The 71,028-nt window shown below is 34.1% G+C and overlaps 8 protein-coding genes and 1 pseudogene across 10 annotated transcripts; 6 read left to right on the top strand and 3 right to left on the bottom strand.

Annotated features, from left to right (window-relative positions):
• Nucleotides 1–5,109: 5,109 nt before the first annotated feature.
• Nucleotides 5,110–5,949, bottom strand: LOC133297196 (AT-hook motif nuclear-localized protein 20-like). Its single transcript, XM_061496291.1, has one exon. It carries the CDS (start codon nt 5,947–5,949, stop codon nt 5,110–5,112), a length of 840 nt encoding a protein of 279 aa, XP_061352275.1.
• A 6,713-nt stretch (nt 5,950–12,662) lies between these two features.
• Nucleotides 12,663–16,339, top strand: LOC133297201 (uncharacterized). The gene is made up of 5 exons (XM_061496298.1): nt 12,663–13,024; nt 13,957–14,246; nt 14,342–14,431; nt 15,354–15,706; nt 15,801–16,339. Exons 1-5 carry the CDS (start codon nt 12,814–12,816, stop codon nt 16,063–16,065), a joined length of 1,209 nt encoding a protein of 402 aa, XP_061352282.1. The 5' UTR covers nt 12,663–12,813; the 3' UTR covers nt 16,066–16,339.
• Nucleotides 16,340–20,316: 3,977 nt separating this feature from the next.
• LOC133297202 (peptidyl-prolyl cis-trans isomerase CYP19-3) lies at nt 20,317–21,904 on the top strand. 2 transcript variants are annotated; one of them, XM_061496300.1, is made up of 2 exons: nt 20,317–20,442; nt 21,127–21,903. In XM_061496300.1, the coding sequence occupies exon 2, from the start codon at nt 21,155–21,157 to the stop codon at nt 21,677–21,679; it is 525 nt and encodes a 174-aa protein (XP_061352284.1). In that variant the 5' UTR covers nt 20,317–20,442; nt 21,127–21,154; the 3' UTR covers nt 21,680–21,903. The 2 variants fall into 2 exon arrangements, with proteins under 2 accessions (XP_061352284.1, XP_061352283.1); XM_061496299.1 differs by lacking the exon at nt 20,317–20,442 and adding an exon at nt 20,470–20,654 and having other exon boundaries at nt 21,127–21,904.
• Nucleotides 21,905–22,572: 668 nt separating this feature from the next.
• LOC133297192 (rubisco accumulation factor 1.1, chloroplastic-like) lies at nt 22,573–24,249 on the bottom strand. The gene has a single exon (XM_061496287.1). The coding sequence runs from the start codon at nt 24,163–24,165 to the stop codon at nt 22,855–22,857; it is 1,311 nt and encodes a 436-aa protein (XP_061352271.1). The 5' UTR covers nt 24,166–24,249; the 3' UTR covers nt 22,573–22,854.
• A 1,300-nt stretch (nt 24,250–25,549) lies between these two features.
• Nucleotides 25,550–30,045, top strand: LOC133297193 (uncharacterized). The gene is made up of 9 exons (XM_061496288.1): nt 25,550–25,685; nt 26,082–26,244; nt 26,348–26,441; nt 27,319–27,438; nt 27,563–27,611; nt 27,853–27,952; nt 28,026–28,087; nt 28,260–28,318; nt 29,612–30,045. The coding sequence occupies exons 2-9, from the start codon at nt 26,093–26,095 to the stop codon at nt 29,714–29,716; spliced, it is 741 nt and encodes a 246-aa protein (XP_061352272.1). The 5' UTR covers nt 25,550–25,685; nt 26,082–26,092; the 3' UTR covers nt 29,717–30,045.
• Nucleotides 30,046–31,553: 1,508 nt separating this feature from the next.
• On the top strand, nt 31,554–37,053 carry LOC133297195 (1-aminocyclopropane-1-carboxylate oxidase homolog 1-like). Its single transcript, XM_061496290.1, has 3 exons — nt 31,554–32,194; nt 35,559–35,880; nt 36,629–37,053. Exons 1-3 carry the CDS (start codon nt 31,563–31,565, stop codon nt 36,875–36,877), a joined length of 1,203 nt encoding a protein of 400 aa, XP_061352274.1. The 5' UTR covers nt 31,554–31,562; the 3' UTR covers nt 36,878–37,053.
• Nucleotides 37,054–38,221: 1,168 nt separating this feature from the next.
• On the bottom strand, nt 38,222–41,320 carry LOC133297199 (uncharacterized). Its single transcript, XM_061496295.1, has 8 exons — nt 41,003–41,320; nt 40,735–40,878; nt 40,308–40,375; nt 40,162–40,212; nt 40,004–40,063; nt 39,453–39,926; nt 39,179–39,319; nt 38,222–38,512 (listed from the first exon to the last, which is right to left on the bottom strand). The coding sequence occupies exons 1-8, from the start codon at nt 41,148–41,150 to the stop codon at nt 38,477–38,479; spliced, it is 1,122 nt and encodes a 373-aa protein (XP_061352279.1). The 5' UTR covers nt 41,151–41,320; the 3' UTR covers nt 38,222–38,476.
• Nucleotides 41,321–44,300: 2,980 nt separating this feature from the next.
• LOC133297187 (phosphoserine aminotransferase 2, chloroplastic-like) lies at nt 44,301–45,280 on the top strand (annotated as a pseudogene).
• Nucleotides 45,281–52,010: 6,730 nt separating this feature from the next.
• Nucleotides 52,011–61,289, top strand: LOC133297200 (serine/threonine-protein phosphatase PP1-like). 2 transcript variants are annotated; one of them, XM_061496297.1, is made up of 5 exons: nt 52,011–52,555; nt 55,159–55,482; nt 55,567–55,718; nt 56,051–56,272; nt 60,793–61,289. In XM_061496297.1, exons 1-5 carry the CDS (start codon nt 52,381–52,383, stop codon nt 60,814–60,816), a joined length of 897 nt encoding a protein of 298 aa, XP_061352281.1. In that variant the 5' UTR covers nt 52,011–52,380; the 3' UTR covers nt 60,817–61,289. The 2 variants fall into 2 exon arrangements, with proteins under 2 accessions (XP_061352281.1, XP_061352280.1); XM_061496296.1 differs by having other exon boundaries at nt 55,159–55,718; nt 60,793–61,286.
• The last annotated feature ends 9,739 nt before the right edge of the window (nt 61,290–71,028 follow it).

Below are 71,028 nucleotides of genomic sequence, written 5' to 3'. Positions count from 1 at the left end.
TAAAAAATTATAATTATAAAGACTATAATAACCTGAAATAAATTAAAATTACAAAAACACCATGATTTCTGCCCAAAACGACGTCGTATTGGACTTACTGTAGAATATGCGAACCCATACATATATATATGGGTTTTATAGCTCTTCTGTCATTGAAAAAAAAACTTCTGCAGCAACACTAGTCTACGGTTCCGAATCCTGATTTTTTTTTTTAAGAAAAAGCAAGTGGGACTAACTTGCTTGTGTCTGTTGCATCCAATAAAGCTGTGCAGTTGTGCAGAAAATTTGCACTTATATATGTGTGTGCGCGCGCGCGCGAGCGCCCTTTAATATTTTTACAGTGAATGTAGATAAGTTATTTATATTTACTTTCAAAACGATATTGTTTTGAAAGATTAAAAAAATATAATGAGAAAAAGTATTATAACTCTGAAATAAATTATAATTACAAAAATAAATTGATTTTCGCTCCAAACAACGTTGTTTTAAACTCAATGTAAATAACTTATTTACATTGACAGTGGAAAAAATGAACTCATATATATATATATATATATATATATATATATATATATATATATATACACGTAAAATCATTTCTGCAGCCGCTTTACGTACAACAACGACAAGTGTATGGTTATGATTTCTCACATTTAATGTTTTCATCCTTTGCATGGTTACGATTTTCCGCATTTAATACTTCAAGCATATATATGACAAATATTTAATTACTGCACGTACCGCAACTGCAGAAATATAAATCTCATATATATAACTATTTAAGTTGATATATAGCCGTAATCCACTAGAAGTAGTTGATATATAGCCGTAATCCACTAATCCAGTTTGAGCCGTGTACGCTACTTCATGTTGTAAACAAAAAAATGTTTTAAGCATCAAGCACTTTGACAATGAACCACGAATTAACATGCATTCAATTTTCAATTGCTGACGAATGACTCCCACTAATTATTGATGTTTATTAAGCACCGTCAACTTTTATATTAAATCAAACTCATTAATCTTGTACTCCTTCAAATGGTTCAAGTTTTCTTAATATTTTTCTATTTATTCCTATTTAAAGTATCAGTAATTAATTAGTTCTGCTATAAAACTTTCAAATATCACTATAGGACTTGAGATCCTTTTGGCAAATTCCACCTGAAAAGACCAACTGTTTGGGGAAAAGAAAAAGGGATAAAGCATTGGTTGGTAAGTCTTTTTTTTTTTCCTTTTTTTTGGGGTACAATTGGTTGGTAAGTCTTTATTGAAGTGTAATGTTACTTAAAGCGATTTGAATATGGAAAACTCAGACCTAAGTGGGCTCCAGCGCATATCTACTTTACCATTAGAATGTTATATGGGAGTAAGCATCTAAATAATAAATTGTTTCCTGAACATTGACACGTGACTCCTTGTGAACTGGGTCCTCCATGTTCCCTACTCTAGGATCCTTTTAGTGATGAAAACATCTTTCTAAATTAAGCACACTGATCCTTAATTCCTTACCAAAAAAGGTTTTGTATTTGGAATATATTATTCTATTTATTTCTTTTATTATTTATTTTTGCTTATCATTATTTAATATTGTTAAAATCAAAATCTTAATAGGAAAGAGAAATAGTAAAGATAATTGAGATTTTAATCTAACAGTATTTGATAGATAAAAATAGACCAAAAAAAAAATAGAATAACATATCCCTTTGTATTTAGCACTCTTTTCCCGGACAAATTTTGTTTAAAAAAAAAACCAGAAATTAAATTAATAAAGAAATTAAGCATGTTCAATAGTTTTTATAACATGTCTAGGAAAGGTTACCGAGCTCAAGTTTTTGTTTTGACTTTTTTTATCAACCCCCATAGGTACATCCGAAAAATAAGCGATCAACTGTAGTGTCCCGTGCATGAAGGGGAAGTACCACATTGATATTAGTGACATTGCTCCAAAAATTATGGTTTTGCATATGACACCTAGCTACTATCATTTGTATAGCTAGATTTAAGAAGTTTGCCGTTGTAATTTGTTCTAAATTAAGTAATTAGTTACGCACAGAGATTATATATCCTCATTGACAATTTCTTGTGTGTATTATTTAATCATTAGTGACTTAATGGACACTGCTATATTAATTATTGAGATGACATCTGATCAGGCTAACTAAAATCGCTATCACCGAAATAAAAAATTGGACTTTCTGGACTCGCAATACAGGATTTGAATCACACATAATTATATTGAAAATGATTTAATGTTTCTCCAAAGGGATAAAGTTATTTTTCTTATGAATCTAAAACGACATCTTTTTATAATTCAGATAAAAAAAATTATAAAGATAAAGATTAATATAGACTCGGTATAAATTAGAATGACAAAAAAATCTTTCTCTTAATTTCAAAATGACATTATTTTGAAGTTATCGAAGATAAGTTATCTCCACTAATAACAGAAACATTACACACATTGAAAAATCAATAAATAAATATAAATATAGGAGTTTTTTTATTGAGATAAGATATTATGCCTATTTTATACATACATATTCTATCTATTTATTTTCAACACCAATTAGATCGTAATCTCAAGAAGAGAAGAGAAAGATGATTTAACCGTGTTTGAGATGAATATATATAATAAACTAAAAAAAAAAAGTAGGCACATTGTCATATAATTTTTTATTTCCCACACTTTATGAGTGAACGACTAATTCTTTCGAATACATATCGTAATTTTTTCACAAGTGGCAGCAAGCATTTTCAAAGGTAGATCTTTTGTGTCTTTTCAAAGAGCACATTTTACTAACTACTACATACTAACCCCCCGTGAATATATTATGGATAGGAAGATGCTATCAAATTTTCAAGCCTTCGTACGCTCCTTAATTTCAGCCATAGGATGAACCTTTTTTTGTCTGTTGATGAACCCAACTCTTTTTTTCTTTTTTTTTGGTTAATAAGAATTTAAGTGAGATTAGATACAGGTATTCCATTAATAAACCCAACTTTTTAGGTTGTGCTACAAAACAAACGAGCATTTCAATGCTCACAATTTCAACAATCATATGGATAGTTTTATTGAGATTAACATAACATTTCATCATTTCTTTTTTTTGTAAACATTTCATCATTTCAATTTCACGTTTTGAAATTTCTATGCACAGAACTCTCGAAAGCTCTTCTATAGCAATTTTTTTAGTACATTATAGCAATTTAATACCAACAAATTACTTGAGCGTTGAAACGCCGGAGTGTTTCCTAGCATTCTCTTAAGTAGTGTTTGGTAGAAGATTTATTTTGAGATTGATGGAAAAGTGTAAGTGGATATTGAAAAATACCACGTTTGGTTCAGTTTTTTTAAAAAATACTAGGCAAATAGGATAGATGGAGAAATGACTTTTGTGTTGATTTTTGGATGAAATTTACTGTTACAGAATACCACTTGAGATGTGGTATTTTGATATAACTGGGGAAGTGAAAAAACAGGTGCGAAGTTTCTCCCGAACATAGATTTTGCAAATTTAAATAAATTTCCCTGGTAATATTTCGGTCAACCAAACAACTTTTTTTATATTTTCCTATCAAACTCATTTTCCAACCATTTCTCTAGTAATTACATTTTCCTAATATTCAAAAAATTTCTCCTCAACCAAACGCCCTTAGTAGATTACATAGTGCAATTTGGCTAGTTCTAAATGTGAGTAATACTGAGTATCAAATATATATAATGAAAATAGACATTTTCTATTATTGCAATTCTATATAAGGTCGAGATCATTTTACACTAGCATAAATTACACTCTCAATTTTGATCGTTGATCCTATTTATATATAATAGTTTTGATTTATTAGATATTTGAGTGTTAAATGCAAACAAATCAATGATCAAGATTTGATGTAAGACTTCTTATTATTATACTGGTGTAAGAACATCTTCCCTTTTTATATAAATTAAACAAGAATTGTTTATCTAAATAAAATTTAATTAACAAAATGATCAGCTTCGATATTCTAACAATCGATCAACACGAGATTTAGCAAAAATGTTTTGGACTCAAACAGTTATGAAAAAATTAATGTACATGAAATGTCTGAAGTTAAAGCGGTTTTTTTTTTTTTTTTTGGTGTTCTCGAGAGTTAAAAGCATTTTGCAAATAATATAATATTTTGACTACTGAATTAATTAAGATAATGAATTAAACTGCTCACATCAGCTAAGTAAAAAATAGGAGGGGGGTGGGGGTGGGGGTGGAAACCCAGCTTCTATGTATTAAAACAAATTTTTTTTTAAAAGAGAGAGATATTCAAATGGAATTACGAATTAATTAAACATGATTGACTATGCTCGCAGGTACATCTTAACAAAAAAATAAAATCAAAAAAGGTTGAGATATATAGTCCCACATTAGTTATATGTGCAACTAATGTGGAGTTTAAGGCCTTAGGCACTCCCACCCTTTGAGCTAGTTTTTTGGGGTGGTGTATCCCAAGGTTCTTTACATGGTATCAGAGTCTCGCCGCCCCTCACTTTCTCTTGTGGTGTGGCGTTTTTTAGCACAGGTAGGTTGGGTCTGTTGCATTGTTCACTCTTCAAGCCCAATGAACTCTCGTATGAGGGGGCGTGTCTAACTTTTGGAGTGGTGTATCTCAAAATTCTTTACAAAATAGCTATCCAAATAGCATTAATTAAGCACATAGAAACACTAAAATACTTGCCTGAGTTCTCTTTCCTAATTCTTCAGTTTAATTTCGTTCAATGTCATCCATTACAATAATCAATTGCATGATCATAGAACTAATGCATTGTATAATAACATTCTTAATATTAATTTTAGTCAGTTTTTCTAGTCCTTTTCTTTTATAAGAACATTATTAGGAAACAGAAGCATAGAATGAGAGAGCTAGAAGGATGCAACACTATGTTCATTGTCCCAGAGGCTGCTTATTAAAGTGAGAATAGATTAGAAGTGGTTGAAGTTAATTAAATATACAGGTGCATTTAAATTTATTCTCTAATAAACTTAGGGAGGGGGAAAAAAAAACTTTGAAGAAGATGAGAGGAGAGAAATTAAGGTTCATCCTTCTATATATATAGTATATGGTTGTACTAATGAATTAGTAGGGAGGCCTGCCCCAAGAAGAATAAGCTTCATGCTTCAGCTGTTGCCCATTTTGAAGAGCCAAATTCGGAGCCATATTATTAATATACATCGGAATCGATGATGAGGCTTCTCCGATGGAAACTCCTCCGCCACTGCCACCCATCCCCGGCGGCGAGCAAACACCATCTTGTCCCTGACCTTCTTGATCATCATCCGCCACCGGTAATCTCTCATAGGTTGCATTAGAAAACGTAGCCGCCATTATCATAACCGGTCCAGCCGCCATCAGCGGACCCACCACCCCGCCGCCGACAACCTGTCCTTGACCTCGGGCTAGGTAAATGGTTAAACCGCTGGCGCCCTGTGGGGACGGTCCAGGCAGGAATGAACCGGTTAACGACAGGATATCGAACCGGCCAGGAAGTGCCATCACAGCGCCGGGCACCGTCGGCTGCCGTAGAGTGACGTTGACGACGGTGCCGCTGCCGCTTAAAACGCAAACACCTCTTTGGCGCCTTCTGGAGAACTGAACCACGCAATCGGCGATGTCAGCTCCGTTTGCTATCTCCATGACATGGCTTCGGAGTGCATTAGGGCTGTCCCTGGTCACAAATATCGGTGGTTTAGGCTTGTTCTTCGAGCCCGATGGACGGCCCCTTGGGCGGCGCGTGGTGGAGAGTTCAATAGCTCCCTCTTTGGGATCATCACTGTTTTCTTTCTCCTCTTCTTCATTCACCAAAGTGTTGTTCATGGAGAAACCCAGATCCGGTTTCTTCATGGATGAAGAGTTCGCGTTCCCAGAGTCATCGACCCCGCCGAGACCCTCAGAGCCGGTCCACCACCGGTTCGCCATAACTGTTTTGAAGTTGAGGTAGAAGAAAAAGTGAAAGGACTCAAAATCTCAAAAACCTAGTTCTTATATGTATATAATAATAATAAATAAAAAAGATAGTGAACAGATATATATATATATACTTTTTGAAACACTGCAAATTTAAGTATTCATATGTAAAACTTAGATCTAGAAAGAAATTAAAGTCTCTTGATTTAGAAGGAAGATCAGAGACACACAACACAGTTAATTAGTAAGGTACTGGTGCGAAGAGGTAAAGGGTTATTTTAAGGTTTGAGTAAACAGAGAAAAAAAATTAAAAAACAAGGTGGAAGAAGGTGGTGATGGATGATGTTGGTTGGGAAAAGCCAATTAGGGTTTCCTTTTAATTTATATTAAACTTTTTGGTGGGATTCTGTGCGGGAGAGAAGGTGGGGTGCACGACCTTGCTCGTGTCCCGACAATAGTGACATACGAGAGAGACAGAAGAAGAAAACTACTTACAAGTTAAATTACTCAATTGTCAATACATACAATTCAAACACAGTTCGGTTTGATGTTTGACCATTTTTGCATATATTGTGATCTATGTTTGGTAAATGTTTTGAAAGGTTTTGTTATAACTGTACTTTTAAAGTTAAAAATAAGAAGTATTAAATAAAGAATAATTTCTTGAATTTTTAATATAATAAATATTGTATTTTTCATTTAATATTTATTATTACTTCACTAATGTTTTAGGTATTTGTTAATAAAACCATATTTCAAATTATATTATAGACAAGACGTTTACACCATCATGTACACGCTTCAATAATCCAATGTCCCAATATTCTTTTCTTTCTTTTTTCTTTTTTGAGAAAATGACCCAATATACTATGAGGTGGGATATTCATACTACCTAATTTTTTTACTATCACTTCACTACCACTTTAATCACCATTGGATTCAAAAGTTGTTTTTCTTTTTTCTCTCTTCATTCAACTTTTCCTCTAATCCAATGGTGATTAAAATGGCAGTGAAATGGTAGTAAAAAAATTAGGTAGTATGAATATCCTACCTCCTATACTATTTGGGGCTATATTTGCTTCTTGTTCTACGCAACAACATAGACTTGATCAATTAACGGATGAGAGCAAGTGTAATGATGGGTGTTTAATTCTAATCTACCAGGTGGGAGGGAACCTTGATTTGATGTTTTAGTTTCAACAAAATTGCAATATGGAGATCTAAAACTGAGTAAAATAGCAGTAATTTAGCCTCCTGGTCTCTTCTAACATAGTTATATTTTAACAGAGAAAATAATGGTGATGGGGCAAACCTGTATTGGCTGAGCTAACTAGTTCAAGAGAGAAGGAAAAAAAAGCCGGTGGGGAGAAATATACGTAGAAACGAAAATAATGGTGCTGGGGCAAACCCACCATCTTTTGATTGTTGCCTAGCTAATTATTTGGGTCCCACACATGAGTATATATGATTCCTTGCATTGCGACTCGCTTTGTCATATGTCATATGTGGATGATTATTAATTAATTAACTCCACCATCTTTTTATTTTAAGGTGGATTGATTCTATTCGATCCTCTGCGCGTTCTTCACTCTTAAGTTTTCCACCAATTTCTGACCTCAAAATCAGAATGAATATACATTAATTAGTACTAGTTAAATATGTTGCCGATTTTGGTTACCCTAGATGCAGGAGGCAATACCAGAGTACTATATATGGTTACTCATTGACTCTGTTGGCAAAACATTTTCCAATGTACTAATCAGAATTTGATGGTTATAATCGGTAAATATATTCCATGCCACGCGATCATTGTGTGACGCCTTTGGTAAATTAAATTAAATATCTATTTCACTCAAAACAACCTGAGATCACATGAATGTTGACAAAATAACCAGTTTTCGTTGTAAAGTGCAGTGGATTTAAAACAAGGATGTATCTCTCAAGGGGTCATCCTAATGTTATGCAGATATCTCTGCAATTGAAAGGTGTGTTTTAGCTATGGTGACTCTAAATCTCAATAGTGTACAACTCGTAAAGTATATGAAATCTTATGCCCCTTCAATGGGAGAAGGGATGTTTATATAGATGAATAAATATTTCCTAAGCTTCAAAGAGAGGAAAAAGCAAAGCACACCGTTAGCCTTGCCTCACTGCTACTGTGAGGCATTTTGCTCCATCGTACGATAAGAGGGGATATCATGTGACGAGACTCTATGACTTTTCATGAAATGTCAAAGTTCTAGACTTGGATCGTTAATATTGAACCCAACTTATTGGGCCCTAAAAGTCTGGCCAAAACAAGTTGACAAGGGGTGTGGTTTGAACCTCTAGCCTTGTTTTATTTGCTTCTTTCACTTTCATTTTCTTTTAAACCGTTTGAAACTTTCTACACCGTCTTCCATATGTTAATCATATTAAAGAATGATATTTGCATTTCAATTATCCGTTAATCTTTTATTTCAAAAGAGATCGAGAGCTAATTAAGTTGGTAGGAGAGCTGTCCACATATTTTAAGTAATGTTATAACCAAAATGTTATGCACAACAACACCAATAATCTCCAAGGATTTCTCACGTGAGTATAAAATCTATCGCGAACTAGAAAATCTACCTTTCATTATCAATGGTCAATTAAAAAGAAAAATTCTCACATTCAATGCTACAAATCCGAAATTAATGTCAGTTAAAGGGTCTCGTCCATGAATCAATTATATATCTAGTTTAAATATTATCTAACTTAACCATTATTCAACTGTTTAAACCACCAAATCTCTCCAATTTACTGTTCAGTTTGTTTTTCAGAACATTGTTGCAAAGCCCCCTTAACAATTTCTCATAGAATTTGGTATCTGTACGTGGGTTTCCATATCCTTTTTTCTCTTGAAAGTTTTTCGCCAAACCTTACTCTATTTTTTTTTCCTTTTCTTTTTCATTTTCTTTTTTGGAGATACTCCAATTAATTCATCACTTCGCGACTAGTCTGATTCGAGGCGGATCTCGAGAGTAAGATTTTAAACTCTTCCCAAAGACAATATTGAAAAAGATTAAACATATGCTCTCACTTCCCATCTGTTCAGTTCTCTGACGTCAACTAAACTGTCATCATTACTATGTCGCTTCTTTTAGCTACAGAGCATCCCAAAAGAACAAACGCCTATTTCCAAAGAAAACTATATTTGACTTCCTGTTAATTATTTAATGCCAACAAAATGTTGGCGTAAATTTATTCTTTTCGTCATCATACACAACAAATTGCAACTTCAAGTTATCCGAAATTCCGAACAATTCATAGATTGATGTATTTTAGTTTCTTTTTAAAAAATTACATCGGGTTGTTTGATTAGAAATTTTAAAGATGTTTAATTGGAGTTGGGTTCAAATTAATCAAATAATATAACTCATTCCAGATAATCTCATATACTATAAAATATAATTAGCTATGTTAATTGTACTCTACACGGACTAATTTCCCATCTCATGTGTGAAGACATAATTTCCTCTGTCCAATTCCCATTGTATGATTAGTATTCATATGGTGTCAGTTAATCAGCTAAATTACTTACTATGAAATTTCACAATTAATTAAATGATAAAAATCATTTAATTTATTTTCATTCTACTAATTTTCAGATTCTAATTAAATAAATAGTTGGATTGAAATTGTCAAAATATTATCTTTCTTAAATTTAAGGAGAACATCTCAATTATCATACACGCCTAGGAGATTTAGTATATTTCCCCAGTATAATAAAATAAGATTTTTGTTTTTAAGAATGAAATAATCTCCTATTGTATTATTTACATTGTTAAAAAGTACTTCTCATTTATATTTGTGTTTTTCTTTATCACCCATCAAATACAATATTTAAATTCCTTATTTTTTGGCTTTTTGACCCTTTTGCCCCTCATTAATTAATTAATAACAATTTTGTCTCTTACCCAAAATTATCCACCAATCTGCTCCTCTTTAATCGATTAGCTTAAATATTTAAATGGTCAAAGTACGCAAAAAACGTTGACCCGAGGTTTAGTCGATTAAATATCCCTCTTAATCGATTAAATCTCGGGAAATTTAATCAATTAAGCCTATTAGTTAATCGATTAAATGTCGTCTAATGCGTTTTTAACCCCCCCCCCCCCCAATTTAGCAGAGGGAGTTATTTTGAAACCCTAATAGATTAAGGAGGAGAAAAGGCTACAACTCCGAATCCAGCTCCACGAATCTTCGTCCAAGCGTGTGGATTGCGAAGACAAGGTCTTCTACAAGCTTCTTCATCCTCCACGGTGAGTTTTCTTCGTTTTGCAACATTTTTTTTATTTTCGGATTTAATAAGTGTGGACCGAATGGGTAGGGGGTTTGTTCGATTGGCATGATATATAAGGTCGTTTGATGTTTTCATGGTTGTGTAGTTATGTGTTTTGATGAATTTAGGGTTTTGTTTAGGGTTTTTTAAGTTTTACTTTTTTTTGGATGAATTTTCTTCGTTCTAAAATGGCTCAATTTCAGAACCTACGTCTAAATTATTACTTTTCCGTCAGTACCAATAATAACACAAAGATGAAATGTTAAATTAAAACTTTAATTTACTATCTTACCACTGCTAATTGGATCAACACGAAGTGGTGGCATAACCGGGGAGCTTGGGTTTCCTGAGTTTGTGTTAGTGTCAAAATCACCCACCCTCCACGTCAGTATCTGAGGTGTCACCTAGTGGAATAACACTCTCAGGTTCACCTTCCTTATCACTCTCCATATCCTCCTCGTGCTCATCCTCATCTATATCCCTCAATGTTATCTGACTTATGACAGGTGCAGGTGTAGATAAATCGACGACTCTGTCTTCTTGACCAAAATATTGTTCACTTCTTGTATGCATGACTGCATATGAAGATTGACCACAATCAATTTCAACATATATCTCAATAAAATTTTAAAATTTTGAGTAAATACTCTTTTTGGTCCCTAACAAAAAACACGGTCCCCACTTTAGTCCCTTACAAAAATAAATTAGTCAGTTAGTCCCTAACAATTTCAAAGTGGACCCATTTAGTTGAAATCGTGGTCCCTCACAAATTAAAAAAAGACCCATATTAGTCCCTCAAAAGGACTAAAATGGGGTCCACTTTGAATTTGTTAGGGACTAACTGACTAATTTATTTTTGTAAGGAACTAAAGTGGGGACCGTGTTTTTTGTTAGGGACCAAAAATGATGTTTACTCTAAAATTTTCGATCAACAAAAGCATCTATGGCACATTCCACGTCTTCATCATCACATATATCGTTGCTAATGTAGTGTATATAGCATCCTTACCAACTATAGACTCTACCTGGCTATCGTCCGCTGAATGCATTGGCTGCCTTGTAGCCTCAATTTTTGGTGAATTCTCCCCTTGAGCTCGTTGTATGTAGGGCCCCGTTTGATTTTTCAACTTTTTCATTTTTCCTTCAAACTGAACACCGTTGGGACCTTCATAATGCCTTCCATCGTGGTAGATCACTGTAACATGCATGTTTGGACTTGAGCTCATCTTTCATACAAATTTGAGACTAGGGTTCGAATTTTTGGGATTTGGGTTCGGATTTTGGGGGCACCAAAAGAATATATAAGTGCAATGATAATGATTTCACAAAATTAAGGCTTTAGAGATGGTGGGATGAAATAGAATCTTGATTGCAAGGATTACAGATGACAAACAAGAGAGATTTTGGTTTACAAAACGAGAATGTTTGAAATGAGACTGAGAAGGGGCAAAATATAGGGTTTTGACCGAGGTTTAATCGATTAATATATAACGTTTTAATCGATTAAATTTCCTGAGATTTAATCGATTAAGATGGATTTTTAATCGATTAAACCTCGAGTCAACGTTTTTTTACGTACTTTGATCATTTAACCGATTAAATATTTAAGCTAATTGATTAAAGAGGGGCATGTTGATGGATAGTTTTGGGTAAGGGACAAAATAATAATTAATTAATTAATGAAGGGCAAAAGTGTCAAAAAAACCCTTATTTGTTACATACTCCCTTTCAATTTTTTGTCATCTGTTCTTAAAATTTAATATTTTTTAAAAAAAGTGTTTTCAATTTTTAAATGATATTAAAAATAATTATTCTACGAAATTAGAGTCTTAAAAAATTAAATCCATGATTTGCTCTTTCTTAATAAAAAATTATACATGTCTTCATTACCAAAAAAAAAAAAAGTATACATGTCTTCTTAATTTTGTTATCTCTTAAAATTTCAAATTTAAATTATTTTAAAAAGTAATTTCTTAAAATATATTGTTAACATTCAATTTAAATTACTTAATATTATACATATGTATGATACAAACTTTTGAAAACTATAATTATATAATTATTATTTGGAGAAAATATTTGTTCGTTTAAAGGATATAATCTTGTGTCATTTTAGATCCTAACCGTTAATTTTCGTCAATGAAAGATTATAATTTATTGGGTCAAAATTATTAATTAATTAATAATAAATTTGGCCCAATAAATTGTAACAGTTAATTAACGAAAATTAACAATTATGATTTAAAATGACATAAGAGTATATCCTTTAAATTTCTCTTATTATTTACATATATTTATTTATTACTTTTTTTTAATATCGTCTTGTTGACTCTTTGAGTATTACAAGTTATGAGTTTGCTTTAATAAAAACATTAACCACACCTACAGATAGGGGGATACTGCAATTTGCATTAATGTTTCGTTTAAAGTTTAAACAAAAACGACAGAAGCGCAGCGTGACGTTATTATTTGGAGTTACGACTAGTTGGAGGTGTCGTTGGGGCGGTCCTTCCCCGTAATCGGTGACGCAGTAACGGCGAGAGAGAGAGAAAGAGAAAGAGAGGGCATCGGTGATGGCAGACAATCTGTTTGATGGATTGCCCCCTCCTTCTTCAAACACTCTTTCTCTTCAACACGAAGAACCACAACCACAACCACAACCAAAACCAATTGTTTTTGTTGCTACCAACAACAACAAGAAGGAATCATCTGCTGTTTCGGCACCAAAGCCAATCCTCAAAAGTGCCCTCAAGCGCCCTAACCCTACTCAATCCGAAACCCAAGGTCACTTCTTCTTTTACCCTTTTAACTCAATCTGTTATTTCGAGCTCTGCTTTTAAGCAATTCTTGCAATTTTCTTTTTAAATAAAGCATGGCACCCTAGGGTTACTCATTCAAGCAATTAATTCTATTGAACAGAGTGTTTTTTTTTTTTTTTAATTTCCAGCTTTCTTGCTGAGAACCCTAATTAGATAGGCTTAACGGTCATTTTCTCTCGTCTCTTTTGCCTTTTATGTTTCGACTTTGAAACAAATTGAGGGGAATGAGTTTTCATCCGATACTAGTTTAGTTCCATGTTCTTCCCACGTCGGATTGAGGAAATGTACGCATTGAAAGAATAGAATGCAGGAGATGTGCACATGCCACATGGTGAGAAGAATTGATAACATACTCATTTCCCAGTCAATCGGGCTGCAAAATCAGCTACAAGACCCAGCTTTTACTTTATCTATATATGATTTTCTCTCACCTTTGGGATGAATTGTTGGGGTCATAGAATAAGCCAATGGTTAGAGACATGGATTGAGTTTTTTCTTGGAATTCTCTGAATTTTTTTATTTTTATTTTTATTTTTTTTGTTTCACACCTAGAACTTAATTAATTCCTGTCTTTAATATTCAATGGGATAGGGCTTTGTTGTTGATGTTGTTATTGTTATTGTTGTTAATGAGAACTTAAAGTTGATTATGGAAGGTATCTTAATTTTAGTATTCCTTGCATTGTTTTATCAGAACTCTATTTGAGCTTACCTTGGTTTATAGTGCTCCAATACAAATAAATAAAAATTTGGTTTACTTTTCTCCTGGTTTCAAGGAATGCTGGTATATTTTGCAGTTATTGCTTGTATATTTACTCCCATAGTTCCATACCTGTTTTAAATGATGGAGTTTATATTCTTCTGAAGTATGAACCTACGTTATCCATTGTTATTTCAGCTACAGCAACTAAAAAAAGCTTGAAATTTAAAACGGTGACGGATGCTTCTGAAGCACAAGTTATTGAGGCCATGGAGAAGATATCTTCACACATCAAGAACCCTGCAAAGTTCAGTAAGGCTGCGAAACTTGCTGTACAGCTGATTCAAGCAGGAAGTGTAAAGTCCGGAATTAGCGATAATTTTTTTTCCATATTAGAAGCTGCAATGTCATCATCCATACCTTGTACAGATCCTTCAGTACGGTCAGATTATCATTCTCTGTTCTCAGCAGCACAAATCACAAAAGAAGTAAGATTAACATTTTGTTCAAGATATTCATTGCTAGCTGTTTAGAGAGAGTACGTTAAGGATTTCTTGACCCACTTCCTGTCCTTTAATTGTAGCTCCTTAATAAGAAGCAAAAGAATCAGCTGGCAACATGGACAATTAGTGCTGTGGTGGCAAACGATTTATATACAGATGACAGCTTTGTGGTATGATTCTCACTAAACTTTTATGTTAAACTTGCTGACAACAACTGTTGTAATTTTTTTCTTATTCGAGGCAATGAGAAACTTATTGGAATGGTACGCAACAAGTTTTGACATTTAATTCTGCTTCTATCATCACAAAATGAAAGTATGCTGTCATAGTTGTACAGTTCTTTTCTTTGTATGTAATTCATCATATTCATGCACCATCTTTATTGCTTTGATGTAGCTATCTTTGAAGTTGTCATTTCACATATTAATTCATTAGTTTCCCATGTACATCAGTTGTGACTAAAGATGGATCTAAATGTGTCAATGTAATCTTTTAAAGATTTGATTTTACTGACAGAAATCAAGACATTTTAAAGGAAAAAATCTTCTTGAGGGTTTGGGTTACTAAGATTAGTTGTCGAGTGGATGACTGATTGATAAGTATCATTATCCCCAATACAGACATCCACTGTGTTCACCCATGCCATGCTTTTTTGTGACAGATGCATAGTGCAGCATGGGAGTGCATCGATGCATGACATATGTTACCTCTTGAATCATTGACGTCTAGGCTGACTCCAATGGTAAAAATGTTTTGTTTTTGGGTAGTGGAAGTTTGGTTTAGTTGTAAGTTGTAACATTGTTTTAAGTAGTGATAGATTTTTATAATTAGACCATTGAATTCCTGGCTTGACACTGCTAGCTGATACTTTGGCTTCATGTATTTGTGGAGAGACTATTAATGCATCAAATTCATTGCTGTAAAAAACATCTGGAGTTTTTTTATATGTAATGTGTTTATCTTTTCCTTAGTCACCAGATTAGATTTGGGATATTGTTGCCTATTTTAATCTTATTCTATTTATCTTAATATTTGGACCCATAACGATTATCTATTTGTTGATCATGTTTCATTTCTTAATTTTTAATACAGTTTTCTAAAGCAGCTGGACAAATCAAAGAAGCTATATCTAACCTTCCTGTTGCAACAGAGGAGGATGATGCAGAGGAAGCAATGTCTCTGAAAGATAGCACAGTTGTGGTAGATGAAGGTGGTCAAATGCTTGCCACAGCTGAGGATAATGATGGGGAGGAAGCTGACCCATTTGGACTTGATGCTCTGATTCCCGGATCCGCAAAGAAAGGTGAAAAATTAAAGGCAAAGAGTGAGGCAGCTGTGAAGACAAGGAAGGAGGATGAGGAAGAAGCTAAGAGATTCCTCAAGCCACAAAGAGAAGCTCTGATAACTGGTTTAGAGATTGCTGCTCGGCGATATAAAACACCGTGGTAAATGCTTGTGCTGTTTTCTGTTGTATTTTTCTTTTGCATATGTTTTGTCATTTTGACATTATTTGTATTTTTTTGAGTTTTCTCTATCCAGGTGTCAAACCGTAATTGATATTTTAGTGAAGCATGCTTTTGATAATGTGTCAAGATTTACAGCTCGTCAGAGGGATGCCGTTGGTAAATTGTGGGCTTCCATACGGGAGCAGCAAACTCGTCGGAAGCAAGGGAAGTCAGTCAATGGAAAACTTGATGTAAATGCTTTTGAATGGCTTCAACAAAAATATGCTAATGAGAAGATTAGCATTCGACACTCTGTTGGAGCTAGCGGAGATCGTCGTGCCCAACAATGGCTTGGTTAAATTTTCTTGTGACCTTTCTTTTAGAGTAATTGAGGGGATGATGGCAACTTCAAATTTGTCAAGAGGAGGGCAGAGGACGCGTCCTTGTCACTTGATTGGTAGTGTTGTAAGTTGTAACTAAAGAGGTCTCAGAAGTCTCTCCTGACTGAAACAGTTTCCGCAAGACATGGTAACTTAAAAATTGTGATTTGCCTTCCCTTTTGTTTTTTTACAATAGGTTATTAATTTGTTTCCAAAACTCGAAATCATATTTTGCAAATTGTGCTAAGCCATCTTGGGATAAATGGGTCATGCTGCTGTTACGGGTCAATCGTCCAATCTATATCATGGCAGACTTGCCTAGGTGTCAAAACGAGTCAATACGATAGAAATACACGTAACAGGAACACATTACAAACTTTTATTCGTATCAGAATTTTCAACACAAACACGATATGAGCTTTTTGTGGGTTGACATGACTCGACATACAAATTATAAGTCAAAATGGTAATTGGTAAAAAAAAAATTAAAAAAATAGGTCGAAATAAAAAAAAAATTAAAAAAAGTATGGGTCGAATTCGTGTTGACATGATATAACTCGTGACAAGATACAAATTTTTTGTAGGTCATTCTTTCAACACGAATACGATATAAATTTTTGTGTCATGTTGTGGGTCGACTTGTGTATCATAATTTATTTTGACAAACCTAACTTAATATATTCAATAAAGTAAAACAAGTTTAGGCCTTAAAAAAGTTTTCTTTAAAACGCTGGTCATAAGTTTATTTTTACAACACATGGGCTATAAGTTTATAAATCAATTTATATAGTATTATTTATTTTAATTAAATAATATAAAATATTTCAATAAATTATTTAATAAAATAATATCATTTTATTTACATTTTCTAATATTTGATAGATATAGAAGATTTAATAAGTTTTTTTTTTTTGTATAAAAGATTTAATAAGTTTAAATAAGCAAACATACTTATTTAGTTCTTTTGATTTTTTAATATAGGTTAGTTTTATATTTTTAAGTTACGGGAGGCTAATAGGTTAGACTAAGTTTTAGGGTGTGCATGACAATTTTATGAGAATCAATCTTTTTTTTAATTTATGTTTCCGAGAACAGAAATGGACAGAAAACTCATTTGATAAAATCGATTTATTTTTTTGTTCCTGGAATGAGCCGATTTAATTATTGTCCTGAGGAACAGAAGAAAAAAATCAAAAAAATTCTGCTTTTTTTGTTCCTGGGCACAAAATGAGAAACACTTATTTCTCTCAATTACTTTCTATCACCATCATCATCATCATCATCATTATCATCACTACCACCATCCCAACGCGACCACCACCACCATATGTTGTCGTCGTTGTACCACCAATGTCATTGTCACCACTACCATGACGATGCCACCGTCACAACCACCACCACCACGATATCATCACCACCATCGTCACCGTCACCACCACTATTGCCATCTCCATGCCATTGCCACCACCACAACGCCACCACTTTCACTACCGCCACTAACTACCACTGTCATCGCCGCAACGACTGCCATTACCATCACCACCATGCCACCACCACCATCACCAACCACCACCATTGCCGCAGTTAGGGGTGAAATTGGGTCGGGTCGTCTTACAGGAGCCTACGGCTCGGCCTACGTCAGGTCAGACCTGACCTAGTATATTTCATAAAATAAGCCGTGATTAGACCTTGAAAAAACTTGTTTAATAAATAGGTCGTAGGCCCACTTTCACAAGGCATGGCCTATAAGCCTACAGGTCGACCTATATTGTACTATTTATTTTAAATAAAATAAATACAATAAGTACGCCTCGAAGAAAAAACAAAAGATATAAATTTAATCAGTTGTAATTATCTATAACTTCATTATATTCGATTATATTTTAATAGAAATCTGAATTTATTTCTTATGTAGGAGGAACTAACATCTCAACATGTTAGATTGTGTATATGAATATATTAAAAGGTTTTTGCGAGAGGTTATACTTACTACAAGCATCATGATGTGTTTGTTGGATTCATGTAATTATTTTTAATTTACATAGAATGAATTTGTTTGTTGGATCTGATAAAATATATGTTATTTAATTCAAGTATTTTGCTTTTAAAAGTGACTTAAATGCAGATTGTGATGAATTTTGTTGTGATTCATGATTCTGTTTGGACGTTGAAATTCTGATTTTTGGTTTAGGAATTTGAATATTTTGTGAAGTTGATTCATGGTTCTGCTTTAAAGTTAAAAATTAACAGGCTAACGGGCTAGGCCAGGTCATTTATTTTTTTATAAACGAGTCAAGTCAAGCTAATAGTTAGACTCGTACTAGGCTTGGGTCAAGTCAAATTGAATTTTTTTGGCATAGGCTTGGGCTTTTCGGGCCAATGCTTGACCCAGTTCAGGCCACTTTCACCCCTAGCCGCAGCCACTGCCATCACCACCACCACTACCACCACCACTGTCGCCATTGCCACCACCGTCACTAGCCACCACTTCCATCACTGTCACTAACCACCACTATCATCGTCATAGCCACTGTCATTACCACCACCACCGTCGCAGACACTGCCATCACCACCAGCACCACGCTACCACCACCGTCACCAACAACCACCATGTCACCACCACCACTGTCACCATTACCACCACCACTATGTCGCCACTATTACCACCACCATCACTGCAGTCACTACCACTACCATCTTGCTACCACGTCGCCTCCACCACTACCACACCTACGGAAAGAAAAGTGATAATCCGAAAAAAAAATTATGTTTAATAGGAATTATTTTTTATTATATTATTTGTTGTGTTATCAAACACAATTCTCATTCTCGAAATAAAAATAGAATATGTTATCAAACACATTTTTTTTCTCAAAAATTGTTCCAAGGTACATAAATAGAAAAGAATTGTTTCTTTTCAGAAACAGTATCAGGAAATAAAATAGTTGTCATGCACATATATGCTTGACTGAAGTTTAGTCTAACTCAGATGATTTACACCAATAATAAAAGTGAAAGTAAAACTCTCTTAATAGGATTTGATTCTGAAATCAAGATTCTGTTTGATTGTGTTTTGTGTTTTTTGTTCTTCAAATTTAGACATGTTCTTTAAATTTGATTTTAAGAACAAAATAATTATTACAATTTTTAGAATTATTATAATAAAATAGATCTTATCAAACAAGTTTTTTTTTTCTTCTAAAAATCAAAAAACTATTTTTAAGAATACTATTCAAAGAGTCTCCAAGTTAGTTCGAAAAGACTCTTAGCAGTCATTTCACTCTCCTCTTGGGCGGAGTTAAACTAATTTAGACTAGACATAAAAGAGAAAAGTGTCCAAGGACTTCAATTTTGTTGTGATATGAATTTCAACTTCAAAATTTATCAATTAAGGAGTTTCATGATTAATAAAGGACCTTAATTGTAATAAATTTTTTTACTAATATTTACTTATTAAAAAAAATTAAGACATGTATACAATTTGTTTTGCAGAAAAATATTTCTGCAGTTACGTAAGTTATCTGCATTTATTCTTAAAGCGACGTCGTTTTGGATTGAAAGATTAAAAAATTATAATTATAAAGATTATAATAACCCTGAAATAAATTAAAATTACAAAATTACCATAATTTCTGCCCCAAAGTGACCGCAGAAAAGTCGAACCCTTTGTTTTGCTTATATTATTACTTTTTTTTGTTTATCGAGTTAGATGTTTTTATCTTTTAACATTTTTATTATAAAGATTATATTTTGATAAAAATGACGTCAATTATTGCTAATAATAGAAAGTTTAATTCCTTCATTTGTTTACCATAAAAAAATTAATTCTTAGAAGAATACTCGAATGTAAAATGATATAAAAATAATGGACTCTTAATTGAAGAGTAACGTACTTGCACTGTCTTTTCTGCCTCTTATTTTGAAGCTTGAATTAATTAAGAAAAAAAAAATGTCAAGGACTCAAGACTCGAGCAATAAAGTGAATGTTTGTTTTGATTAATTTTTATTATTATTATTATTATTACTATTACTATTATTATACATGTATCCAAAATCCTAATGGACTTGATTAATCTGATTTTGGGTTTGTGATTCCTCGTCCTCCCCCAAGAATTGCAACTTTCTTTCGTAAGTTAAATCCTAAAATCTAGTTGGATTGCTATTAAACCAACAAATTCTTGGATATACATATTATGATTTTTGATGATATGTGTTTTTTGGAACTGAATGGATAAATAAAGGCCCAAGCCCAACCAACCAGCCAAGTATCAGAAACTGGAAAACCCTAAAACCCTAATCTCTGGTTAAAGCGCCTCTTTCATTCAATTCAACAATCAACGTCAGGCTCGGGCCAAGGTACTTCTCTAAACTTCACCGTCTCCTTTGTGAATCACTTCGCCTCTCTCTCTCTCTCTCTCTCCCATGAAGGATTCTTCTTTGACAGTGCACATATCGAAGGCTTGCAGGCTCTGTTTCGAAGCCTGAGAGCTCAAAGCTTGTGCTAAATCGTTTCTCATCCACTTCTATCAGATCCTCCTGCTCTACTTATGCTTGAGGATTTTGTTAATGTCGATGAACATTCTCTATCTTACCCATTCTATTTTGATTTGTTTCGTATTTGTTGCAGTTTTAGACTTTAGTTACCTATAATGGGTTTATTATGATTTTTTTTGTTTTTTTGTTTTTGGATTATTTTCCCCCTCACAAGGGAGCAGACAATCTTTTCAAGTGAAACATGTTCCCTTGGATGATTTATTTGACACACACTCCCACTGTGCGTGCTTATGAACGGTCTTGTGCTGATTACTTCTCAAATCAGGACATAACATAAACATAAGCTACATCTACTGTTGCCACCTTGTTTTTTTTTTTTTTGGTGTTTTTAGCCTTAAGCTCAAAACCTTTCTTAGGAAAAACACTTCTACATTGTGGCAAACATTGTAATTCCTACCTTTTTTTTAAAAGGAAAATAATTGGCTCTGTTTGGAATATGAATATATATATATATAATGATATTTTTTTCTATTGTAATCTGTGTAGGAAATTTCATTGTAGAGGGGTGATCGATATGTCGAATCCAAAAGTTTTCTTTGACATTCTAATTGGAAAGATGAAAGCTGGGCGAGTTGTAATGGAACTGTTTGCGGATGCCACTCCTAAAACAGCTGAAAACTTCCGAGCCCTGTGCACTGGGGAAAAGGGAATTGGAGTATCTGGGAAGCCTTTGCACTACAAAGGATCCAAATTCCATCGCATTATTCCAGAGTTCATGTGTCAAGGAGGAGATTTTACCAGAGGGAATGGGACTGGAGGAGAGTCAATTTATGGCTCTAAGTTTTCAGATGAGAATTTCAACCTCAAGCATACAGGGCCTGGTATTCTTTCCATGGCCAATTCTGGACCCAATACGAATGGTTCTCAGTTCTTTATTTGCACTGCGAGGACTTCGTGGCTTGATGGAAAACATGTTGTGTTTGGAAAAGTTGTTGATGGCTACAGTGTGGTGAAAGAGATGGAGAAGGTGGGTTCAGCGAGTGGGACGACATCCGAAACTGTTGTAATTGAAGATTGTGGGCAGATAGCAGAGAATTGATGCTCGAGTAATGTTGTGGGATATGATAAACTTGGATTACTGCTCAATGTTATAAACGGTTTTTGTGCTACTGTTGTATACAACATACTTGGATGATAATATGCTGGTTGATGATTTATGAATTAGCAGTCAATCTTTCGTTTGGTCTTTCTGTCTTTGGTTGTAATCTATCAATTGATTCAGTTCAATTTTCTAAAATCTGAATTCAACTGCCCGCTAGGCAAACCCTTAGTTGCGACTAGCCATCTTCCCTCTATATGATTGCATAATCTCTCCCTCATTTACATAATATGTCCCATTGACTTACCTATTACAGCGAATCAATGAACATAATCAAATATTTAAAGGTACCAACATAGAAGCGCTTAAAAATTCGCATCTTCGTCTTTCCACTTTGTTTTTGGGTGCTGCGATATTCTAAATTATTTACTCCAATCATCAAGACAAAGCTTTATGAATAAACACACCAGTAAAGAAAGTAGCACTAAAAGCGAAGGGAACAAGGGTGAAGGAAAGAGAAACATCTGCAAGAAACCATGTAGCACTGAAAGTGAAGGGAATAAAGGTTCAAGGAAAGAGAAACAACCGCAAGAAACCTTAGCATTGAGACATGTATGGAGAGGCAGGCGGGAGAAATAAGCATACTGAAGACGGCTCAGATAGATATTTATATCACCATAAACGATACGATACATATTCATAATTGGTAAAGAAAATCACAGTAATGATAATTAATATTAATACCAACTTTTTCATCCAGACACTTGCACGAAAGAGTTTATACAAAACGCAGTTCAATCATACAATTCAGCGCGAATCCCTTCTCAATGTATAATTATTGGTCAAGAATTAAGATAAATTTCTCGTGAGATATATATAATGCATGAACAATGGAGCATAAGTTATATTGAACCAAAAACAAAGACGACTAACCGGAACAGGTAGATGCTAAAGTAAAGAAAACGTACAACAGTAAACAAAAACGATTAAATCCTTATAATAAGTAAGCAAAACAAAAGGAAATTGCAAGTAATCCCAAAACAATATAACCATATTTCGTATGACTAAACTTTCGGAATCTTTATTTTATAGAATCATGGAATGTAAGGTATCAAATATCAATCTTCATTTCCAACAATTAGCATCCCATTACACTGTTGCCCGTTCCATTCCTTTCAGTCCCAATCCTCCTCACTCAATTGATCATCATCCGATTCTTTAGGCGGCCTAACAACCAACAACACAATTCCTAAACTCTCATCGACACCAATTTCCTTCAGCGCCAAACCCCTCTCCACTCTTAAACCATCACCATTACCATCATCATCAACATCAGCTTTCACCAGGTAAAACCCATCATCAGCAGCTACCTCCCTCTTGCTCCTGTCAACCACCACCAATATAGGCTCCTCCTTATACCACCTATTCGCCTTCCAAGGCAACATCCTTGCATCCCTAAACGACACAACAACACCCCCTTTTCCCAAACCCACAACAGGATCCCATCCAGGCAACACCACCCACCTCTCCCACCCTTTTTCCGCCACCACCACACCAAACTCCCCTTCACTCCTGCACTCAAAGGGTGCCTCCAAAACCTCCCTTTCCCTCTCCTCCGCCTTACAAACCGGCAAAACAACCACCGAGCTCGCCTCCGCCACCTCACCAATCTTCAACCTCACCACAGGAACACGCACAGTTATTTCGGCATCATCGACCTTATCTTCCACCGCACCACCCTTCCCATTCAATTCCTCCAAAACAGCATTTTTAGCACTCTCGGTTTCGGCAACACGCAGAGCCTGCTCCAACGCAGAAGTTCTCTGGTCAGAAGGGTTTCTATGTTCCCTACTCTGTCTATAATACATAAAAGAGAGACAATCACCAGGGAGAGAATAATCAAAGCACTCCCATTCCTTCTCGCCACGCCTGCTAGGAAAATCCTTCATGGCACGTGCGAGTTCTTGAGCAGCCTTGCCATCAAACTTGTTCTGGACGATGAAGCGTGCAGCAGAGGAACGCTGGGACGCACTCAGGAGGCGAATTTCGTAGAGAAGTTCAGCTCCGCTGGTGTCGAAGGCGAAGAGAATTTCAGGGTCGGCGTTGGATTGAACAAGAGAGTCGCGAACTTGGGCAGCGACTATGAGGCGATTCTGTTCAACCCCGGAAATGCCAGTGGCTTCTTCAATGGAAGGAGGGGAAAAGCCTTCGCGGATGAGGGAAGGGATGAGTGGGGCGTACTCATACCAGAGGCCGAGACGGTTGGATAGAATCTCGATGCGACCTGCGATGTCGAGGGTGCCGTATTGGTTGGGGATTGGAGTTGGGGGAGGCCTGAAGGGTTGGTAGAGTTGTTGCTGTGTGTTGGATGAAGGTTTTGAAGAAGGGATGAGAGTTGCTGAAATGGGCTTATGGAAATGGGAACGGTGGGTGGAATTGAGATTGAGAGTGTTAGTGAGAGAGGGTGAGAATGAGAGTGAGAGCATGGTGTGCAAACAAACTGTGTCAAGTGTGTGAGAGTTGGAGTTGCGTGCCTTATCTATCTCATACCACCTTCTTACTTGGATAGATCCCCTTCCTTCATTTACCTCCTTGTTCCTCACAACAAAAATATCTTTGTCTATACTCATGAGAGGTTTACCAGTTTAGCTCATTATTCATTTTTTTTTTAATTGTTTTTAAAAATTACGAAGTATTTGTCTAATTTGTCAATTAAGTTAAATATTGTGATTTAAGTTAAGGAAGATGTTACTTGTAGATAATATTTTACTAAATCAACTAACAGAATTCATTACTTTTTCGTATTTTTCTTTAATTAAGAGGGAAAAGTGTTTATTCTTCTAAATGACACAACTTATATCCTTTCACTCTCACAAAGAGATGGGATCCACATCTTTATTTTTTTTGTCAACTCTCTCTTCTCTTTTATCTATCTTTTTCTCTCTCTTGAAATGACACAATTTTACATCTTTAAAATGGTACACACTTTTTCCTAATTAAAATCAATGACGCCACTAATTTTATGAGAGTTATTTGAATAAATCTTTAGTGCATTAGATACACTGAAGATTCAGTATATCTGTTTATTTATTTTGTGATAAGTGAATAAAACATATCATATCATTTACTATTTTTTAAATGATGTGGTGTTTTTATTTATATATCATAAAATAAATGAACAGATGCGCTGAGTTTAATACATTTGATGCACTAAAAATTTATTTGAGTTATATAAATTGAGTACTCAAGAAACCAGAATTTAATCTGCCTATTGAAATCATTAATCAACACTAAAAAAGTAAGCCAGTTTATCAACAATCATTGCTGCAAATAATAATTCTCCTTTATTAAAAGTTTTGAATTGAAATTTGAGAATGAAAAAAAATAGAATAATTGGATAAACAATAAACTGATAGATATATCCAAAAAATTTACCAAAAAAAGAAAAGAAAGATATATCCAAAAAAAAATTAAAAGAAAAAATCACAGTTTAAAGAATTAAAACCAGACACGTTTACATATGTATACAACAATGTTTTATTATTTTAATTTTTTAAAGCATATTTATTACAACTACTTATTATTGAGTGAAACAGTGAAGCATATTTATACACAAACATATAAAGTTTAGCACATGTTATTGTTCCTAACTCTTTATATAATTATAAATACATATTTCTTTGGTGTTTATAGACTAACTATATATATTTATCTTGTAAAAAAAAACTATATACATTAATTGTAATACTTATTAATTTAATACTACAAGAGTATTTTTATTTATTTATTTTTTTAAATCAAATACACACCCTGCAACTTATAGTTTTTGACAATCAAAACGGTGCGTATGGAGATGTGGCTGCCGAGTGCGGGCTATTTGACAACCTTGCTTCCAAGTTCCTAGTCATGTTCCAACATCGTGCTAAGTAGGGTTTGCAATTTGCAGAGTTCAATTTTTCGCATTCATCGAGCGCCATCCATACAAGATCCAACTAACACACTTTTGGTAACTCGCAATTCTGAATCAGATGGTTCAATTTTTTGTTAAATGATTTTTGTTTATGACGCATCGCAATTCCTTCGCTGCTTCTTTTTGGTAACTCGCGAAACTGAATCAGATAGTGCGACTCGGTTCAATATTTTTTGTTCCTTGTTTCCAATTTCAAGCTCAATAGACTAAAAGCCAAATATTACATAATTCTGAATCTTTCCCCTCAAAATATTTGAAGAATGTCAGGAAAATAATAATAATAATTAATTAATGTTCTTCTTGCCTCTTTCTGAATACTTTGAAATTAACTGCATTCCAAAATTTGGAAAAATTATGATACTTGTTCATGCATGGAGTCATAAGCTGCTTATATTATATTTGTGTTGACGCTTCATTCTTATTTGGTTATAGGTATTAGAACAATGGCTGAAGATCTGGTGCTAGATACTGCAATCAGAGACTGGGTGCTGATCCCTCTCTCTGTGGTTATGGTTCTCATAGGTGTGCTCCGCTATTTTGTCTCTAAGCTTATGCGCTCTTCTCAAACTCCTGATGCCAAAATTGTTAAAGAAGGGTATTTCCCCGACCTTTATTCACCAGTTGACTTTGAAGCTAGTTTTTTTTTTTTTTTTTTTTTTCCTTCTTAATTTGATATCAAAATGGTGATATTAATCCAGGCAAGTGATCCTTAGAGCTCGGAATTTACGCGCAGGAGCAAATTTTATTCCTTCAAAGGCTTTTCGTGCCCGCAAGATTTATTTTTGTAACGAGGTTAGTTTGCTTAGTGTATATTCTAGTTTTTCTCAAGGTTTAAATATAGGGATAATTGATTCAGCCATATGCCTTGTGAGGTTTCTTGGCTTGTGTTGAGATATATAGTCCCACATTGGTTGTATGTGCAACTAATGTGGAATTTATGAGGCCTTGGGCACTCCCACCCGTTGAGCTAGCTTTTGGGGTGGTGACCTCGAGGTTCTTAACATGGTATCAGAGCCTCTCGCCGTCCCCCACTTTCTCTTGTGGACTTTCTTAGCACAGGTAGGCTGGGCTTGTTGCATCTTCCACTCTTCAAGTCCAATGGGCTCTCATGTGAGGGGGCGTGTTGAGAACTAATGTGGAGTTTATAAGGTCTTGGACACTCCCACCCTTTGAGCTAGCTTTTTGGGTGGTGTATCCCAAGGTTCTTTACATGGTATCAGAGCCTCGCCGCCTCCCACTTTCTCTTGTGGAGTTTCTTAGCACAGGTAGGCTGGGCCTGTTGCACTGTCCACTTTTCAAGCCCAATGGGCTCTCGTGTGAGGGGGCGTGTTGAGATATATAGTCCCACATTGGTTGTATGTGCAACTAATGTGGAGTTTATAAGGCCTTGGGCACTCCCACCTTTTGAGCTAGCTTTTGAGGTGGTGTATCCCAAGGTTCTGTACAGCTTGGAACCTTGAACTTATATGCTTGTTTGTACTCAAACTTTGTTTTTCTGGATTATTTGGAGGATAGTTGGTGAATAAATTTCAAATTTGACATTTTAACAAGAGCTCTAAAACTCATCACAAGTTAATAACTCTGTCATGAGCTTTGTGCTGTATCTTAAATCATCACATGCAATACCAATTCAACAGGGAACTAATTGTTTCTCTATTTTTTTTTTAAGGAAAATGGTCTCTTGTTTGTTCCAAAGGGCCAAGCCCAGAATCCCCAAGCACAGATGTTCTCTGATCCAAACATGGCCATGGATATGATGAAGAAAAACCTTTCAATGATCATTCCTCAGGTATTGAAATTAGAGTTTGACTTTGGCATTATATTTTGGATCATACTCATTACTTGTTATTGTACTTTTTGCCAAGTATGAGGAGATGCCTTGCTAACTTATGTTATTTTCCCTTGTTGAACAGACTCTTACTTTTGCTTGGGTGAACTTTTTCTTTTCTGGATTTGTAGCAGGTAACTTTTTACATTTGCTTCCCCTACTTGTTTCTCACTAATTGATTGAAATATTTCTTCTTTGCATGAATTCTTCATTTTGAAGTGTCAAGATGCCAGCTTTTTCTGTAATAATTATACATATTGTATCTTGTATCAACATGCATGCATGTCTTGACTTATGATATTGATCTGCTAAGCATAACCTTGTATTCTCTACTTTTATTATTTACCTCTCAAAAAATTTAAAATTTTCCTGCAGCCAAGATACCCTTTCCACTGACACAGAGGTTTAGGTCGATGTTACAGAATGGAATAGACCTTAGCACAGTAGATGTTAGCTATGTCAGCAGTCGTTCTTGGTAATCTTCATTTACATGGATTTCTACCTGTTTCACTCTTTCTTTTGGTTTAATTGTCTAGATTGCATTTCAGGTACTTCCTCAATCTGTTTGGATTAAGAGGATTGTTTAGTCTCATCTTGGGGGAAGAAAATGGTTAGTTATGACTTGAAAGCTGAGCACTTTTATATGTATACTTTTTATTATCTCATCAACTTCATGAATATGAATTTTTACTACTCTTCAGCATTTTGTCCATTTTTACTTCAAATTTGGGATTTGGATAGACACTTGTCAGAAGTTGTGATGTGTATTGTTTTTTATTCAGCTGTAGATGATACACAACGTATGATGCAAATGGGTGGATTTGGATTTGATCCTTCAAAGGTACAATTATAAGTGGTTTATTGTAGGCTTTTCATAAATTTGAAGATCGATGGTTGAAAATCATTACTAGTTGATTCCCCCCCCCCCCCCACACACACAACCCAAACCCTCTCACCTTTCTGCCATACCATAATGTAAAAATGATCATTTATTTCAAGGAGGTGCTGCAGTGTAAATAATTTTTCACTAAGAATCACAGTCTGCAGGACTTGGCATGGTTAGTTCAATAAACTGAACCGAGCTGTAATAAAACTAGATTGCAGAATCAGTTTTCAAACCACCTGTATTTAATTCGTGTTCTTTGAACTATAATTAACTCATTAACCTGTTCAGTAACCAATCTGTGAGTATGATCGTTTATGCTCCTGAGTTTGATGCTGCGCAACAAGCCATATTGATGAATGTGCAGAGCAGAGTATGGACTTTGCTACCCTTCTGCTCAAGGTTGCACAAAAATTGGCTGGTGGTGGTAACTGCTCAGACATGTGTATCCACAGTCAGCGGCAAACAGTTGGTGATCCTGTTGCCATAGCTGGAGAAACTCTGAAAGCTCTACATAGGAGTGGGTTGACACTGACAGCACCGATTCTTCTTTGTACTAGCCGCAGGTTGAACAATTTGGGATGTGCTTCAATATGGAGGATAGTGGCAGAGGAGAGTGTTGGGGTGGAGGTTGTGCCTCCATGGGTGGTGGCGAATGACTGGTGTTTGGGATAGAAGAACCCTTGTTGGTGTTTGAGGTTGTGCTTCTAGAGTAGAACTCATGGTCAAAATCCTCAATGGGTGTTTGGGGAGGTTTTGCACCTCCATTGAAGACAACAAGGGGCTTGTCTGCATCCAGAAGATAGATTTGATTTGCTAATTCAGTTTGGTTAAATACAGTTAACCAAATTGGATGTGAGAATAGTTAACCAAAATTTAAAATAGAAATCGGTTTGGTTATTAGCGGTCCTTTGTCCACCCCTAACAGTCAGGTGAAATTGAACACTTTTTGAAAGAGAAGCAAAATCTTCTTAGTTTATAAGAAAAGGAAAAACTGTTAGTCTTTGCTGAAGATTTGGCTAATCGCCTGGGGGCTAGATATACACTGTAGGAGTAGGATACCTTTCCCCTTGGCTTTGTGGTGTCATCATTATTTTTGAACGGTGAAAAATGGGAAAATACAGTAAACATAACAGATACTTTATCTAATCAAACATAGAGTAGGTAGAGTTGTAACTGTAACATAAATGAATTCTAGTCTAGTCTCTGAAAAAGTAATCTCCAATCTTCTTTTTTTCATCTTGTTTTCAGGGTCTGAGTGCTGAGAAAGACAATCTTGACATAACCCAGCATGACTGGGCCTTACCAAATTTCGAGCAGCGTGCTGAAGCTGTGTTGAGGAAAGTCATCAGTTGAACAATGTTGTGGAATGGGAAGTTTGATTGCTCGCATAATGCAGGATAAGTACTTTCTATTGTTGCGGTTGGAGCTTTACCATCCATGGCAAAAGATATTGCAGATCATGTTGGGATCATGATTGTATTATTGAACTAAACATTTTTCATTTTAATATCAGAAAACATTGTCCCGATTTTGTTGAAACCAGAACTGAAATTATTCATTCTTGCATATGTTTTTCTGAATGCGCATAACATAAGCATTAAGACTTCTCATGAAATGTTGAGAGCCTTGTAAAGTTGTTGAGCCTTGTAAAGTGTTTGAAGTCCTATCCTTTATGTACCTTCCTGATACCGTAAGTCCCACATCCCACTCCTAGAATTTTCCGGGAAAATGCTAATTATACAACACTTACGCTCTCACATTTGTTACTCTGGCAGAATTAGAACGTAGGCGTGTATGAAATAATATATATTCAACTATAATCAAATTGTGAAAATTGTATAGATATGGTGTAATATGTAATGTGCTTGTTTAGCATTGTTTAATTCTCCCACATAAAAGTATAGAACACACCAAATCCGTGTAGGTAACTAGGTAAGGTGATGTACCTATATTGTATAGTTATTATAAAGTGTAACTTTTCAGAGGTAATTTTTTTGACTAATTTTGACACAAACATAAAGGTTGGCATTCCCCCAATTATAGAGGGAAAGTTCCAAAATACGCATGGGGAAAAAACATGTCTTTCAAAACTTAAAAACAATATTAAAATTTGAATTAGCAAGACACTTTAGTTATGATTTATTGGTTTAATTTTAACCGGTTAAATTTAGAATTGAATTGAAATTAAACTATGATTAAAATGGATAATATTTGAACTAGAAACATAATAGTTTAAATTTCGATTGGTTTAACTAGACAGTCAGATATGATTATTAAACATTAGTAAAATAAAAATAAAAATATGGGTTCACTTTAGTACTTCCTCCAAAAAATTTATGTTAAATGTTACAGACTAAAAGTTATAAAAGTTAAAACTTATACAAATTACATATTCATAAAAATATAAATTTTTTAATTATATTGTCTATCAATTTAATTTATTATTATTATTATTGCATATTGGATAATATCTAAATTAATGGTTCCAAGTTTCTCTTTATTTCTTCTCTCTCTTCGAGTAGTGAGATCTAATACGCTAAAAAGTCATTGATTTAAATATTATCTAACGGTACAAAAATAATAATAAAGGTGGAAAGATTAAACTCCTACACAATAGACCCTGCCTCTAGACTAAATTACGGTAATCGGTTATTCAATTAAAAATTTCTACCAATTTATAGACCACCTATGTTCAATAATTACATTTTTTTAATCATACAAATTTTCACAAGGTGTTTTTTGTGTTAATTTTAACATAAAATGTAACATAAGATAGAATAATAAAAATAAGAGCTAAAATTTGAGGGGGTTTTTTTTTTAGTCCACTGTTTTTTTAAAACAGAGCACTTGTGATCTTTACTATTATCATAGATTTATCGAGTGCCGATCCCATGATTCCTAACTCACGTTTAAGGATACAATCGGCATTTAATTGATTTATGTTAATGGCAAATACTAAAAGTGTTCAATTTTAAAAATAAGAGACTAAAAATTAAATTTAATATATTTATAAAAACTGAATATTTTTAAGCCTAAAATTAAGCAAGTGTGACTTCAATAAAATATAATATTTCTTTCCCATTTCTCTCCTCTCTTCGTGGCACATGCACTGATGCACACCAATCCTTAATATTTTATAAATATCTGTAGTTTCAAGTCTATCCTCTTACATTTATTATGGTTTGGTACATAGGGTGCCATGCCCTACGACATACGTTCTCTTAAAAAGATTCTAAAACAGAAAGGCTTACACAAATACAAAATGGTGGATGAAAATATGCAACATAATTCAGCTCAGGATGAGTTGGAAAGTGAAAGGCAAAGAGAGCTAAAGGCTTTTGATGAGACCAAAGCTGGTGTCAAAGGACTGGTTGATTCTGGCATATCTAAAGTTCCTCAGATTTTCATTGCATCCACTAATGGGATCCCATACAAAACATCATCATCATCACCCACTTCTACTCAGTTCCAGATTCCAGTGATAGACCTTAAAGTTGAAAACTTGCATGAAGATGGTGTTGGACGGAAAGATATCATTGACAAGGTTAGAGTAGCCTCTGAAACATGTGGATTTTTTCAAGTTGTAAACCATGGGATCTCCAAGGAAATCCTTGATGAGATGATTAAAGGAGTTCGTAGATTTCATGAACAGCCACATGAATTGAAAGAGGAATATTATAGCCGTGATGGCACCCGTGATGGTTCAAGGAAAGTGAGATTCATCAGTAACTTTGACCTGTATCAGTCAAAAGCAGCAAATTGGAGAGATACTTTGATTTGTGCCATGGCTCCAGATTCTCCATACCCTGAAGAGTTGCCTACAGCTTGCAGGTATGCTCAATCACATCCATAATAGATTTCTAGAAGGGTGTTATTTGATAATTCATTGCCTAAAATTGAAGAGAGAAAACTTATTTTCTCCAAATAACAAATGCTTAAGTTGGGGAAAATTTTAAAATGGAGTCAAACTTAAACACTATTAGTAGAAGTAACACACTGCAAGTTGAACATATTAAGTGTATAAACTTAAGGGAAAGTATCTATAATTTTGAAGGACACAAAGTTATGTTATTTTAAGTGAGAAAAAAAGATAAATTATAGGAGAGAGAATGGGTGAGAAAAGTTTTAAATACGTGGGTCTCACTTCTTTGTGAGAGTAAAAAGATATAAGGTGTGTCATTTAAAATTGTTAAAAAAATAATCCTGGAACTGTTTCTCATTCATTCGTATTTCTCATCTCTAATTGAGATATATTTATACAAGTATTCTTAACAACTTCTACCAAATAATAGCTAACAATATTCACAAATCTGAACAAATAAACAAGTTACTCTTATCTAATAATAACTACATTTCAAATTAATTCTTATCTTCAACACTCCCCCTCAAGTTGGTTCATGAATATCTATCATGCCCAACTTGTTAGTAGCTTCTTCAAAGACTTTTCTAGAAACAGCTTTTGTCAACACATCAGCAAGTTGTTCCTGTGATCGTATGTGAGGGATCTTAATTATATGATTGTCCAGCTTTTCCTTTATAAAATGTCTGTCCACTTCCACATGCTTGGTTCTGTCATGTTGAACTGGATTGTGTGCTATTTCAATAGCTGCTTTGTTGTCACAAAAAAGATTCATTGGCTGACTATAAATAATCCCCAATTCAGTTAGAATGTTCCTAATCCATAACAGCTCGCACACACCGTAGGCAATACCTCTGAATTCGGCTTCAGCGCTTGATCTAGCTACCACCTTTTGTTTCTTGCTTCTCCATGTGACTAAATTTCCCTCTACAAAGGTAAAGTACCCGGACGTTGATTGCCTTGTAGTCTTATCACCAGCCCAATCTGAGTCTGTATATCCTTCAATACATGGTCTATTATTTTTTGAAAAAAACAATCCTTTTCCTGGAGACCCTTTTAGATACCTTAGAATTCGATACACAGCTTTCATATGTTCTTCACTAGGAGAGTGCATAAATCTGCTTACAATGCTAACAGAATATGCAATATCAGGTCTAGTATGTGATAAATAGATTAGCTTACCTACCAACCTTTGATATCTGCCCTTATCTGTCTCAATCTGATCTGGATATACACCAAGTGAGTGATTCATCTCCATTGGAGTATCTGCTGGCTTGCTACCTAACAACCCGGTTTCTGAGAGAAGGTCTAAAATGTATTTTCTTTGAGACAAAAAAATTCCTTGTTCAGATCTGGAGATTTCTATTACAAGGAAGTATCTCAGAGGAACGAGATCTTTCATCTCAAATTCAGCAGCCAATTTCTTCTCAAGAGACTTCATTTCTTCCAAATCATCACCAGTTAACACCATATCATCTACGTAGACAATAAGTATGGTTACCTTTTGTTTGTTGTGCTTTATAAAGAGTGTGTGATCTGAGTTGCTTTGTTGATACCCAAACTTCTTCATTGCAAGTGACAACCTACCAAACCATGCTCTAGGTGATTGTTTAAGACCATAGAGTGCCTTTTTCCAATTTACAAACAATATTCTGGTTTGAAGATGTTTTCCTTACTCCAGGTGGTACCTCCATGTAGACCTCCTCCTCTAATTCACCATTCAAAAAAGCGTTCTTTACATCAAATTGTTTCAAGGGCCAGTTTCTATTTGCTGCAATAGATATTAGAATTCTGATTGTATTAAGTTTAGCCACAAGTGCAAAAGTTTCCTGATAGTCTACCCCATACCTTTGTGTAAACCCCTTTGCTACAAGTCTTGCTTTGTATCTGTCAATGCTTCCGTCTGCCTTTAGCTTCACAGTATAGACCCATTTACAACCAACTGGTTTTTTTCCTTCTGGTAGAGATGTCAGACTCCAAGTTTTATTTTTCTGAAGTGCCTCCATTTCAGTGTTCATAGCCTGTTTCCATTTTGGATCCTCCAATGCTTCCTGCACACTATTAGGAATTTGCACAGTAGATAATTGATTTATTGTTAAAGCATATGATTCAGACAACCTATGATATGACACATAATTACTGATTGGATATTTTCCTCTTACTCTTGGATCTGGTTCATAGGTAGATTTTGGTATGCCTTTGTTTGCTCGTTCTGATCTTCTAGCATAAGTGCTGTTAGGATTTTGGGTTTCGGGAACCTGATCAGAATGTGTTTCACTTGTTGGTGGGATCGGTTGATCAGAATTTTGGGTGGAGGTGGACTCATGTGCAGCAAGTTCAGAGTGTGTTTCAGATGTATCCAAGGATGGAGTTTCAGGTATTTGAGATAGGTTTGGTGTTTCATTTAAAAAAGTGTGTGACGGAGGATTAGGAGGAAGATGGATAGAAGTAGAGGACCAGAATTTTTCTTCTCTAGTAATATGTTTCTCCCCCGGAGAAGAAGAAGAGGAAACTCCCCCTGAATAATATGCTTCAGATTCATGGAAAGAGACTTCAAGGGTGACATACATCTTATGAGTGATAGGATCAAAACACCTGTAGCCCTTTTGGAGGTCAGAGTAGCCTACAAATATACACCTCTTAGCACAAGGATCAAGTTTGGTGCGTAGAGGTTTGGGGATATGAACATGAGGAATGGAAAAAATAATCCTGGAACTGTTTCTCATTCATTCGTATTTCTCATCTCTAATTGAGATATATTTATACAAGTATTCTTAACAACTTCTACCAAATAATAGCTAACAATATTCACAAATCTGAACAAATAAACAAGTTACTCTTATCTAATAATAACTACATTTCAAATTAATTCTTATCTTCAATAAAAATGACACACCTTTTTTCCATGAACTTATTTGCAAACGTTCATCTAACCCCTTTAGCTTTTCAAATTAGTTCTTACCATGGTATTATCAAGAGGTCAAAAGTTTTATCTTTGCCATCCTATTCCTGTTTCTATTTTGGCAAAAGGTTGAGCAGGCTGTGTGCATTTTTCCCTTACTTATGTTTGGGTTCTTTGCAAAGGTACTCTTAATACAATACTAAATTTAGTAAGAATTTGGTTCATTTTTAACTCTTGAGAATTCATTAAAACAATTGAATTTGGATTTGCAAATCTGTTTCTATAGATCATAATATTAAACTAATGGAACACAAATATTGAGTGTGTCAGTAGCAAACAGACACAGATTACAAAAGAGTATGGTCATTTGAAACATTAAACTTGATCTATCAGGAAATTAAATAAGAAACATGCGTTTTTCTTGACACTCACAGGGATATAATCATTCATTACTCAGAGCATGTTAAGAGGGTCGGAGTTACCCTACTGGAGTTACTATCAGAGGCTTTGGGGTTAAAACCCAAACACTTGGAAGAGATGGAATGTGGGGAAGGGCATATGCTGGTCTCACATTACTACCCAGCATGCCCTGAGCCCCACAAAACTATGGGAACCACAGAACACTCTGACCCTGATTTCTTCACTGTCCTTCTTCAAGACCACATAGGTGGCCTCCAAGTACTTTACCAAGATCACTGGGTTGATGTCAAGCCAGTGGAGGGAGCTTTAGTTATTAATCTCGGAGACCTAATCCAGGCAAGTACTATTTTGTATCATGCACTGAACTACAAAATAATAATCATTTATATAGAGCACGCATCATATACATCTAATATATAAACAATTTTCATTATTGTTTCTCACATCCTACATACACATAAAAATATGTGGTACTCATAATTTTTTTTTTCACTCTCTTCTCTTGGGTCCATATGAGCCCCACACACTTTTATGTGTGTTTAGTAGATAAAATTTTATATCTTATAATATGAGAAACATTAAACCCGTACTTATATAGGGGTAAGTTATATTTACAAACTACACTATATACTATAGGTAATACATGCTCAAGTAGTATGTACTACTCATAACATATAATGTAGTTTATAAACAAAAAATTTGTAAATATAACATTTCTCACTTATATAATATAAACAAGGATTTAACACCAAGGGATGTCATAGCTGGTAAGCAAGTTTTGCTCAAGGAGTGAACCTAGTGAATCATTGGGACTGAAAAGTCTCTGATTCGATTCTTAAGTAAAGCAACTTGGGGTCAATGGCAAAAATCTTCATTCTCTGTCCCCGCGAAGGGGATTAGTGTCATCCAAATGGGTGGAGACACCCCTGAAAAAAAAAATATTGTTCAATCATTGATACTTATTGACAAATGATGAAAATACGCAAGTTTAATGTAGACTCTAGTGCAATACTGATATCTTTCTCAATGCTTGTTCAAGTATGAATATGTGATAAAAATGTTTATTTATGTTTTGGTACTGCAGCTTATCTCTAATGACAAATTCAAGAGTGCAAAGCACAGAGTTTTAGCAAACACAATAGGACCAAGGATATCAGTGGCCTGCTTCTTCAGCACTCATTATCAACCATTTAATCGGGTTTATGGTCCCATAAAAGAATTGTTATCAGAAGAGAATCTTCCTCTTTACAAGGAAACAACGGTGAGGGATTATATTGTCTATTACAATTCGAAAGGGCTTGGCACCCCTGCTCTTGAGGATTTCAGGCGTTGAAGCATTTGTGTGAGGTGTTTTGTGGTTTCTCCAATGGCACTACTATATTCATAACTACCGTTGAAGAATCTCTACTCTGTATTTAATAAGCACAATTCTTGTACAAGTTTTCGAAATCCTTTGATGTCATACTTTCGTTAATGACTATTATCCAGCAGCTATATTTCCTACATTCAACGTCAAAATAGAAATAATAAAATTTCAAGTTTTCGTGATTTTCAAAAAGTTTATTTAAGAAATTGAATGGAATACAAATTATCATACTATTATTTATATATCTTATGATAAGATAAAATAAAAAGTTTTCATTATTCGAGAATTGAATATAATGATTAGTACACATTTTTTTATGGTAAATTAATAATATAAACAATAAGTGGTCTCCATTTCATATCCTTAAATGGAATGAATAAAATTACAAGTATTAGTTAAAAAGAGATAAATCAAATTTGGTATATTCATTTCTATTTTATTTTCTTTGTCCTCCTGTCTAAACATACTCAAGGAGCATGAAAATGTCGCATGAAATGTTGAATCGTGTGCTATGTTTGAAGACCTATGTATCCTATCTGTGCCCTCTTCATACATTTTAACTAATTGCCAACTTTTCTGTGGAAAATATTGTTGCTAAACTAAGGCATTCCCCAACAGTTAAAAAAGTAAAGTTCCAAAATGTAACCGGTCGTTTAGCAACGATATTTGCTAAGCAATAACAAGAATTACTAAATTTGCTTAGCAAAAGTGACTTCAATAAAAAAAATTGATCAACACGATGACCACAGCAGAAAAAAATACGTGATTTTCCAACTCGCGGGTACCAAGCTTTTGCTTGATCACAGATTATGTTTGCTACATGATAACCATGTCAAAACGCTTTGTGCGAATTTAATTTCATTCAATTACCATTAACTTTGGGGAAAAACAATAATTAAGGCCATTCCAATTAAACTATTTTGGTGCGTAATTAGCTCCGGAGAATAGACCACTCCAATCCTCAATTTGTAGGTAACTATATCACAAAGGACTCGCAGCGCAGAAATAAAGGGAACGAAAAATATCAGTTAAATTTTCATCTGAAGGAGGTGGTGACATTGACAGAGAGGTCAGCACTCGAGAAATCATCCAATGGAGATACAAAAAACAAATACATGCTAATTCAGTAACCAGCCATCAAATGGAGTGAGGCTCGGAATAACAGAGTATAAGTAACAAACTGAACGTTGGAGCCACCAAAATTTCTGACCTTAATTACGTTTGAGGTGGTTCGCATACATGTTCTTAATACTCTACCAAAACTTGTACTAATTTGGTTTATTCAAGCAAACTGAATTACGATTTCCTGTCAACAACAACAACAACAAAAAAAGGCAATGCCCACGACAAGACGACTACAATCTCCTATTATTTATTCTATCCAAGAACCTGAGCTCTCACTCAGACATCCAGAAATCACATGAAATTATTATAATTTACAGACTCCAGCATCAAAATAAATTCATGAAAACATCCACATCCTAGCTTTATTTCAGTCCCAAAGTTACATTTCATCATTACGTTACAAATCCATGTTACAAATTCACAGCCAGACTCCTTCCACGATCATTCCTTCAGACTTTTCAAAGCCGCAGCAAAAATCTAATAATGAAGAAAACAAGCATAATTTAATTATCAGTTATTGTTACATTCTAGCAGTATATTATCAAAATCGGTGTCTTATTTCAACAGTTAGCAGACAAAGCGACTAATATTCAGAATAGTTTTATGATATTCTAATGCATTCTATTCATTGCCAATATGGAACTTAAGCAAATTACATGACAGATATGATGTGCAATTATGCAAATAAAGAACGCCTCACTCATGAAAAGTATGTCCTACAAGCTATCAATCAGACATCATTTGAGAATGTGGCATAATCCTTGAGTCGCTAGAGCAACTTTACATTCAGACACAGAAGAATGTAATGGATGGATGCACAAAAGAGCAGCTTCATTTGACCGCTACCATTCCATGAATCAAAATAAGAAACACAGCGATGCAAGAAACAGATGGAAGGTGCTAAAAAATTAACATCATTTGTGTATGTTGACATAGTAAAGGCAGAGACTCAACTTAGAAGGCTTTGACGAGATAGAGACTCAACTATGTAAGTTTTACACCAAATGAAAGATTCTTTCTTTTCTCTTCTTTTTCCTTTATTTCCGCTGTGTTTGCTTTAGTCATATATCACAAAATGAGGCTGAAATTTCTACTAGAGACTGACAAAAGATATATAATGACACCATTCACAGAAACAGATACCTTAGATGGTGGCTGAGGATACTGTCTAAAATCTGCTTCTACACCAGGAGATCGATTGTGCTGACTGCTTCCCACATACTTGTCACAACTGCTTTCCTCTTTATATTGCAGAGCCCCCTGATCAAGTTGCTCGTTCGGCGGCTGAAATTTAGACAAAAAAGGATAAAAAATAAAAATTATATTGTACAACAACAGCAATTACATAACTAGGAGTAGACTAGTAGTAGTGGGTTTCGATAGTTTGCAAGAGGTCATAGGTTCAGAGACTACAGACCTTAGTAGGTGGCTGAAGATGTTGTCTCCAATCAGCCCCGGGTGATTGATTATGCGAACTACTTCCCTCACTCTTGTTATAACTGCTTTTCTCTTCGTGATGTGATGGCAAGGCCCCATTATCAACTTTCTTATTTAACTTGGTGGATAATATATTATCCTTTTCCGTACATCTTCTTATCGATCTTAAATTATAAGATCTTGCAATTTCTGTCTCCTCATGATTAGCATTCATTTTCTCAGTGCTTTGGGAATTCTGATCCTTCTTTGAGAACTGAGTAGCTGCTGCTCGTGCACCAGCTATGGCCAAACTTATACTGGATGATCTGTCCACTTCAGTTGCTTTCAAATTAGGAGTAAGCGCAGAGATACAACCAGGCTTCAGGGAAAATGGGTCTCGTGGATCTGGAAGTGGAAATTTCACCGGCAACGGACTATTAACTGGAGACAGACCTCTAACTGCAGCTTCATAGATCTTAAGAATAAATAGAAAAATCAGCCTTCATTCAAAGAAAAAACAGAAAGGAACATGGAGATTTATAACAATATTACCTTCCTTTCCAAGTTATAAACACCTTGGTATCCTCGCATCTCAAATGGAATCAACAATTTCTGAAAGGGTGGAAAAGGCCCTCGTTCAGCATACATACAAACATACAGTTCTTAGTCTTGCAATTATAGGAATGGCATAGAAGTAGGAAGACACAAACCTGTGGCCGTTCACATAGCCAACAATAATCAGTTTGTGCTTCCAGCCTCACCTGAGGAAGAAATGGACTTAATTTAGTGGGGGGGAAAAAGAGAGGATAATTATGAACCAATACTTTAAAAGAAAAACTTGGTATGGTAATGGTACCCCTTCAGGAACCATCTCCCAGCTTGCTAGCTCATCACGTCTTAAGCAGCCAACCACTTCAACACAGCCTGTATCAAGCATTCAAGATGGTGAGAAATTTTTTTAGTAATATTGAGAATTATGCATGGGTAAGGCTGCGTATAAGGATTGTCTTCGCTTCACACTCGCTAGTCGGGTTTAACTGAAAGTGTTTTTTTTTTTTTTTTTTATTGAGTATTAGGTGCTACATTCACTACATACTCATTGAATTATAACACATACTCAGTTAACCCCATTTATTGGTTTTGTATCTCACATAAAAAAAGTAATCCATGTGTTATGATTTAAATGGATACTACAAGACTATTAAAAAAAAAAATTCCAACATGGTGGGGGAAAGAACAATATGATGAATTGAAGTGAAATAAAAAATGAGGTTGTAGTATACCCAGAAGTCTAGAAACGGGGTAGTGTTGAGGAAACTCGATATCAGTGATGCCATTGAGTGCATGTATCTCCTTATAGAAGTATTCCATTGCTTTGATAGTGGACTCATCTGGAACTTTACTGGCAGCATGAATCCAAAGACGACCTTAAACAAACAAGAAATAAACAAACAACTTCAAAACCATGAATAGGGAACACGTGGGTCAATGTGTATGTTCCATACATAAACATCTTAACAAAGAGAGAGAGAGAGAGAGAAGGAGGGGAACCTGTGATTGGAGAAGGCCATGACCTGCCCTCAATACGCTTGATCCCGTAAACGAGGAGAGAAGCCCATGGCTGGTGCATAGTTAAACATGGATTCCGATAATTCCCAGACCTAGAATTCTGATTGTGATTGTAATTGTTTCCTCTCATCGCTATTCTAATTCTTCAATTTTCAATCCCTTCGTCCTCCCACGCCAACAACAAACCCTTCTGCGTATGCTGTGGGGTTTGGTTCTCAGTTCTCGCCTTAGGATTCAAGGCCCCTGCGTGGGATTCCAAGAAAATAGTTTATTTTACAAGTGCTTCTTACAAAAGAAAGTCGATATACATTGGATTAAGATTTTAAAAGATATTTTAAGGTTAAAAACATTAGATTTTAGGTAGTGTTTCTTTGAGGATAACTGAATATTTTTATGGCAAAGTGAAGTTGGGATTATTTCTTTTCTACGTTTGGTAGAAGGATTTGGTCTCTATTCTCTATCAATGAAGTTTGCCTAGCAATCAATGATAACAAGTAAAAGTAGGATTTCAACAGTGTTTAAGAAGCCTCTTGTAAAGGTGGTATTTAGGGGTGTAAATGGGCTGGGCTAGGCCGGGCTTTGGCCTTCCTGGCCCAAGCCTACGTAAAATAAAATTCAGTCTATCTGGCTTACTGGTCTATTAAAGGCTTTATTTGTAGGTCAAGTCCGGCCTATTTTTAAAAATAAGAAAGCATGACATGGCCTACAGGCCTTGTAGGCCTCCCACTATAGATACTAAGCAAAGAAAATAATTATATAGAGCAAAGAAAGTTTCATTCATGCATGCACTAGTACTTCTCATAAGAAAAAAATGACAAACAAGAAAGAGTCAACATAATATCCCAGCTCTAGAATGTATATCATAGAGGAATAAAGTCAAATAAAAGGGGAAAATAAGAAAACTACAATTATTGAGTGCTGAAATAAAGTCTACAAGAGAATGTCATTCATCTAAAAATCTTTAAACCACCTTCAAGACAAGGGAAAGAAAAGACGAAGCCGAGAGTGAGAAGCGCCGGTGCACATAAAAATTAGGGTAGGTATTGGTACTTTGCCACATAAAATAAACATTATTTTATTTTAATAAATAAATAGACCAGCCTACAAGGCTTTAGGTCAAGCTTGACAAAATTGGCCTATGGCCTATTTTGTTAAAAAGATTTTCTTATAAGCCTAAGCCTACTCTACTTTCTCTGAAAGGCCGGACTAGGCCAGGCTCAATGTAGGTCGAGCTGTAGGCTGGGCTGGGCCAGCCTGGCCCATTTACACCCCTAGTGGTATTGCCGATAGAAAGCAGATAAATAATTTTTTTTGACATATTAAATTATTAAAATATTTATTATAATTACACAAACTAATAAGGAAAAAAATTTACTATAAATTCTAACATAGTTATCTAAATTATATATTAAATAATATCTCGTAACATTGAAAATTCAAATGAACAATTATTAATGATTATATATCAAAGTAAACATATAAAAAGGCACTAACATTTTCAATAAGCATTTCAAACATAAGAATTTCACTTTCCTCTCACAGCATAATAAGCAAGTGATAAGTTATTTTATCTACCATTTTTTTCGTCTACCTTTGTCTATCACTCTCCAACATCGTTTGATCAGAATCTTAATAAGAGAAAGAAATAATAAATGTAATTGAGATTCTGATCCAATGGTATTGAAGAGTGGTAAGCAAAGGTAAGCAGAAAAAATGGTAGGTAGAATAACCTATCCCAATAAGTAATGGACCAAGCATTGTCCTAAGGCTATGAAAACACACAAATATAATAAATATATGCTTAATAACATTTAATAAATAATTTAAAATATAATAGAAAAATGCATACCTAAAATTGTAAACGACGCTCTTTTAAACTGACAAAATCTTCAAGGATAGAATCTCGTAATTCTTGAATAAGTTACTTTGTACTTGAAACTAATTGTATATCATTCAAAATATCTTGAGATTTTTGTTGTAATGCTTGAAAAAGAATTTCAGTGATGCTCATTATCTCTTTCATCAAAAATAAATTAAAGATAAATGTAAAGGAAGTGATCATCTTATAAGCTGCAGTAGCATCTCCTCTTTGAGAGTAATTTGAACCTTCACTACGAATTATTTTAATAAGTAGATCTCCTCTTTGAGAATAGTTTGAGCCTTTATTATGATTGCAATTGTAAGTCACAAATTAAGGCTTTAAAAATAATTTTAATTGATGGGTTAGGTAAAAGGGTTTGGGTATTGGGTTTTATTTTTCTGATTGAAAACATAAATATAATTATATTTATTTAGGTGGTACCAAATTACAAACTTAATCTTAGTTAATTATAATTAATTATATATTTATATATAACAAGTAAATTTTTTTAAAACCAAGCAGGTGCTAAGGCACCTGCTGGCATAGGAGTGGCTACGCCACTGAAGATGACTACTGAAAAATGGCACAGTATCATGAAAAATCGCAACAAAATGGAGACCTCAATGTCCAAAAATGGCACAGTATCAACGGTATCATGTACGAAGATGACAACTGAATGGAGACCTCAATGTCCAAAAAAAACACTCGACAATACATGTTGGAAAATCATTATTTTATAAGAAGGTTAATTTCGTAATTTTAATTCTTTTTCCCATCAAAAACTTATTTTCAACCAAACATACATCAGTTTAATTAACCCAATTTCCCCAGTAATATTTTGCGGTACCAAACAACTTTTTTTAAACTTTTCTACCAAACTAACTTTCAATGTCTTTCCTTGTAATTACATTTTCCCACTTTAAAAAAATTTCTCCCCAACCAAACACTACCTTAAAGTAAATACCTTTTTCGTCCCTGACAATATTCACGAAACCTCTTTTAGTCCTTGACAATATTCACGAAACCTCATTTAGTCTCCAACAATAAAAAAGGCTCATTTTGGTCCTTAATTTTAGAAAAATAGTGCAACATTAGTCCTTCTGTTAGTTGAGCTATGACGGCGTCACTAACGTGTCTGACGTGTACCGTTAAGTGGCTGACTCACATTCCACGTAGGACCAAAAACGACGTCATTGAGGTACCTTCAGTTTTTTTTTTCTTCTCTCCCACTCTAAGTTTATCTGGAGATTACAACGCTAAGACTTTCCCTCACTTTCACAATTTGCTTCTTCTCTCCCACGTCGTTGAGGTACCCTGTTGTCAATGACCAAAGCTTTTGACGAAGTCTCTATACCATAGTCTCCATTGGACAAATCAGAAGCCCTAGCACTAGCGTCCATTTCACAGAATGTGTGGTCAATGACGATGAAGATGGTGCTTCGGAGGAAAATTGAACTGTGGGTCACGAAATTGGCCAGGTTAGGGTTTGGATTTGAACAGAAAGTGAATTTTTTCACAGAAATGGAGAAGCTTAGCGTTGTATTGTGCTGCTCCCACTCTCTGCTTTTGCAGTGGCGACGGTCAGAAGAAGAGGGTGACAACGAGCAATGAGACCCAGATGCTAGGTATTTGCATATATGTAAACCAAGGAGGTACAGAAATACTGTAAACCAAAGGTGATGGTCTGGTAAATTTGAAAAGTACACAAAGATTCCATCTTTTGATTCATTGGAGCAGAACCCTGATGCTAGGTATTTGATATATGTGCAAATGAGACTATTCATGGTGTTGAGTTTAAGGATTACCCAACACCCAAAAATGCAAGTGGCATTTTGGTTGCTGATATGTCTTCAAATTTTTGTTCCAAGCCTGTTGATGTGTCCAAATTTGGGGTGATCTATGTTGGGACCCAGAAGAATGTGAGGCCCTCTGGTGTAACCATTGTGATAATCAGAAAGGATCTGATTGGGAATGCTCAGCCAGTTACTCCTGTGATGCTTGATTTCAAGATACATGATGAGAACAATTCACTTTACAATACCCATCCTTGTTATTGTATTTACATGTGTGGTTTGGTGTTTGAGGACCTTTTGGAACAATGTGGTTTGAAGGAGGTTGAGAAGAAGAACATGAAGAAAGCTGAGATTCTCTACAATGCCATTGATGAAAGCAATGGCTTTTTTGGATGCCCGGTTGAGAAGTCAGTGAGGTCTTTGATGAATGTGCCATTTACTTTGGTGAAACCAGAGTTGGAGGCTGAGTTCATTAAGGAGGCTGCTAAGGAAAAGATGGTTCAGCTTAAGGGACATAGGTCGGTGGGAGGTATGAGAGCTTCCATTTATAATACTATGCCTTTGGGTGGGGTTGAGAAGTTTGTGACTTTCATGAAGGATTTCTAGGCCAATCATGCTTAAAGGAGGATCTTATGCCTGCTAGAAATACTTGGATAATCGTAGTGGTTTCAACTTGGGTGTACTAATTTAATCTCATCATTAGTGCATGATAGTTAGGTACATTACTTTTGTGCAAACATTTATCTATTATGCAGAAAGTGTCACTATAATTCCAAAGAATCTCTGGTAGTTTTTGCTTTCTTTAGTTATTTAGGCTGAGGCTGTATCCTTTTCACTTTTTTAGCGCCCTGTTTGATATTCAAATTTGGGTCGACAGGTTGTGTTTTCATTGCACTTACCATTGTCGACTGGAAGTGAACTAGTTTAGGTTCGATTTATTGGTATGTCCTCAATTACAAGTTTGTAAGGTTTGAGTCCCATGTGATATTTTACTGGATGTAACATGGTATATTTGCAATAATAAAATGAGGACGAGACATATTGAGTTACTGTGGAACTACAAATACCTTGATTTATTATGGAACTACAAATACCTTGCTTTGGTTTACATGTATTCTAAATCCTTTGATTTCATGTCCCTGTTTTTCTTTAGTTATGGACCAAAAAAGGCCCCGTGGTTTTTTTCAGGGACCAATACGAGCGTTGGAAATCCACAGTGGACCACTCAAATCCGCGTCAGCAAACTAACGTGCCAAGTGTGCACCGTCAGTTGGGCCGTTAGATGAGATTTAACATAAGGACTAACGTGGCCTGTTTTTTGTAATTTAAGGGACCACTATTAAGGGTGTAAATGGGCTAGGCTAGGCTAGGCTTTGGCTTAAATAGGCTAAGCCTGTGTAAAAACCATTGGATATGGCCTGGCCTATTAGCCTGTGTAGGCTCCACATTACAAGTCTGACCTGACCTATATTTAAAAAAAAAACCGTTGGCCTAGGCCTGTTACCCTGTTTAAGCTTATTAAACATTCAACAATTAAAAGAATAACTAAAATAATATAATTCTATTATTCAAAATTATTAAATAATAGTTTTATTGATTATATTTTAAATAAATAATATGATATAGGCCGGCCTGTAGGCTTATAGGCCCAACATATATAAAAAAAAGCTTGTGGCCTGTTTTCTACATAGGTTTTTTTAAAAGCCTTGGCCTATTCTATTTTACTACTTATAATAGGTCAAGTCTGACCTAATATAGGCTAGATCGTAGGCCCCTGTAGGCCGGCCTAGCCCATTTACACCCTAACCATTATGTCCCTTTTTTATTGCTAGAGACCAATAAGGGGTTCGTGGATATTGCCAGGGATCAAAAATAGTATTTACTCTAGATTTTAAAAAGTTATATAAAATTGTATGATTTTAAAGATTTTTCTAAAATATTTTTTACAATTAAAATTTTATAAGATTGATTTTTATAGAACTTTTAAAAAAAGTATTCGATTTTTTAAAAAAAATATTTTTTCTTGACTTATTCTTTTTGATAAGCTAAAATTTTTAGTTTTAAAAAGAAAGTAGGTTTTTAACTTTTTTACGACTTGAGCTTTTTTTAAAACAGATATCCAAATAATTTTTTTAAAAAAAATACTTTAAAAAATAAAGAGTAAAGACCCAAATTGGTCCCTAACAAAAAATGCGGTAGCCAAATTAGTCCCTTACAAAAATAAATTCGTTGGATAGTCCCCAACAATGTGAAACAGGAAGCACGTTAGTCCTTCTATCAATCCAAAAATAACGATGTGAATGACGGTGATAACGTGTCACGTTAAGTGACATACTGAAGGCCACGTAAGTACGAAGGACGACGTCGTTTTGAGAATTACATCCACGTTGATTCTTCTAATGGTAGTCTCAGGAGAACTGTCAGCGGAAGATTCAACCATTAAACTGGTTGAGTTCAACTTGTTCCTCCTCATTTCAAGCGAGTCTCGTCCCAACATTTCAACTTCATTTTTCATTTTTACCATGGCAGCAGGACCTGGTAACCGTTTTCGAACTAGAACGCGTAACCTCTGACATTCTGATTCTAACTTGGCAATTTTTTTAACAGACAAGGAGAGGGGGAAGGATATATTAACACACACAGACATGCATGAATGTTACCTGCCACTGCTTCTTGCGCAATTTTTGTTTGTTTCTTCACCAGCTCGTCTTTAGCATTACAGTCAGAAAGTGCTGAAGCAAAGCTTATTATTAATTATTTTCAAGTCTTTCTCCAATTCTTCTTTATCAGCTAGAAGCGCCAGTACCTAAATCAGAGAAGTTAAACCAAGACAAAATACCAGTTATTTTCATCAAGTAAGAAGTCAAAAACTAAATTCCAAATAGCTCTGGATGTCTGGTGAATAGGTACAACCAGAATTATTTTGTCCATTTTATAATCATAGCAATTCAGCACAAAGGAGTAAAAAAAAAAATTTAAATTGGCACCCCCACCAATAAGGAATGAGATATTGTTAACTGGTGAAGTACTAAATTAGTACTCTAAAATAGGTAAGACAACTGAAGAAGGAAAAAGGTTACAACCAGCCAACTTAATTATGATAGAAAACTGCAAAATGAGAAATTTATATAAAGTGATCAAAATAATATAATTGACGTTAAAAATAATTAAATTACCTCTTCATTTTCTTTTGAAGTGAGATTGGTGTTGTCAGTTGCTATAATTGTCTTTTCTGAGGATTTTTTTTCCTCCAAAGCCACGTTTTCTGATCCATAATGCTAAGGCTTCAATTGGGTGGAGCCTGCATAGAGTCAAGGCAAGTGGATGGGGAGTGTACCACTATAAGTCTAACTGGAAGGACAAGTTCATCATAGAACTGAACCAACATAACAATAATGATAACTTTTCTACTCTAATCATCTGGAATTCTTTACTTCACTGTTATTGTAAATAGCATTAAGATCTTCATTGAGAAACACAATATCAGTAATCATCCCTCAAGAAAATAAACGAAAAATTAACTGTATTGTCATATCATGGTTGCAGAGGATATAACTATAAATTATAATCATAAGGAAAATATTAGCCTCGGAAATATAAATTACCAACCTTTTTACATACTCACAAGGTGTTCAACCAAAAACTTGCTATCACAAAATACAAGTTCTTACATTCCAGAAGAAAAAAAAATTGCAATTATCTATTTACAAAAAAAATCTAATTAGATGGCACCTCACATCTCATAAAATCCAACACAACATGACAAAATACAAACCTGCATCTCAGCCGACAAATAATTCACATGCAACTAGAATCATGAGGAAAATGTTTTATTTCCCTTCTTTTCCATTAAAAGAATAATAATAAAAGTTATGCAAAGTCTTTTTGTGGGAAAAATAAAATAAAAAAAGGGGGGTTGCTATATATTGTTATAGCTAAAAAGGGTGTGTATGCGGTTTCTCACCTCTATGAATGAAGTTTGAGGTTGTGGTTGTGCATGGATTATCCAAAAAGTCAAAAGGAGGATAACTGAGCTGCAATGTTGTCCTGCAAAATTGAATATAGGAGAAACGAAATGGTTAGAACATAGAAGGGTGAATGAAGAAGCGTAGCAATAAGAATCAGTTGAGAAGTGAAGTGAAGGGAAGGTTAAAGGTTAAGACATCAATAGTTAACATGAAAATGCATATGATGTTTGATCTCTCACCCAAGCAGGAAAATGAGTGAGACTCGAAAATGAGAGTGTGAGGCGACCACAACAATCGCAACCAGCTCAGCTTTCTTTGTAGAGTGAGAGAGTGTGTTTGGTGAGCAAGAAAAATGAATAAAGAAAAAAAGGGAAAGAAGTAAAAATATGGAAAAGTGAAGTGTTTGAGTCAAGTGAAAATGACATTGTAACTGTAAGATGTAATTCCAACGTGGATGTAATTCTCACAAGCAGCATTTAGAGTCTGTTAAAAAAATTGCCAAGTTAGAATCAGAATGTCAGAGGCTGCGCGTTCTAGTTGGGAAACGGTTACCGGGTCTTGCTGCCCTGGAAAAAATGAAAAATGAAGTTGAAATGTTGGGACGGGACTCGCTTGAAATAAGGAGGAACAAGTTGAACTCAACTAGTTTAATGGTTGAATCTTCCGCTGACAGTTCTCCCGAGACTACCATTAGAAGAATCAACGTTGATGGATGTAATTCTCAAAACGACGTCGTCCTTCATACCCACGTGGCCTTAAGCATGTCACTTAACGTGACACATCATCACCGTCACTTTTGGATTGACAGAAGGACTAACGTGGGTCCTGTTTCACATTGTTGGGGACTATCCAACGAGTTTATTTTTGTGAGGGACTAATTTGGCCACCGCATTTTTTGTCAGGGACCAATTTGGGTCTTTACTCAATAATAAAATTAAAACAAAAAGCTCGTCCAAACATTCTCTAAGTGAATTATAATTCAATTTTATGTTTAAGCCCTACTATTTATTTTTTGTTACATATCTCTTAACGCATATTTTCCCTTATCCAAAGCGACTTCAAACCTATGATCCATCCATCTTACCGTTATCAACGATAAAATCCTTCTCATCTCTTATAGTTTAATTTTTGAGAAGTTATATATATATTTTTCTTATCATCAATCATATTATCATGTTTTCATTGAATATTCTAAGAAATTTTTGACTCTGAATTTATGAGGTTTATTACATGAAAATTTAGAAAATTTCTCAAATTATTTTCAATCAATACATTAAAACCTCAAATTGCTTTAGAACTTCTGAAAAATAAGTTTTAACGATCTATTGACACAAAAATTGTTTGAAATTATTTTTCGTAGGGAAGGAATTTCGTTCATGAATACATTGTTAAGAAACATAGGGTTCATATTATGAAAGTTTCAATCTTTCTTTAAATCGATCTTGTTTCTTTGATGTAAAACGAAAATTGATTTGGGATTTATTGTTTCTTTGTTGTTTTCTTACTATTTTATATTATTTTGCATATTTGTTGGATTGTTGTTTTGGATTGTATTGTGATGAAAATTACTCAAAAATCTGTTAGTTTTGAGCTTTGATGAAGCTCCCAGGGAGAAACTCAATTTCCAACAAGACCCGCCAAAAGAAGAAGAAGACACTACAATAGATAAATCTCAATAAATTCTATGGGTTAGGGTGAAATTGTGCGAGATAGACATGCTATTTATATTTCTTACTAAAAAGTCTCACAAAATCCATACTGATAGAATATCCATTGAAATCGTCAGTTTTTTGAATACCACAAGATTGTTTTTCCTTTGTTTAAAATCTTGATTGAATACCACTTTATTTGAATGGACTCTAAAATAATCTTTTAAAATATTAATCGAATATCATATGACTTTTTTTTAATCCTTAAAATCTTTTTTTTTTTTTGGTAAATGAAAGGGCCGAAGCCCAGAAAAAACAAGAGGAAATTATTGTACTGCTATGGCACGAGCCCTACCTACAGAAGAAACACCAGCTAAATGCAATAACAAAATACCGGAATGAGGTTCACGATAAACAACAGTATCAACTTCCTCCCCATTATCAAGGATGAAATTAGTCATCTAGTCAGCACACATGTTGTCCTCTCTATAAGTGTGACGAAGTTTAATTCTCCAATCTCTTTGAAACTATATCTGTATTGAAAAGATAAGGTGACTCTCACGGACTGCTGCACCAAGGTTGGTGAGCAGAGTGATTGCACTAGATGAATCACTTTCAAGTTCAATATTTCAAAATCCATCATTCCAAGCCAACTCCAAACCAAGAAGAATGCCCCAGAGTTCAGCTTGGTAAGAATAACATGTTCCTAACTTAATTGCAAATCCGCTAAGCCACATACCATTAGAGTCACGCAGCACGCTCCGCAAGCAGCAAGTCCATGGTTACCATGTGAGGCTCCTTCAATACCTTAGTCCTTCTTCATAGGATGTGGAAGTGCGCTTTCAAGATAAAAAAGTTTTAGTCAATTTTCAAGAGAATTTTTTTTTTTTTTTTTTTTGTGAGCTTCAAAGAGAAAAAAGTCTTTGAGCATTAAAGATTTTTTTTTTTTAATTATTCAAAGGAAAGAGCACATTAAGCATATTATGAATATTTTTTTAAGGTGCATTCAAACTAATTTAGGAATCAAGGTAAGAGTAGATTCGTCGAGCTCACCATTTAAATTTTATTTGTACTTATTTAATTATTATATAGAAAGAATAAGATAACCAAATTTAATTAAATTTTTTTCTTGACCTTAGGAAAGGTCGTTACTTAGAAATAAATCGATCTTTGTTCGTTGCGAATAAAGACAGGAGTTGGTTTTTATTTTATAACAATGGTTGTGCAGATTGGTTATCTAAATTCCCATTGGATCATCCAATGGAAAATAATTTACGTGTTTTCCCTACTCCTCTTGGTATTTGGTTACTGTGTCTAGCAGATTTTTCGTCATGTTTGTTCTTTTCACAAAGTTAATTTAATTTAGTTTTTGGGAGGTGTCTTCGGCCTTTGAGATTACAAAAAAAAAGAAAGAAAGACAGGAGTCTATTATTATACTTTGAATTGATCATAGTAAATTTGTCTTCTAATTATATAAAAGTATCCAAGTTGAAGTCACGAGTTTTTTTCTACCGTTAAAATTTTCCAACATTAAAATAATTGTGTTGCATTATTCTTTATTTTATCGCAATTATGTATTTTTAAATTATAAATTTTTTAATAAACTCAATTGACTCACGTTCTGAGTTCATCTAGACCAACAATATTAATCTCTTATTTATATATATTTGAATTTGATGAGAGGAGTAGTAGTATATTTAATTTCATAGGTCAGCGAGAGAGAGAGAAGCAACCCTATAATGCTCAGTCTTACGGTATCTGTCTTCTTCCCCTAACCTAACCTATCAAAATCAAATCAATTCCCTTCGTGATGAAAGACTTTTCTTCTTCTCTTCTATTCTACTCTCTTTCTCTCGTGAAGCTGAGAGGAATGTCTTGAATTCTCTTGACTCAGTGAACCTCAAACGACACCCCGGTGGTTCTGGTCGTCGTAGTCTTCTTCTCCTTCGTTTCACCGAGGCATGTTATTCGCTCACCGGTTCCGCTCTCGTTTGTTGTTGGATTTCGGGCCTTAGCATCATCCTCGTCGTCGTCATCATCGTATTGACATCCAATAAAGACGTTGACTTATTCTTCGAGGTGTACAGAAATGGAAGAAACAGTTGTGGATGACATAATCAGTCGCTTACTCGAAGTTCGTGGCCGTCCAGGGAAGCAGGTGCAGCTGTCGGAATCGGAGATCCGCCAGCTCTGTGCGGCTTCCAGAGATATTTTCTTGCAGCAACCTAATTTATTGGAGCTTGAAGCACCCATTAAGATTTGTGGTAATTTTTTTTCTCTTCATTTTAACTTTTTTGAACTGGGTATTGTCATGATTTCGCTTTTGAGCATCAGAAGATCTGCACTAGAATATGGGTCAAAACCTAAGTGGGTCAGAACCTAAGTGGGTTTTATGTTTGCGGTTTGGGATATGATCTGAGTGCTTTTTCTTGTATTATTACGGTGAAGTTATCTGATTTGATTGCTTGCTACATGATTTTGTGAGCTCATGCATGGGTTTTATAATGTTATCTGAGTGTACGATCTTCGGAGTGATTTAATTTGAAGTACTATACTGCGTTTGGTTACAAATTTTCTGCTTAAATTGCATGCTTCATTTTGTTTTTCTATTATGCTGTGTACTCTTACTGGTGAGTGTGTTATAGAAGTGGGTTTACCGTTTTTCCATTTCCCTGATGTTGTCCTGGTAATGTGTCAATTGAGGTGTGCAATTGGTCTAATTTCAGTGCTAAAAACCTACTAATAAGCATGTTGTGTTAGCTGATTTATAATGAAAAAGATAGGGACGAAAGTTCATGTACGGTATTGGCAAATGTGGCTGAGGCAAAGCAGGTTGCCACTTACGACGGGAAGGTGAAGTGCTTTGACCATCGCACTTCAGTCTGCCTCAACCAGATGTAGTTGTAGTAGCCCTCCTCGTCTCTGTTGAAAGTTGGAACCTTGCTGGCCTTTTTCATTCTTTTTTTTGGTCTAAATAAAAAAAGTCCAATGTTTTAATTTTTTTTCTTTTTATGCTATTCTATTCAGGCCTATTGGACCATGATTTGTTTGTGTCATCTGAAAGTTATTTTTCTGCTACAGTGGGATAATGGTTGGCTGTTGATGCTAGAGGCTTATTATACGAAAAAAGAATAAATTTGGTATTTATTATATCAAATAACTTACTACTTTAAAAACAGTTGTGCACTACTATATGATTTCATCTGTTTGGTTTTATCTAATAATCGGAAAAAAGTATGGTATCAACTATGCTTAAGAGTTAAGACTCAAACTTCTCACCTACGCGATTGTTTTACACTGAAATGTCATGCGGGGAAAGAACAGTGTTACTGCTTTGGAGGAAATAGTAATATTAATTGGAATATGTGAAATCTTTGAGATCTAGTTGTGAGGGCATTGATATTGTAGAAGTATTGTCAGGGGAGTCTAAAGTTGGATGCAACATTGCAAAGCTTTTTATTAGGTTTTGTAGTTATGTATAAGATGTCAAATAAATGCAAAGTCTGTTACACTATCTGGAGAATTAAAAAATTTCAGCTATGGTGTAGATGGAAGATGTGTATCTAACCAGGATAACATAATTTTGTCTTTGCTGATATGTAATTCCTTTATCTTGTAAGTTCTGGCTTTCTGCCTTACATGCCCAAATACTATGGCAAATTGGTATGGATCCTGTATGGACCTTCAGGTTCTGTTTCAGAATTTTGGGCTTAGCCTATTTTATTATTTTGTCTTGGAGTTGAAGTGTTCAACCTAACTTAAATTTGGAAACAGAGTTTCTGAAACAGGTTTTGCTTGCAGACTTTGGTATATAAGGAAAATTTACCATGATATGGAATGCTTAGACTTTCCTAGAACCTTCTCACTGTAGTGTCGTGTTGAGATTACAGTTTTTCTATGAGAAGCTGTTTCAAGTGTCCTTAAAATGGCATTCTTATTCGTTAAACTGTAAAGATTCAAAATATGCATTCTCTTGTTCTTATGAGAAACTTGACTTTTAAAAATGATGCATCATGAGCTTTGCTTTTATTTTATGAACCTACCAACTTTACTGTCTCAAGGTCAAGCATGTAGTATCTGCAGTTATAACATTGTCAGATATCTCTGACATAAATAATTGCATTTCTTCTACACGAGATCTGAGATTGTCAGCCCAATTCCTTTTTATGCATTGTCTTATGCTTAGCCAGTTAAGTCAGTGTTACTGTTAAATTCTAAGGTTGAAACACAATCTTAGAGATGTATTCTCCGATAGGGCTTCAGCTCAAGTGCTGTATTATTTGTGGAGGACAAAATGGAGCAAGAAATTTTGTTTGATGAAGACCATTTACTAACATATGTTACTAGCAATGACTAATAGCTGTAAATCTAACTTAAAAATCAAGTGTTTCTAGTGGTGAAACTTTCCTTCAAAATGGTAAAGGTATCCAGTTTCCACGGAAAACCAATTGTATAGTATTGGTTATTGAGGAGTTTATCTTCATGAACTCAAATAATATTTCTGCTAGTTATTTGAAATGACAAGCCTTTAAACAAGATATCTAGTATCCATGTAATACCAATTGAAGGGTTTATATTTGTGCACTCAAATAATAATTCTGCTAGCAGCAGTTATTTGAAATCACAAAATTTTAAACAATGGGAAATAGGACCTAACAATATAAAATGATGCTTGATTCTGATGCATCTTTGTCAAGTCTGGCACATCATTGACTTTGCACAGAAAGTTACAAAGATCTTCATTTATGTGGACACGATCCATCTATTGTACTCGTTGGTGTTATCAGTATCACTTAATTCTGTTATTGTTTACAAAAAATAAAAATGTCCTGTCTGTAATGATTTCTTCCTTTTGTTGGTCTCTCAGGTGATGTGCATGGTCAATATTCTGATCTTTTAAGGCTTTTTGAGTATGGTGGATTACCTCCTGAGGCCAACTACTTGTTTTTGGGGGATTATGTGGATCGAGGGAAGCAGAGTTTAGAAACAATATGCCTTCTCCTAGCTTATAAGATAAAATATCCTGAGAACTTTTTCCTTTTAAGGGGAAACCATGAATGTGCTTCTATAAACCGTATATATGGATTTTATGATGAGTGTAAAAGGAGGTTTAATGTAAGGTTATGGAAGACATTTACAGAGAGCTTCAATTGCCTGCCTGTGGCAGCTCTCATTGATGAAAAGATTTTGTGTATGCACGGGGGACTTTCTCCTGACTTACTTAATTTGGATCAGATTAGAAATTTACAGCGGCCCACTGATGTACCTGATACAGGTTTGCTTTGTGATATCCTTTGGTCAGACCCAATCAAAGATGTTCAAGGTTGGAGAATGAATGACAGGGGAGTTTCATATACATTTGGTGCTGATAAGGTCTCAGAGTTTCTTCAGAAACATGATTTGGATCTTATTTGTCGTGCTCATCAGGTTAAACTCTTACCTTTGGTGTTGAATGTGTTACCAGGTCTTCAGGGTTGAGTGTCTCCCCATTTCTATTACTAAAGGACTATACAGTAAATTTCCAGCAATCCTAATCTATCTCTCAGGACTATTACAGTTGCTTTTTTTTAGCAAACTTGGAATTACTGTTTGCCATGTAAATTCTGACACATTTATTTTTTGAGTCTAAAATTCTCCCTTTGAATGTCAGTCGTTAGCTTTTGATGCTTCATTCTGTACTTTCTGTATTTAAATTGAAAGATCGGAAATCTCAATCAGCTGCACTATTAAATTTAATTGGATTAATATGTTTTGACCAGGTGGTGGAGGATGGATATGAGTTCTTTGCTAACCGACAGCTTGTAACAATATTTTCTGCACCTAATTATTGTGGGGAGTTTGACAATGCCGGGGCTATGATGAGTGTTGATGAGACACTAATGTGCTCTTTCCAAATACTAAAGCCAGCTGATAAAAAAGCAAAGCTCAATTTCGGAAGTACAACCACTGCTAAGCCAGGAAACTCTCCAGCAGGGGTAAAGGTAGGCAGACAGTTTAATATTCGTTGATGCAATACATACACAAAATCAGGAGGTACATATTTTATGGTATGTGTGCGAGATATGAGATACAATGTTGTTAAAACGTAGAGTCTATGTAAAAACGGTAGGGGTGAGCAAAAACGTAAAATCGCAAAACGTAAACGAAACGTAAGAGTTTACTAAAGTATTAAAAATAAAATATATATCCAACATATATAAAACCAAAACCCACAAACATGTTTATTTTATAAGAATGTCAATTTTAATCTTTGTTTTAATTTATATAGAATAATTTTAATGTATTAATTAAGTGAATATTGTGTGTTTGCAAGAAACTAAGTGGGCTGGAGAAAAGGCCAAGGAAGTGGATGGAACTGGTTTCAAGTTATGGTACACAGGTACGAACAAGAGTCGAAATGGTGTTGGAATTATGATCGATAAAAGTTTCAGAGATAAAGTTGTGGACGTCAAAAGGAAAGGCGACAGGATTATTCTGGTTAAGCTTGTTGTGGGTGACTTAATCCTGAATATCCTCAGTGTGTATGCACCCCAAATTGGATTGCAACCAACTGATAAAAGCCAATTTTGGGAAGACTTGGAGGAGGTTTTGAGGGGAATACCTCGAGAGGAGAAGATTTTCGTAGGAGGAGATCTAAATGGTCATGTTGGTAAAAGCAATGGAGGTTTTGATTGAATCCATGGAGGTTTTGGCTATGGGACGAGAAACGAGACTGGAGAAGATATCTTGAATGTTGCACTAGCCTACGATTTGATGTTAGTGAACACCTTTTTTCAAAAAAGGGAGTCACACCTAATCACTTTTCATAGTGGCCATAATCGTAGTCAGATTGATTTCTTTCTGGCTAGAAGAGAAGATAGAACTTCTTGTGTCGAATGTAAGGTCTACCCTGGAGAGTGTGTCGCTACGCAACATAAGCTGGTAGTCTTGGATGTTCGGTTCAACAAAGTACGTACAATGAAGAAGAGGGCTCAGAATCCAAGGATAAGGTGGTGGAAGCTTAAGGAGGGAAAAGAGAGAGAGTTCAATGATAGAATGTTGCACGAAGGACCTTGGGAGTTTGATGGAGGAGTAAATGCAACATGGAATGAGATGGCTAAGTGTATTCAAAATTTGGGAAGGAGGGTGTTGGGAGAAAGCAAAGGAAATGGATTTCATACAAAGGAAACATGGTGGTGGAATGGAGAGGTGCAAGAGGCAATTAAACATAAGAAGGAGTGCTTTAGATCTTTGCATAAAAGTCCCAGTGCAGAGAACCTGCAAAAGTTTAGATTGGCGAGAAAAAATGCAAAGAAAGCAGTGCGAGAAGCTAGAGGCAAGGTTTTCGACGAGTTGTATAAAAATCTTGGGAGCAAGGATGGTGAAAGAGGTATTTATAAACTTGCAAAGATAAGGGATAAGAAAAGTAAAGACCTCACCCAAGTTAGATGCATCAAGGATGAAAATCAAAAACTTCTGGTGAGAGATGAAGATGTAAATGAAAGATGGTTGAAATACTTCAACAAGCTGTATAATGGGGATGGAGATACAAGCGAGATGGACTTAGAGGACGCGTGTGATGATATGAATAGAAGATTTGTACGCAGAATTAATACACATGAAGTTAAGGAGGCTTTAAAGAGGATGAAGACTAATAAAGCCTTAGGGCCTGATGGTGTCCCTATTGAAGTGTGGAGAGGCCTGGGGGATGTGGCAATAAAATGGTTGACCAATCTTTTTAATAAGATTCTCCAGATGAATAAGATGCCTGATGTATGGAGGAAAAGTATGATTGTGCCTATTTACAAAAACAAGGGAGATATACAGAATTGTTCAAACTATAGAGGCATTAAGCTAATGAGCCATACTATGAAGTTGTGGGAGAGGGTTATTGAACATCGCTTGAGGAGAGATACCAAGGTTTCTGTAAATCAATTTGGATTTATGCCAGGAAGATGTACCATGGAAGCAATTTTCTTGATGCGACAACTAATGGAAAGATACCGAGAAAAGAAAAAGGACTTGCGTATGGTGTTCATAGACCTTGAGAAAGCATACGATAGGGTTCCAAGGAAAGTTTTATGGTGGGTCCTGGAGAAGAAAAAGGTTCCATTAAAGTATGTAAAGGCAATCAAGGATATATATGATGGGGCTACTACATGTGTAAAAGCTTGTAACAGATCATCAAGTTATTTTCCTATCACGGTAGGTGTACACCAAGGGTCGGCTCTAAGTCCTTACCTCTTTGCCTTAGTTATGGATGGACTAACAAAAGATATTCAAGAGGAAGTGCCATGGTGTATGCTTTTTGCAGACGATATTGTGCTTATTGATGAGAGCAAGGAGGGTGTTAATAGAAAACTTGAATTGTGGAGAAGCACATTGGAATCCAGAGGATTCACATTAAGTCGAAGCAAGACTGAGTATCTGAAGTGTGAGTTTTCTCTGGTACGAGATGAGGGCCAAGAACCTGTGCATCTAAATGGTCAAGAGGTACCCAAAAAAGATGCTTTTAAATACTTGGGCTCCATTTTACAAAACGGTGGAGAGATTGATGAGGATGTAAATCACAGAATCAGAGCAGGGTGGATGAAATGGCGCAGTGCATCTGCATTTTTGTGTGACTGCAAAATCCCCCTGAAGTTAAAAGGAAGATTCTATAAAACGGCAGTAAGACCGGCAATGCTATATGGAGCAGAATGCTGGCCAGCACATAGGCAACATGAGCATTAGATGAGAGTAGCAGAGATGAGGATGTTAAGGTGGATGTGTGGTTACACAAGGATGGATAAGATAAGAAATGAAGATATTCGACGAAAGGTCGGAGTAGTACCGGTAGCCGAGAAGATGAGAGAACATAGATTGAGGTGGTTTGGGCACGTGATGAGAAGACCCATGGATGCTCCTGTAAGAACAGAAGTTTGTTACCAAGAGCTCAACACAAAAAGAGGCAGAGGTAGGCCGAAGCTTACTTGGGGGAAAGTAGTAAAACAAGATTTAATGGAGTGAGATATAGATTGGCGGACAATATGTCTTAGAACGTAATGGAGAAAAGCTATAAGTATGGTGGAGGGTTAAACCCGCTGTTATTCCTATGTTCCAGATGGTCCATTTTTAGTCATTTTCCCCTTCATTTCCCCCACTTCTTCTTGTCCCTTTCTTTTTTACTTTTATTTATTTATATATACATATATTGTTATTTTATTTTATATTTTTATTTTATTTGTTTATTTTTATTTATTTATTTTTGGCTTTTTTACTTTTTTATTTTTTTATTTTTTTATTTTTATTTTATTTTATTTTTTATTTTTTTATTTTTTTTATTTTTTTATTTTTTAACTTTTTTTCAACCGTTTTGTATCTTTCATGTGGGTTCATCTACCACCGACCCCAATTAATTTGGGATAAAGGTGTTGTTGATGTTGATGTTGAATTTTAATGTATTAATTATATAAGTTATTAAATTTAAGCTAATTAATGACTAAAAATATATATATTTTTTATTATTATTACGTGTTATATATATTTGAACTATGCAAAAAAAAATTCATATTACGTTTCGACACTACGTTTGAACCGTTTCGGCTCAAAATCCGTTTCAACTACCGTTTTGACTCGATTTTGGTCATAAAAACGTAGACACGGTCCGTTTTTACGTTTCGACACTATGTTTTAACAACACTGATGAGATATATGTAGATATTTGTGAATTTCAACCTTCACCCTGAATCGGCAATTTCATGCATACTGACTGCTTTTTTATGCTTAAGACTTGATTTGTGAATGTGTCATGGAGGTTTTAGATTACAATTTATGTAGATATTTGTGAATTTCAACCTTCACACTGAATCGAATTTCGTGTATACTGACTGCTTTTTTGTATCGGGCTTAGACTTGATTTTTTGTGAATGTGTCATGGAGGTTTTAGATTACAATTAAATAAGTGTATGGTCCTACTTCCAAAATAGTTTGTTTCCTGCTTTTGCCTTCAAAAATTAATTCTTGAAATAGGTGCTTGTCATGATTACACAGAATTTGGATATAAGGCAGCTAGCTTATTGGAGCAGACCTTCACCGTTTTCTAGTTTTTTTCGTGATAAATGTTTTCCTGGTGTACAATGTGGTAGTTTTGTGGGATTTCTGTAGGTTTAATCATTTCTAGCATAATTAGGATTATTGTAATGATCTGATTTTGTGTGGTAGTCATGCCAGAAAACATTTGGGGGATTTAATTTAGCAATGAAAAAAGCTACGTAGCGTGAAGCTATTCAACTGAAATACCCTGAAGCAACCAAAGCCGCCCGAAGAACCCATTGTTTTCAAATGCTCGTCTCATTCATTTTGCTCAATGTGAAGAGTTTGTGCTAAATAGCAGAACTCCTAGGCAATTTCCTAACCTATCAGTTAATCTAGGTTTTTATACCACATCACTTAGCATCACTAGCGTCCGTGTTATTTGTTGTTCACACTTGATGCATTTACCAATATATTTCTAAATTTCCCCCTTCACACTGCCTTGCAGTCCTTCCTGGGTACAAAAGTATGAAGTTAATTTTGGCGAAAAAGGTTGCAGCCACAACTGGTCAGCTTGGTCTTGAAGATGTAATTGTTGCAAGAAAAGGAAAATTGAGTTCCATTTGGTCTCACTGATATTTTGGAAGTGTAAAAACAATGGGAAACACCATTATTAACTATGTAAATCATTGTTTTTCACTGGTACGACTTTGCATTTCGAAATGGACAGCCATAATCTCTTGTTTTCTTTGTACACTAATAGATGGCAACTTGGTATATGTTCTGAATTGTAAGCATCACAAGCATTGATGGATACATCTGCATCTGTTGCTGAAAACTATTTAGGATTGGCAAATGGATGGCAGTTGAGGCTGGTAAAAAGGGATATGGTTCAGTCTCCTTGTTAATTTTTTGGTCGTCATTTTTGCTTTGTGGAAATTCTCTGTTAATACGGGACCTAACTTTTTGCTTAAATATCTCTCTGAAACTTGATTCGAGACATTATACCTACTATATGGGACAAAGGTACCCACCTTTTTGTTTTGTGATATAGCTTTGCTATGAAAACTCTTGGATTCATGTTCTCAATATGTGCCTCTTATAGAACTGAGGCAGTGTGGCTGTGAAAAGGAGAATATCATTCACGTAAAGGTGAATGGCATCCACTTATAATGCAGTTACTGCCAATCACCAATGTAACAATAAATTGTGAACCAATAGGTTTGTTACTGTTAGAAGATATTAAGGTTATTAATAATTGGATTAGGCTTATACCCGTAGTTCTAGTGCTTGACCTAATTAATAAGATAAATAGGTAATTTTTATAAATAAAAAAAGATGGATTATGTTATTGTATTTGAGTAACACCTCATTAACCACCACTCCCCACAACGCCGCTCGACCCATAGTCATCTCAAGCAACAAAACAGCCACTGGCACGGTAACTAGCACTAGGCTAGTAGGCTTTGAAGAAAACATGCTAATCGTTTTAAAGTCTCGCACCCAACAGTACAAAAATCACACCAAACAGCAAAAAAATTAAATAAAAAGTACGATTTCAGCCCATTACAGCACTGGATTTTCGGTCATTGAGCCTGAACTGAACATCAACAATCATCTTTAAATATTTAGTTTAATTAAATTATTGGCTCTAGTATCTCTGGTTATTAATCAACTCTGTTAAAAACTTAAATTATTAAATAAAAATGTTAGTAATTCTATATTGTATCGCTAGCAGTTAATATACGCAGTTGTGGTTGCTTTCTAACGTTTCGGCTTAGGTAAGCTGGTGCTGCCCACTGAGGTGGGTACATGCTTATTTTCTGCCAAGCATGAGTATTTGCCTTCTGTTCTGTGCGTGTCGCAAGCTTGTTAATTATTTTTATCTTATGTTTTTTTTATATACAAATAAGAATTCAACACGTAACTTAATACAAATTACTTACGTCTCTTACCACCAGATCAAATCTAGTGACTTATTTTTATCTTAAGTTTTGTAGTTGCTAGAAATTCATTTTTACTGTTCCGACAGTACAACTTTTTAGAAAGGACTATTCACTATTGCATCTTCCATGATGCACCTTAGTAATAAATCTTTGGTGCTACGGTTGCACCAAAGACTCAGTACATCCCAGTAATAGAAATATCACATGTCAGTTAAAGTTTTCTTTTCTCTGCCAAATTTTTTTTCTTTCCTATGATGTGTAATGCTTTCATTGGTGGGATACACTGAATCTTGGTGCAACAGTAACACCAAAGATTTATTCACATCTTAGACCTTACCTAGGTGTTGTTGGAACTTGAAATTGAGTGCTGACAATAATTTGAACCAATAACAAAATTGGCCGAATTATGTAAAAATTTTGTATCTATTTTTCTCTTTATATGTATTAAAAAGATGATCCAGTGAAAACAAGATGAGACCTGTAGCTCAGAGGATTAGAGCATGTGGCTACAAACCATGGTATCGGGGGTTCAATTAACATTAATAAAGAAAGAAATAGATACAAAAAATTTATATAATTTCCTCATGTCAAATTTTAACATGAAATAATCCATACTCAAATTGATTAATGACTAGGGGGAAATTTGCTTTCATCTGCGGAAATTTAAACGGATAATGATTTGATATTCAAGCAATAAGATCATCTTTTAACTATATTCCATCCAGATATGTTTAAGCATTTGAAAGTTGGGTATTCAAAACTTAAAAAATGGATTGCTTGCACATTGCTGAAGACTTGAAATTGTTAACTGGTTCATAAAAGAACAAAATAGCTTAGTTCGTTTACCTCCTTATACGATTATTTTAGCAGGAAAGTTATATTTACAACTCTTTTATATTCATACAATATCCTTATAATTATTTTGCTATTATTAAATCAAAATCAAATCAATATCTTTCAGTTGATACTATTTTATCATGGTTAATTGTAGTTTGATCTAGCAATAATAAAATGATTATAAAAGAATTATAAGGATAAAGAAGTTAAGACTATAACCTGCCTCTTATTTTATTATTAAAAAGTTAAACGTTAAGATCCTTTACCATTAAAATACAACTGCTAAAGGATACCAAGAAAAAAATAAAAAAAAATACAACTGCTAAAGGATCTTAACATTTAACTTTTTAATAATAAATACAACTGCAATACACCAAAAAAAAAAAAAAAAAATACAACTGCAAATGATAAGTAATCCTTTGAGAAGATTTGTTGCTTCTCTTGCTTTGTTTTATATTTACGGTAAGCCAGTTAAAAAAAAAAAAAAGTGAATGAAACCCGTCGTGAGTACTTTATTTTAAATTAGAAATCCATGGTTTGTGAAGCCCATGGTTTTAGTGATAGTTTTATGTATTCATTTATTTATTTTTAGAATCTTTTATGTTTGTCTTTGATGCCTACACAGAAATTAAAAATTGATGACAAACAAGCTGTGCCTTCTGTTCTGTTATGCTAGATTGATAGTGCTTTTCGGTGATTACACTCGTATTTTAGGTACGAAAGAGATTGGTGGTGTAGCTTCGATATGTTCGTTATAGGTTTCGTAGTCAGAAAATAAAAAAATCGAGACACGAATAGCGACATGAATTAAAATTAGTGATAATCCAAAGCATAAGCTGACGTGCCCTTCACTATCTTGTAGAGGCATGCAGAGTCATACTTGCTCCTCACGAGATGACTGGTAGTGAGTGTATTGGAACTTCAGCAGCAACTACCAGCCAAACCTAAAATGTTCATTTTCTGATTGTTTTCCATTATTTAACACAAACCCAACATCGCTCTTGATCAACCTATCCTCTTAGGTTGGATAACCCAATAGCTAAGTAATTTGTTCTGAAATATATCATATTAGAAACAATTATAAGTAATGTGTCACATGGGTGTAGGACCATCATTAATAGATGGGACATGTGGTGGGTTTAGCATTTGGTACTTTGCTGCAATTATTGCTATACAAACTGACCAATTTTTAATAGTGAAAATAACTGAAGTTGGAATCTTTCTCAGCAAAAAACAAAAAAGGAACAAAAAAAAGTTTGGAAGGCACCTCAATCTCATTATCACGCTACTTTGTTTGGAATCTTTTATCTTGTTAGTGACTTACACACAAAATCCATGAGACGAAAATAAATGCCATACCCATCTGAGAGTTGAGCGAGAAATTACAATGAAATATATTTAAAACAGCTTAATTGAGTTTTGATCCCAAAATAAAGTAACCGTCCTGCAATATTTAAGGTCCGATTGGATGATTTTTTTTCTTCAAAAGTTATTTTTTTTCTTGAAAAAAGCACTTCTCATTTTTAGTTCGTTTAGATGTCTACTTTTAAAAAAAGCAGAAGTCACAAAAAAAGCTAAAAATTTACTTTTTTCAGAAGCTAAAAATTTTAACTTCTACAAAAAGCAGAAGTTAAAAGTCAAATATTTTTTTCAAAAACTAAATATTTTTATAAAAATATAAATAACTTTAACTTTTGTAAAAAATACTTTTAAAATAAAGAAGAGATAAAAATTACTTTTTTAAAAAACTGAAACAAACAGGCTCTTAGTACGCACTTCGCATGATACAACTTCCTAAATTAGGATCGGATTGTTATAAAAAAAATAAAAAAAAATTAGGATCGGATAATATATATATTTTTTCAATATTGTTATATTATAATATTAACCGATCTATATTATTTCTATCTCCATATAGTGGTAACGAAATAGGTAAAAAAAAAAAAAAAAAAAAAATTAAATTATTATAAAATATGAAGTCTTTAACTAGTTCCTTGTAGTTGGTAGTTCGAGGAGACAGTGCGTGTTTTGTCTTTGGATAGTTATATTGTAGGGTCTTATGATACTAGTCTTCTATATTTTGGTTGGAACGAGGAATCACATAAAGCAAAGATAAGTTATCAAACAGTCACAATAGCTTCCACGGTGGGTTCCATTATCTGCGAAACAAGATTCGATAGCTAGCTAGCTGGGAACCATCTAAGAGAAGAAAAGCCCGGGCCATTAATGGGCATGGCACCGGTCACATGCCATGGCCCATGGGGACAGACAACCCACCGTACGGTTCGTTGAAAATTGACAAAAACATAAACACATGTCACGCATTCCAACACGCAGGTACAGAGTACAGACCAAGCGATAAGTAGTGTATCCTAAAGAGCACTTATCACATCGCTCTACTTAGCTCCAAGCATACATAATTTAAAGGGAGATTATTTTATTATTTTATTTTTCAAAAAAGTTAAACTCGGTATGTAAGCAGTATGCGGATTTTTTTTTTATTAATCTCGTGTCGGAGATATTTTATTTCATGTCATAAAAATAAATATATAGATCCTTTAATTTTATTTCTTTTATAAAAAATGGAACCTATGTATATGTTTATTTCTATAATAGAAGACAATATCTCTCTAATAATATAAGAAAATATTTTTCCAAAAAAAAAGAAAGATAAATTGAATACATATGCTGAGATGTTGGAAGTTTGTAAAATATATGAGTATCTTTTATGGGAAAAGACTTTTCTTATAATTGGAGAAGTCTCTTCTCCAACTATTCTCATTTTGAAGTCTATATTAGTTATTTTTTTTTATTGTTTATTGAGCCACATCCTTTTTTCTCTCGGCATGAAAGTTTCAACTTCTTATACAATACAATATGAGAAATTGCAAGCTCCTCTTTTATATCAGGAGAATGATCACTTGACTTTTGTTTTTGATGAACTGATCATTTGACTTTGGTTCAAAAGTAAAAAGTTTTATTCATCATCTTAATTATTGACTTTCATTATTTTTTATTATAATTTATTAAATTATATTTATTAATTAATTATTAATTCTTAATAAATTACGATTATTAAATACATGAAAATCAATAATTAAAATAGGGAGCAAGAACTTTTATTCTTTCATTGGAGTCAAAAGTCTCTTTCTTCATAGTGGTAAATCAAATTTAAATTGTACGTTGTATTTTACTTTATTTATTCTTTTTAAATATATTTTTTATTATCCTATTTTATCGTTCGATTTGAAAAAAAAGCCAATCATTAATTATTTCGTTAATTTTATCTTTAGTATTAACGAGTAAAACAAACATTTGCAAAGTAAATAATATTCTAATTATTTTAAAAGAAATAATGTATTTAAATTTTACTATTTTAGCTTATAGTTAAAATTGTTTAATAATTTTTTTTAACTTCTGCACATCTACTACAAAAGTCTATTAAAAAAAAATCTTGATCTCGACCTATATATTAGAAGATATAAAGAGTTCAATGATTTTACCCGAAAAAAAAAAAGTTCAACGATATTTGATGAGAGTAACTTAGTTGACAATACAGGCTGAGTAGGCGAGGAGAGAGCTTGAATTCAATTTCCATGAAATATATCTTTGGGAGGGACAGATAGTTTTAATTGTGACTAAACCCCGACTAGATATTAGTTTCATAACAGTCTCAAAGAATTGAAATTTGTTAAAATACTCGGAGGCGACTCGAGCCATCTAAATCAGCCAATCAAAAAACACATCAATCATATCGTCATGAACTAAACAAACAGATCATGTCACATACTATAAAAGGAGAGGTCAAGACCTATGTATAAATCATAATTACTCAATATATTTAAGCTCATAAATCAAGGGTCAGAATATTTTATAAGTACCCACCTCTTTTTGTTACAGTCAAAATACACAATTGGATATCACGTCCGGCATGTATTATATGCACAACAAATCATAGATCATGTTGCTTCCACTCCTCCCAATAAAATATTGGAAAAAATTTTAGTGCTTTAGCCTTATATGCTCCTTCTATTAAGGGACTGACACTTGAAAAAAAGAAAAATTTGCTCTCTTCTTTCTCCTTAATCATTGTATGATTTTGATTGATCCAGATTACTAAATTAATGGTGCTTCAGAAGCACCAAAATTCTTCTTCAAAACATTGTACCAAGCTCAACCATATGTAATTAGACCCAACTCCATAGTGTACAATCAAATCATTAATTAATAACCTTAAAGTAATATCTAAGGAATGAATAATATAAAATATTAAAAAAAATTATAAATAACCCAAAAAATATATATTATTTTTTCTTTGAAAAAGAGAAAATATTTAACAAAAAGAAAAATGTTACGTTTTGAAAGAAAGAAAGTGACAATGGAGTAGTGGAATAGTCTTTTGTCATATTAGCCAACTTTTCCGTCTCTTGTCTTTGATGTTTGCCACTTCACCCTCTACTAGTGTTTTGTACAACATTTCTTGGTGAAAGTAACTTTTTTTTTTTAAATAAAAAAAATACTTTTATCGAGTATTTTTCTTGATAAAATATACTAGATGTTATTTAAAAACCAAAAAAACCAAAAAACCAAAAAAGAAAATGTTTCTTGCATAAATATTGCATGCACAAACATGTATGGGAAAAGAAGCACTATTAGTATTAATATTGATATTGATAAAGAAAAGAGAAATATGGAAAAAAATAGATGGTAGTAATTGAATTTTATAACATACGGGAGAGAATATATATTTGAGTCTTCCATTTTTTTTCTCTCGCAACTTTTAGTATCTTACCTGATTTTGAACATCATATTATTGATTTTAGAATTTTAAAAAATGAAGTAAAGTTTCAAACACCTTTCAATATCAGATTTTAAATTGGATTTAATATTTTTCATGTTGTAAAAAATAAATTTTATTTCCTATACATATATAAGGAGAAGGATCCTTTTACACCAAATCTAACATAATTTATTGGGTCACACTTATTAATTATTTATTAATTCACAATAAATTTATAACAATTCGATTGGCAAAAATCAATAATAAGATTTGATGTCAAATTAAAAAGTTTGACACCAGTATCAAAAGATCTTATGCCTACATATAAAAGTCTGTAGGACCCATGTGAGGAAGAAAGAAAAAGAAAAAATATGAATCCCAGATACTTTTATATGTGTGTAGGAGATAAATTTATCTTCTACAACATAAAAAATAATAAATCCTTTAAAATTAGGCTTTATTATTTGTACGGTGAATGCAGATTAGTTATCTACATTTACTTTTAGAACGACGTCGTTTTGGGTTGAATGATTAAAAAATTAAATGATAAACACAATTATAACCTTAGAATAATTTACAATTATAAGAATACCTTAATTTCTACCCAAAATAATATCGTTTTAGGTTGAATGCAGATAACTTATACATATTCACTATAGAAATAACTAACACTTAAAATTATACCCCAATTCTTCATTTCATATTTAAAGTCGCAAAACCGATGGTGGGAGAATTCAAAATTAAGTAATTGGCAATGTTCTAAGACTCATATAGAGAGAGAGAAAATTTGTTTTTAAAGAAATAGTTCATATTAAAATGTACTATATTAAGAGGGAAAGAATGTAATTTTCGAAATAGAGGATATGGCAATATAATTTAAGCAGTGTAATTTATGAGATTCAAAAGGAAGTTTCTCTAAATTATTTCTTTTTTAATTTCTCTAAATTTGTCCATGAAATATATCCCAGCCCAAGTCACTCATATTGCTCTATGCAAAAATATCTATAGTACTACTGTTGTATCATTTATTCAGTGCATTTATTCAATAAAAAATGAATTTATACGAAAAGGAGAAAAAAAAAATTTATATGCAAGTGTTATTTATTGAATGACAAATATACCTACTACAGAAGATGATCCCCCTGTATGCAAATCCTACCAAGATCATGCCACATTAGGTTGCATGTTGCAACCGTACGTGTAAGCGTATGAAGAAACTTTGGAAAAAAAGCATGGTAATATTCAACGGAGAGAATCCAGTGTGTGGAGCCTAGACGTACACATGCCAGTGGGTATGGTCGGCAATGTTATTTAGATTCCTGCTTTTTCTCGGGAGCCTCATTTTCAAGCGGCGAAATTAAAAATAGGATTCGATCGGAAAATGACTATTCACTCAATATTGATCCCAAATTAATTCTTCATGCATGTTGTTGAATTCTTAAATATAAGAATATGGACTTGGAGTGTGAATATGTTTCCACATACGTACCCACCTTATAATGGAATTTGTCATAATTAAAATACAATGTAGCAATTTCTCAACGCATATGCCAGGGATATGTATATTAGATGCTGTCCTTTTCCATCCAGAATCACGGCTTGGAGATTCGCTGTTGAACTTTGAATATAATATAACGTATGGCCGTTTTCTTCATGATATTGATACCTACACTAGACATACACATTCTCAAATCTAGAATACTATAGAAATAATACACATCATATGACGTCACTGCAACTCACACATTTTCATCTCAATTTCGGTTTTTCTTTTTCTTTTTCTTTTTCTTTTCTTCCCCCCTCCTTCCACTCAAATTAAAGGCTAAACCACACCATGCTAGCTCACATTTCTAATTGTCCCCCTTCAAACCCAAACTCTACGAATTCTCTGTCTCTATTAGTCGAACTTTCACAGCAGTGAAACTCCTACGTATTTTGAATACATTATTATGACTCAGATAGATTTAAAATCGTAACCATACAAAATGTCTATAATGTGATTTATGTTCATTCAAAATATCAAAATGACTAATATAATGCATGTAATGGGCATGTCTCACATAAATCAATAAATAAAAGGGAGCCAATAATCACGATGAATAAGAAAAAAACAGAAGAAGAGAGAAAGTGAATGATAATGATGAGAATTATGTTGAAAACAATTATATATGAACAAAATTGCTAAATAATTTAATAGCTAATGGATTTAATTTTGACGGATTAATTGTTAAACATAAGATTGTTTATATTTATATTTAAAATATATATTGTTATATTATTCAATAAATTTAATATTTTATAAGTTATTAATATAATAAAAAATATCAACATAATATTAATCGATGGAATTACAAAAGTTTACATTTCGAACTGTATCAAAATCAATTTTATAAATAATAACATGGAAATTTTTTAATAAGAACAAAGGTGGGTTCATACATGCTAATTGGGTTGCTAACTAAGTTGACTTTTTTACTTATAATAATGAATTTAGTTTTGACAGATTAAGCGATAAAATATAACAGTTTTAAATTCACTTTCAATTTATATTATTATATAATTTAATCAAGTTAATATGTTATTAACATAATATTTATAAATAACCAATTCAATCCAAAAGTTTAAGTTGGTAGGTGATAATTTTTTAATAATTTATACAATTTTCTAATACGTCCTCTTATCCCACTTATATCTTATATTGCGATGAGGATAAAATATAACATTTTTGGATCGTCTCTACCCCATGCACCTTCTCTTATGAAATTTTTTAGTACAGATAAGTGGATATGTGCATTATTCTCCCTTCAAATCCAGTGCACTGTCATGTGAGGGGTTCAACCCATGCACTTTCTCTTGTGAAATTTCTTAGCACAGGTAGGTGGGCCTGTGTATTGTCTACTCTTATAATCTAGTGGACTCTGATCTTGTGAGAGGCATGTTAGAGAATATTATAAACCATTAAAAAGTCCTCACCCACTAGTTTAAGCTTTTGGGTTAAATTAATTCTTTACAATATTAATTGGTAATATAAAAAAATTATAATTGTACTGTGTCAAAATTAAACCAACATATTTTTTTTTTTACAATAACAAAAGTGAGGCTCACATATGATAACGAAATCACTCATTCAGTTAAATTTTTACTATTCAAAATTATAGAATTTACATTAATAGGCTATTTA

This window comes from Gastrolobium bilobum, unplaced genomic scaffold, assembly GCF_033153095.1.
Source record: "Gastrolobium bilobum isolate Gb01-03AN ecotype WA unplaced genomic scaffold, APGP_CSIRO_Gbil_v1 utg4400, whole genome shotgun sequence".
In the NCBI taxonomy this organism is placed as follows: Eukaryota; Viridiplantae; Streptophyta; class Magnoliopsida; order Fabales; family Fabaceae; genus Gastrolobium; species Gastrolobium bilobum.
This window is presented reverse-complemented; position numbering and strand designations above follow the sequence as displayed.

Bases quoted from the DNA above. Each gene is read 5' to 3' on its own strand.
- LOC133297196 (XM_061496291.1), bottom strand. From the start codon at position 5,949: ATGGCGAACCGGTGGTGGACCGGCTCTGAGGGTCTCGGCGGGGTCGAT.
- LOC133297201 (XM_061496298.1), top strand. From the start codon at position 12,814: ATGGCAGACAATCTGTTTGATGGATTGCCCCCTCCTTCTTCAAACACT. The intron at 13,025-13,956 runs GTCACTTCTTCT...TTGTTATTTCAG, and splicing joins TACTCAATCCGAAACCCAAG to CTACAGCAACTAAAAAAAGC. The intron at 14,432-15,353 runs GTATGATTCTCA...TTTTTAATACAG, and splicing joins ATACAGATGACAGCTTTGTG to TTTTCTAAAGCAGCTGGACA.
- LOC133297192 (XM_061496287.1), bottom strand. From the start codon at position 24,165: ATGCTCTCACTCTCATTCTCACCCTCTCTCACTAACACTCTCAATCTC.
- LOC133297193 (XM_061496288.1), top strand. From the start codon at position 26,093: ATGGCTGAAGATCTGGTGCTAGATACTGCAATCAGAGACTGGGTGCTG. The intron at 27,953-28,025 runs GTAATCTTCATT...ATTGCATTTCAG, and splicing joins TATGTCAGCAGTCGTTCTTG to GTACTTCCTCAATCTGTTTG. The intron at 28,088-28,259 runs GTTAGTTATGAC...TTTTTTATTCAG, and splicing joins CATCTTGGGGGAAGAAAATG to CTGTAGATGATACACAACGT.
- LOC133297195 (XM_061496290.1), top strand. From the start codon at position 31,563: ATGCCCTACGACATACGTTCTCTTAAAAAGATTCTAAAACAGAAAGGC. The intron at 32,195-35,558 runs GTATGCTCAATC...TGACACTCACAG, and splicing joins GAGTTGCCTACAGCTTGCAG to GGATATAATCATTCATTACT. The intron at 35,881-36,628 runs GCAAGTACTATT...TTGGTACTGCAG, and splicing joins ATCTCGGAGACCTAATCCAG to CTTATCTCTAATGACAAATT.
- LOC133297199 (XM_061496295.1), bottom strand. From the start codon at position 41,150: ATGAGAGGAAACAATTACAATCACAATCAGAATTCTAGGTCTGGGAAT. The intron at 40,879-41,002 runs GTTCCCCTCCTT...TGTTTGTTTAAG, and splicing joins ATGGCCTTCTCCAATCACAG to GTCGTCTTTGGATTCATGCT. The intron at 39,320-39,452 runs GTCTGTAGTCTC...TCTAAATTTCAG, and splicing joins ATCTTCAGCCACCTACTAAG to CCGCCGAACGAGCAACTTGA.
- LOC133297200 (XM_061496296.1), top strand. From the start codon at position 52,381: ATGGAAGAAACAGTTGTGGATGACATAATCAGTCGCTTACTCGAAGTT. The intron at 52,556-55,158 runs GTAATTTTTTTT...TTGGTCTCTCAG, and splicing joins AGCACCCATTAAGATTTGTG to GTGATGTGCATGGTCAATAT. The intron at 55,719-56,050 runs GTTAAACTCTTA...TGTTTTGACCAG, and splicing joins TTATTTGTCGTGCTCATCAG to GTGGTGGAGGATGGATATGA.